Source organism: Haemorhous mexicanus, chromosome 15, assembly GCF_027477595.1.
Source record: "Haemorhous mexicanus isolate bHaeMex1 chromosome 15, bHaeMex1.pri, whole genome shotgun sequence".
In the NCBI taxonomy this organism is placed as follows: Eukaryota; Metazoa; Chordata; class Aves; order Passeriformes; family Fringillidae; genus Haemorhous; species Haemorhous mexicanus.
Genome location: NC_082355.1, coordinates 9,930,025 through 10,001,965, shown reverse-complemented (window position 1 = coordinate 10,001,965; position 71,941 = coordinate 9,930,025). Strand labels below are relative to the sequence as shown.

At 43.0% G+C, this 71,941-nt stretch overlaps 2 protein-coding genes across 3 annotated transcripts; both read right to left on the bottom strand.

Moving 5' to 3' along the window:
• Positions 1-31,273: 31,273 nt before the first annotated feature.
• On the bottom strand, positions 31,274-37,623 carry C15H5orf15 (chromosome 15 C5orf15 homolog). The gene is made up of 3 exons (XM_059860526.1): positions 37,392-37,623; positions 33,932-34,503; positions 31,274-32,863 (listed from the first exon to the last, which is right to left on the bottom strand). Exons 1-3 carry the CDS (start codon positions 37,606-37,608, stop codon positions 32,732-32,734), a joined length of 921 nt encoding a protein of 306 aa, XP_059716509.1. The 5' UTR covers positions 37,609-37,623; the 3' UTR covers positions 31,274-32,731.
• A 987-nt stretch (positions 37,624-38,610) lies between these two features.
• VDAC1 (voltage dependent anion channel 1) lies at positions 38,611-54,033 on the bottom strand. Of its 2 annotated transcripts, none has more exons than XM_059860527.1 (9): positions 53,914-54,033; positions 47,505-47,574; positions 46,899-46,948; positions 46,534-46,686; positions 46,391-46,443; positions 43,994-44,221; positions 40,904-41,054; positions 40,379-40,436; positions 38,611-39,551 (listed from the first exon to the last, which is right to left on the bottom strand). In XM_059860527.1, the coding sequence occupies exons 2-9, from the start codon at positions 47,569-47,571 to the stop codon at positions 39,460-39,462; spliced, it is 852 nt and encodes a 283-aa protein (XP_059716510.1). In that variant the 5' UTR covers positions 47,572-47,574; positions 53,914-54,033; the 3' UTR covers positions 38,611-39,459. The 2 variants fall into 2 exon arrangements, with proteins under 2 accessions (XP_059716510.1, XP_059716512.1); XM_059860529.1 differs by having other exon boundaries at positions 39,467-39,551; positions 40,375-40,436.
• Positions 54,034-71,941: the final 17,908 nt, after the last annotated feature.

The following is a 71,941-nucleotide window of genomic DNA, read 5'->3' as shown; positions in this document are numbered from 1 at the left end:
GACAATGGCTTCACACTGACAGAGGCCAGGGTTATATTGGGTATTAGAAAGAAATTCTTCACTGTGGGGCCCTGGCACAGGTTATCCAGAGGAGCTGTGGATGCCCCATCCCTGGAAGGCCAGGTTGGATGGAGCTCTGAGCAACCTGGTCTAGTGGAGGGTGTAACTGTCCTTGGCAGAGAGGTGGAACTGGGTGAGATGATCTTTAAAGTCCCTTCCAACCCAAATCATTCTGTGATGCTTCTATGATGACATGTCACCAGTGACTCAGAGCTGAGAGGGTCTGACAGCACAGGGACTGCTCCTGCAGCACAGGAGGGGTGTGGTCCTCTAAAGGATGGATTTCACAGGGGCCTAGCCCAAAAACAAGCTTACTTTTTATACACACAAGCATGAACAACATTAAAAATGAACTTTCAACGTGTGTTGATTCTTATAAGGATTTCTAACACCCCCTCAGGTGCTGGGGGTGGGAACTCCACCGCCCTAGGATAGTGATTTCTTTTAAACCAGGAAATGCAAAATTTACTCTAATTTAAAATGCACATGCCTCTGCCATGATGCCTTGTCAACTGCAGAAGTAATTTGGCAATTTATGCTATGCAAACTTAGAAAATGTGGGACTGAATGGTGCAGAAATAATGATTAGTGTAGTAAGATTTTGAAGAAACCCGAGATCACTGTTGAGGAATGCTGAATCTGCCCATTACCTCAGCTTAATGGAGTGCTTTCAAGTCTAAACAATTAATTTTCTGGAGATTTTCCACAGCTTCCTGAAGATCAGAGCACAATCACAAACTCCCAACACCAACCCAATTTCCTTTCTGCAACAGCTTTTCAATTAGTCCAGGCAGAGTAAGTGTAGAAAATACAGCACTTATATCAATCTATATACCTTTACAAAAATTTCCAGAAGCAAATAAGTGGTGTCAAGGTTGGATAAATCATAAAGGAGAGTTTTTGTACTGGATCTAAGACATTAGAAACCTTTTCAATTACTGACATTTAATTTCCTTATTATTTTCATTTGTTAGTTCCACCTCATTTTTGATATATTCTTTCATTTCACCATTAAGTCTGTTTCGTTCAGAGCCATGATCAAATCACATTTAAGATCTGTGGGTAGCCAAGACATCAGACACAAAAGAAAAGTGATTAGAAACCCCACACTTCGCATGCTCTGTCTCGTATTTTCTGAAAGGTTATTACCATAAATGCAAAACCAATGTGGCCTGACTCTGGTGAAAGTTGGAAGAGTAGGAGACATAAAATGCATGAGTTATTTTTTACATTAGGTAGCAAACTGAGTTCTTCTTTAACCACTTAATTACCTTTGCCTGTCAGGAAAAAACATTGCTATGAAAATTAGTGTTATCTTTATTATGGATGTGTCCCTGAAGATGTTGATGCACTGACATATCTCCATGTATGAGGCCTGCAAGCAATGAAATAATTCTACCTTGTGAGCAGATGCAGGCTTTGCACCATCACCAAGGATTTATTACATATTTAATGGTCGTTACTTAGCATCATCTGCTCTTTTTATATATTCTCTATCAGCATAGCCATTTTTGTCTTTCAGCCTTATTATCTTTTGTATATGAACAAAGAATATGTGATGGGTGGTGGGATATAAACCAGACCTAACTGGCCACAGGCAAGTCAAGCTCAGTTTCCCTGACTCAGGTAGAACAGACTCAGCAAAATGTGTATTGGGTACATGACAATGTTAGCACAGTGCCCAAAAGAAGGACAACCTGACACTTAAAAGAAAGCAGGATCTGCCTTGTTTTACCAATTTGTGGATACTTTCAGACACCTACATGCTATTTGCTGCACCTCAGTTCTGCCCTCAGGGAACAAGGACATTCAAAGAACCATAGAATGGTTTGAGTGGGAAGGGACCTTAGAGAGCAGCTTGTCCCACCCTTCCTCCCCCAAGGGCAGGACACCTTCCAGCAGACCATCCAAGCCCCATCCAACCTGCCCTTGGACACTTCCAGGGATGGGGCAGCCACAGCTTCTCTGGGCAACCTGTGCCAGGGCCTCTCCACCCTCACAGGGAAGAATTTCTTCTTCAGATCCAATTTAAGTCTACCCTCTTTCAGTTGTGCAGATCTCTCCTTTCCTGGAGGTTCCATACTCCAGAGCTGACACTGCCAGACAGGAGTATGAGGTGGAAAAAAAATTAAAATTTCCTTATTGCTGCTGAGACTGCAGCTGATCCCCCTGTGAGAGCTGAGCATGGCATGCAGGACATCTGCCCCAAACAGGTTGTTTTCTCCAGCACCAAGACAAAGAAATCGTCAGAACCATCTCTGATGCCATCGCTGCCATGCTACATAAAGTAAATCATCCACATTTCAGAGGAGCAGAATATGTATCACAGTGTTAGCAGCTACCTGTACACACACAATATTTCCTCTTTCGATACTAGTTTTTCCAGCATCACCCTCCATCTGAACACTCTGAAATTAGTCCTAAAAGATTTGTTGCTCTTCTCTATAAATTTCCAGCCCCTACTCCAGATGGACTGCAATTTTTCCTTTGTGTAGATCACATGTACAAAGAAAATTCAGATGTACTTTTAATAAAAATTTGAGATTTAGGACAGCAGAAATAAACACTCATTGTGAATTCTCTACTATATCACCAGGAGAGAGAAAATACAGAGAAGAGCTGCTGGACAGAGATCCCTCCACTCTCCCAAGTGCATGGGAGATCTCACTCCGCTTTTCAGGCTCACGTTCTCCAAGTTCTGACCCCGGCCCTTCCTGCACTCCCTGAATGCATCTTAAATTCCACTTTAAATCCCACATGGAGCAGCAACAGCTCTCCAGTGGTGCAAGCTAAAATCCCTCACATTACCCTTCCTCTAAAGTGTATATTGCTGGGAACAGGACACATTTTCCTTTTGCAATCCATTTGAATTCTTGAACTGGATGCTGCTGTGGAAAGGCAAATGCAGCCTCAGTTACCTATGGTGGCATTCCTTTATTGCTTTTAGGACCCCTGTGACCACCAGGCACTGGTGCTCCTATGAGCTGCTTGTTTCCCTGGCTCTGCCAGGCATCCTCCTCTCCAAAACCTCCAGCTGAAGTTCAGCCTGTGACAGCAAGTTCTCACCCTGTGACCTGGGTCACTTTTGAGCCTATTGCACTAGAACTGAAATAAAAAGGGGAAAAAAACAGAGATAATCTGAAATAAAAGCATAAGTAAATGATGTGTGAAAACTAAATTGCCATATCACAGCTTAGTGCCCAGCCCAGATCTGGGTATTATGGCACTTATGATACAACAAGCCATTGACTCATCAGCAGCATGACAGTTAACTGCTCTGCTGACAAGCATAAATCTATTCCAACACTATTTTGTATTATTAATTAGGAGAGGGGGGAGCAGTATTTGTAGCATATACTGGTGGCTCATCTACTGCCTAATGTGATAGGTTTTATTTGTCTTGAAAAATCATCTATTTAAATTGTGCATCAAGGTCATAACACATGGGTAGTTTCACTCACCGTGGCATTTTGATGGTGACTGTGCTAGGTGGGAGCTCATATGCCATATCATTATTTCCCACACATCAGCTGGAGAGGCAAATAAACTTTTGATTCATAATGGGAGCACAATGGAAGCAAACTGAAAGCCTGCCTTCAACAGCTTCAGTCAAAGGTATTAAGAGTTAAGGTACAAGCTTGCAGAAGGATAACAAGATAAATCCACTCACACTCTACAGAAATATTTATCACTATTCCCCAATATTGCTACCTGTGTATGGATCTGATCAATATTCAGTATCACCTCCACTTTACCCAGAGGCTGTGCAATATGCTAAATTAGCTTTTTCTATTACCATATCAAAGGTATGCTTGAAATTGAACATCACTGTATTTAACTGAAATTACAGGCAGAACAGGTCTGTCTTGATCAGTTTCCAAACCCCTCTACATTAATCATATTAAAGACACTGCAGATGAACAAATCAGCAGTGCAGGCAGAAAACCGGCTGCCTTGAAGAAGGTCCTCAAATGCCCCTGACACTGGGGACACAGGGAGGCCTGAATGTCACTGCAAGTGCCTGTGGGCCATGCCAGCACCATGGTTGTCTGAATTCAGGAAATCCCTCTGGCTGTCTTGGATTGCCCAAACTCCTGCCAGGGCTCAGAGACCTTGGTACAGTGCCCAAGACACCTGTGACTTTGATTATGACCCATGGAAAAAATTACCAACTTTATATGAGGATCTGCAAGCCACAAGAATCTAAGTAGAATAATAATTAGTTTGTCACAGGGCAAAAAAATTGACTTCTTGGGGTTTTTAGAATGGGGGTTCAGGGAGCAAGATGGAGGATCGGGGCGTGTCCAGCCTTTCTCCTCCTTCTTCTTCTTGGCCTCCATCTTCTGCTGTGATGGTGGCACTTTTGGATTGGTTTAGAGTAGAAGCTCCTGTCTAACATAGGTGACAGGTATTGGGAAGTTATGGTAAATAATGTACACGTAGATTTTAGTATAAAAAGATAACACCACCCCGGGGGCAGGCAGAGTGCCTCTGACTGTCCTGCTGAACAGACCTCAGCTGGACAGAGAAAGAATTTTGTAGATAAGAAACAGTAAACAACCTTGAGAATGAAAACAGAAGAGTTCTGACTCCTTCTTTGGCCACCGGGCTTGGAAAAGAGACTTTCAAATGTATCTCGGGGTCACTGTGAGCAGCAGAAGCCCTGAGACCTTGGCATCCCTGGGTGGGAGAGATCCATTTCTCCAATGCCTGCCCACAGCTGAAGATGGTGGCATTGTGCAGGTGGCTTCAGCCGTGCAGAGGGACTGGCTGGCTCAGACCATGCACTGTGTCCCAGCACAGGGCTGTGGGAAGCTGGAAGAGCCAGGACAGGAGATTCCCTGCATCCAGCTGAGCTCAAGCAGCACCCACCCCTGAAAGATGAGGTAGACACAGCCAGTGCCCTTCCTGACCACAACAGGTGTTTGGCTCCTAGTTCTGCCCATTTCTAAGAACAGGAGCTCCTGCCTTTGGCTCCTTCATCTTTTGTTTCCCACCTCTTGTTTGGCTTCAGATATTTAATTTTTTGTTCGAATTTTCTTTTTTCTTTCAGTGACTTTCTTATACTCGGGATCTCTCTGATTTTGACAATCTTCAAATTATATCCTTAAAATAAACCTGACAATCAGCAATATATAAATTATAATTTCCTTCTCCACATGCTTCAACTATTATCCTAATCAAGCAATCATGTCACTTCACTTATAGCCCCCAATTATCCAAGTCGTGCCCTGTTTGTATTATATCATCCTTATCTGATGGCACACCAAGCCATCTGCAAATCCTCAGGCTAAGGCAATCCTGAGTCCTTAAAGATTTCCCCATTCTTTTGTTCTGCAAAACTGATTTCTCTGTAGAGCAATGACCATTAGGTGACATACAGGTGATGAGAGGGCTTTCTTTACACATCCACCATTTTATTTGGCCTGTTAAACAAGACCTAACAGAAGGAAAGCATCACTCTGCTAAATACAGGTGGCCCAAGGTACCATTGAATCTTTAAAAGGAAACTCTAGAATCAAATGTTCTTGCTGGGATTACCTGCACAAGTGAAGCTGGCAATGCAAGTCACATGCTTTTGGAGACATTTTAAAAGGAAAAATTCTCTGTGTGACGGCCATACACTTGCCTGGGACACAATCCTCCAGCTCCTCAGTCCCCCTGCTCTTTATGGTCTTCAGCTTATCAAATTGTCCATGGGATGGAGATGCATTTTCCTGGGACATGGTCCTCAGCTCTTCCAGCTGAGCTCTCAGTACTCTGAGCACCAGGAGCAGAACCCCTGATCAATGAAACACAGACTCCTGATTCTGCAGTCACAGATAGCCACTCAGACCTGTAACTCTCCCACAATCTCTGCACAGGGAGAAAATTTCTAGCATGGAAACACCCCATTTGTATGCTTGGAGCCAGCCCACCTGCTCACCCAGCACCAGCCTCCCTCCATGCATTATTAATGAGCAATATCAGTCTCCAGTTTTCAGTCAGCTAATTTGTTCTCACAGTCATGATTCCAAATATCACACAAGTAATTCATCAAGTTATTTTAACTGTAGTTAGATAAGCCTGTTAGCCATCATAAATTTAAATAAATTATCCTTTTTCACACATGGAGGCGCAAGAGGCAGAGCACCTTGGCAGGTGAGAAATACTCCTCTGCATTTTTGGTGACATTCACAGTACTGGGTGGAAGTGTGCCCCAAAGAGCCCCTCTCTGCTCTGCAGCAGGGAACAGAGGAGCCAGCCCTGGCCACTAGCCCTGGGCCACCATGAGAACCTCAGATGGGAGGTCTCAGCCCTGAGATCTCGGTGTCACAAATTTCCAGAACTGAATGATGAACACACCCCAAAATGGAGAGTCTTTGCTTACTCCACTCCTACCCCTCAGGAGCTCTTGGTTTTCACTCAGACACTTTATTTCATTTACTGAAAGCAAACACCCTCTTCTCTCACTTGCTCCACTCCTTTGAAAGAGTGATTTTACAGCAATTCAAGATCTCAGGTATACATCATCCCTTGGGCTTTGCATTGCAGGATCCCATTCAGTGCTTTGTAAGTCTTTCTTTCTCCCCTGTCTTTGAGGAAGAAGGTGTATCAATGCCAGAGCCCTGGGACTACAAAAGAAGAGACACAGCCAGGCAGGATCTGTCACTGACACCATCACCTCTGGTTTTGATCCTGGGAGCTCTCTTTGCTCTAGGGAAGAGGAATAGCTCCATGTCACCCCAAATTCCTCTGAGGTTTTGCCTCCCCCAGAAACCAACAGAAGAGGGTGAGACACTTCAAAAAACCCAGTGTGAGCAGCTTTTATAAGCACTGATTTTCACACAAGTAACCTCAGCAAGTGACATGTCACAAATGTAAATCATTCCTGACTTTGAACAGGAGCCCCTGTGCTGCCACATGGTCATGTGAGGGGTTGTCACAAAAAGTTAGCAACTGATTTTTGCAGAAAAGCCACAAAGGTGTTGTATTTATTGCAGCAGGATGATGGCAAACAACTGTACATAATATAAAGGGAATCTAATTTTAATAGGCAGAGAAATGAAATTATACCAGTCTTCATTTAAATTGCTGGGATGAGGTTTTTCCCAAGGTGCAGAAAATCAGCAGAGCTGAGTGAGGTTTTTAATTATAAACAGGAGGAGACATTACAAAGAATATCAGACTTTGGGGTTTCTGGGACCAAGATACCCGCTGTCTGTTAGGGGTTAGGATCAGGAACTGAGGGGTAGAGGTAGGTTATCTAACATCTCACTACAATGAGACTCTTTCAGCATTTAATACCCACCACCATGAAAGAGTCAACACAGCCTGGAGTGGAGTCACTCAAGCAATTTTTAACATCCTTGCCTCTGCAAGGATGCTACCACCTATGTGGGAAAGGTGTTTCATTACTTAATATCACAGATCTAAACAAACAGTTTTAAATTAAACTCTTTCAAGTACAGAAGAAGCTTACTTCCAAATATTGCTTAGGAAGCAGAGAGAATAAACAGGTCCTTTTCAATCTAATTGTCTAATTTATTTTAAAAAAAAGGCAATGAAACATATGAAATCTCCGTGAAGGAGAATTAGCCTGTGGGTTTGAATGATTCCATTTCTGAAGCAAACAGAATGTTGGCTTCCTCACATCTGTGGGCTACCCAGACAGATTCAATAACCTGAAATATTATGGACCTCTTCCTTCCTGTACTGTTACACTTAATAGGCTGCAGATATGCAGCCACATCAATCATGTCAGTGATGTTTTCAGCACATCTTTCCAGGAGGACAGCGAGGGACAAGCACGGCATTGAGAGGGTCACCCTGCTGTCTTGGCTGGAGCTCCAAATGCCAAAGTGGGAGAGAACAGTCCTGGTGTTGGGTGATCTCAGACAGAGCCACCACCACACTTAATCTGGGTTGGAAAAACATCTGCACCTCCCTAAGAACAGGAACTCTTCAGGGACAGACTCAGCCACAATCACCCTGCAGACAGAGCGGCACACAGGTGCTTACAGGTTATTTCTAATTCCTCCTGATAACTCTCATTTTCCCAGACCATTATTTTTGTCAGTCTTCAAAAGTATTTTTCCAGTGCCTCTTTCTTGTCACCTTCCAAGTCGTGCTTTGGCCATTCCCTTCTCACTCAGGTCTGTCCTTCCCTAAACTTTCCTGCTCAATCTCCTGCCCTTTTTCAACCATAACTTTCTGTCCCAAGGTACTTCAGTTCCTTCTGCCCCAGGAGAGCTGAGAAACAGCACAGTTTTTGACCTTGTTCTCCATTCCAGCCCCCTTTTTATCCTTCCACCTGAACCAATCTCTACTCACAGCTGTGCTTAATATTGCTCTCCCCTCCTTAGGTCTTGGATCCAACGCTTTCCTTTCATTCCCGTGGTGCTGGAGGCACCCAGAGATGCTAGGAACTCTGTCAGCAAAACCCACAGCACCCTAAGGAGAGAAATGGGGGTGAGAAGTCCAAAACAGGTTGCCTGTGTTCTCAATTAGCAGGTGGAAACAGGAGCTGAGGTTTTACCCCCACCCTGTCACAGACTCACTGCACAGCAGGGCCCCCCCCAGATCTAAAATTAATCTCAGACCTCACCATACCATCACAAGACTCAGTTAATAAATACTAGTGAAATGCAGAGATCCCTGGATGAAAACTGAAGTGGAGTTGTAGACTGCCACTTTTCATTAATTTCTTATTATCTTATAAGGGCTTCACTGGAGCCTAGAGGACTGCATGAATAGTGCATGAATCTGAAGAGTTTTGCTGTCATCCTCACCTTCAGCTTGAAAATGTGGCTTCTGGGAGCCCAGACCTGAAGGATGCTTTGGCTGAGGGTAGAAAATATGTTCAGGAGATGATCCAGGCTGTTGGGAGAGGGCTGGGCTCTCAAGTCTTTTGAAGTTCAGCACAACGTAAATAAAACACATTTAATAAAGGGGGAAAACCTTCCTGAAGTTGGAGTGAGCATGCTGGAGTGACACAGGAAGGTGTTGGACTGTGCAGGTAAAGCAGGAATGGTCATGGGCAAGATAGGGGGAGGCAGGAGAGGAAGAATGGTGGCTTTTAGAAGACCACAGAATCATAGAACAATTAAAGGTGGAAAAGACCATCAAGACGACATTCCAGCAGTCAGCAGAGCAGCCTCACCCAGCACCTCCAACCACCTCAGCTCCTATTAAAGATTTCTTCTATCTTCTCACTGATAAAGACAAGATCCCAGCTACCACAGGAAAAAGCTAAGGTTGGGATTTGCCTCTTCTAGGAAATCTGCTCTGCCTCCAGATCAGATGGGATCTGGTAGGAAAAAGCACTGCCACAATTGGCCATGCATCCCACTGAACAATAAGTCATCTCATGTGTCACACAGGCTTCCCAACTACTCCTCTAATCTGCACAAGGTAACTCATTCATTTATAACCACTTCAACGTGTTATTTTAAAGGAAAATTATCTCTCTCTCGTTTAGCTCAGCAGTCTGAAAGTTCATTTGGCTGGAACATGGGAACATCTCTCACCAGGAGAGATAGGAGCAACCAAGTTCTGAAAACAGCATTTTAAATCACCACTGCCATTTATTTTCTACATATAATAGTACTGGTATCAGTTAATCTGCTTTAAACCACAGTGCTACTGCGACATTCACGTGGAGAGTGTGAGGAGACAACCAAAACCTCTCACTTTCCCACCAAATCCAGCACAGCTCTGGTCCCCAAACCCACACCTACAAACATTCTGTACCCTGTGTGTTTTACAGCTGAAGCCCAACTACCTGGAGTGCTGGGTTCCAGCTGACCCAAGCAAGAATGCTAGGCAGTGTGAAAAACACCAGGATACAGATTCCTGGATTTGGCTGTTCTTGGCACTGTATATTTTCTCACCTGTAGTTTTAAAAAACTTATTTCATTTCTAAATATAATCTGATTCTTACCCCTCTCTGTTCTCAGTCAGTGATCTCAGAATCATGGGGACATAGAACCATAGAATAGTTTCAGTCAGAAAGGACCATAAAGAGCATCTCATTTCAACACCTGCCACAGGCAGAAACATTTTCCACTATCCCAGGTTGCTCCAAGCCCCATCCAGCCTGGCCCCAAGCATTTCCAGGGATGGGGCATCCTCAGCTTCTCTGTGCAGCCTGTGTCAACACCTCCAGGCACAGTGAAGATCCCCCTGACATACATTCTAACCCTGCCCTCCGTTATTTCAAAGCCTTTCCCTTCCCTTGCAGCTGCTGGGCTGCACAACCCACAGTTCATCTCCAGCTGCTTCCTGCTAAAACACACAGCAGGAGATGAAGGCAAGCACCAGCCACACAGACTCATGGTCTGAGGGTGTTTTTCAGGTGCTGCTGGCACTGGGTGGCACATGGTAGTACTGACATCTCAGTTTGAGGCTTGGTGCATTATCTGGGCACAAGGGTACAGCTGGAGGAGCAGGAGATGTTGCCTCCTTGACAGACATCAATATAACTCTCTTTGTGTGCAATGTGCTAATTCCAGGCAGAAATATGTGTGTATCCTGCTACACAAAGCCCTTGCAGATGTTAATGACTCAAGCATTACAGGGCTGGTCTTGGTTAAAAGTCTTTTGATATTGCCTTCTCTCATTTCACTGCCTGCTCCTGCTCAGCATTGGCTTTTGTTTTGGCCCCTTATTTCATGACAAAGCTTTTGCACTTTAATAAATACAGAGGCTCCCCAGACTGCTGCAGTCCATGAAATACAGACATTGATGAACTTCATATTACAAGGATAAACCTTTCATTTTTCTACAAGACCAGGGGATCTTACAGCCCTGAAAGATCTGCTGGGTGTCAGCAGCAAACAGCAGAGCTACTCTTCTTCCAACTGGCAGAGAGCACTAAACCCAAAAGAAAGCATCCCCTGATAGCACTCACCAGCCAGGCTCTGATGCCAGGCAGAGCCTGAGCCCACCCCAGTGGCTTTGCAGCGACTTTGGCAGTTGGCACAGTTTGCTTTCCCAGCTGACATTGAAATAACTTTGCAGCAGGCAACCCACAGACACCCCGTGCTCCATTTACCTCCCCCGAAACAGAAAGACTGTGCAAAGCACTTTTCTCCATCCAAACACATCATGGAGATGCAGTAAGCATCTTTGCTTCCTAATTGAAATCATACATCACTTACTTAAGTGATACTAAATCAGAGGCAAACACCCCTGGCAATTCAATCATTAATAACCAGTTCCCTGCTCCAAAGACAACAGGTCCTCTGACAGCATAACCCTCACAGCTTCCCACAGAGCCAGCCCCTACTCTGCTCCTGCCAGCCTGTCCCCACACTGCTGCTGTGCACATTGATCCCACAGATGAGTCTTTCCCTCAGAGGTCATGCATTTTAATTTTAGGTGCCAGGAGAAGGCTGCACTGAGCTGTGCCTCCTGCGGGACAAGGGAAATGGGGCAATGACACATCCCTGACTACTCTTCCCAGGAGCTGGGGGCTGCAAGACATTCTCCTGTCAGTGCCAGGGCAGAGCAGGCTGAGGCCACCCCACCCACAGCCTGCCACAGCAGCCTCTCACATAAGGGAACAGAGCCATCCCAACTCCCTGTCCTGTGCAAATCCCAGTCCCTCAAGTCACGGAATCACAGGATGCTTTGGATTGGCACTTTAAAGCTTATCTAGTTCCAACCACCCTGCCATAGGCAGGGACACTTTCCATTAGACCAGGTCATATCACGGTAAGGCAACTTTGCCTTCTGGGAGCCATCCAAGAGATTTTTATCCAGGCTGTTCTGAACCACAGCTCTTAGAAACTCAATTTGTTTCATTGTTTTTTAAACACCCAAAAATATTTTATAATGGATTTTTAACTTCACTTGTTGTGAAAGTACTCCTTGTGAGAAGCAGAAACAAGTTCTAATTCACCTTTTAATGTGCAGCTTTGTGCACCTCATGGATCTCTCTTTTAATGATTCTCCCCCAATTCTGCTTCTGACAGATCCTATTGTATCATATAGAACACACAGAATTAGATCATACAGAATTTAGACCATATAAAATCATAGAATGGTTTGGATTGGAAGGGACCTTAGAGATCACTCAGTTCCAATCCATCTGCCATGGGCAGGGATGCCACCCACTAGATCAAATTTCTCAGGCTCCCATCCAAAGCTCCATAGCTTTAAACATGAAGGAAACATCAACTCTCCCCCACAAGAGGATTTTGCATTGCTTTCTCATTTAATCTCTTTTTATATCCCAGCAGAAAGGAGAGCCCTACACACAGTTATGAATACAGCTAAGTTAATGTGCAGTTGGCAATTAATTTCAGAAGCCTTTCCTCTTCAAAGAGGTGCAGTCCCCTGCCCAGTCAGCCTCCTTTGACAGAAGCTGCTGGAAGAGCTGCCAGTAGGAAATGAAGAGTTGACATCATTGAGCTCTCTCTCTGCTATTTAGTTTACCTGTCCCGTGTCATTCTCCTCAGCTCAAACCTCATATCAGTAATAATAATAATAATAGCTATTGTGAATAATCTGTCAATTAACTCATTTACAAGACTACTCAAATGGTCTTTGAGCTGAAATGCAATTTGCTTGTTACTGAGCCCTCTCAACTGTCTTGCCCCCGTGCCAGAGGAAAACCACTTCCAACTTCATCTGTGCTGCAGAAACAAAGCAGTTTTCCCCTAACTTTGATTTTTATTTCCCATTCAGCTATTAGAAGAAACCCATTCATCACAGCTATAGGTTTCCCCTCTAAAAACCTTCAGCATTTAAAAGCTTTTGACTGAAATATAACATATTAATGGAAGCTGTGATTGCACAGCCGTCTGCTGACCTTCCATAAGCTGAAATTGCTTATTTTGCTAAATTTATTTGCTACCCCTTTATCAATCTAAATCTGAGGTGGTTTTAAAGGTCATAAACCAAACAGCTACTGAAATATGATTAAGGAATATGGAAATAAATTACAAACTCACAATGTTATCTCTTCCTGTGACTTATCGTCAGAAGCTTGGATGAAGTATCAGAACTTTTTTGACACCTTATGTATTTGGGGATTCATCTGCCTCCAGAAAATTGCTTGAGCTCTGTTAATTCATAATGTGGTGCTTTGTGCCTACTGGAAGGAGGATTGGGGGGGCAAGCTCCAGGTCAGAAGCAGACTAAGAAAAGGCTTTAACTATCCTTAGAGGGGGGAGTCTCTCCCTGATGACCAGGCACATTGTGCTGAGAACTTCCTTCCCACTGAATGAGGAGTGCAGTTACCACGTGCAGCTCCCAGACCACCTCCAAAATAATTAATGGAGCTTTAAACTGCCTTAACACTGTGGGATTAGCAGGAAACATGCTGAAGGTTATAGGAAAAACTAGTAAATGTTTTCTGTCTGGAGGACAGAAGTAAAGAATCTTCACATGAAGCTTTGAGGCACGTTGAGCAAAGTTAGTCATGGTAAAATAGCCAAAACAATTAAGTGGTGGCACAGTGTGGAGGAGTTGCACACAACTGAAGCTGGGGAGAAGAAATATGATCCAACTGCCCTGCATGAGCTGCCAGAGGAGCACTGGAGACAGCATTGGTGCTTAGACAGCACTTTTTTGGGAGTAATTAGATATGAGCACAACAGCACTGGTCTCACCCTTGTCCAGCTGCCATCCAGGTGCTTTCCCTTGGATATTCCACGGACCAGTGCCCTACTACTGGGGAGAGCTTCTTGAGAAGCTGTGAATGTCCTGTCCCTGGAGGTGTTCAAGGCTGGGTTGGATGGGTGTTGGACCACCCTGGTCAATGGAAGGTGTCAATGCAGATGGGAGGGGGTTGCAACTGGATGATCCTTAAGGTTCCTTCCAGCCCACACCATTCTGTGATTCTTCCTGGACCAAGGAAGCCTGCTTTCTCTCCAACATGTATTAAAAGTAACTGGTAAATCATACAGGCTTAAAAGCAAATGCCTGTTCAGAATGAGGCATTAATTCCTGCATGTCATAGAAGCAATTTTGACTTCATTACCAGAAGTTTCAGTGAAATGAGTGTTCAGCCACTGGTGAATTTTAGTTCTTGATGAACCTCTAATTGCTTTGCCCAGCAGACATGGGTAAGCACACACAAATGTCTGCATCCCTACAAAAATCAAGCACCACTTCCAGAAACACAATGCCATCTTTGCTCAATATCACTTGATTTCCCAGGGACCATATTGCCATGTAGCAAGAAAGAACTTTCTGGGTTTTTTTAAGCTGATCTACAAAGACAGAGCTCCAGTGCTCTCTGGCAGGAGTATTGCAGGTAGCACTCACAAATGATGCAGCCAAAGGTGCAAAATATGCACAGCTTTGTTCCTGAGCTGTGATCACTTTTAGTTGTTGGTTTTGGTGCCGTTTCTTTTCCCTCTGGTCTAAATTGATTAATGAATAATTAATAAAAGAGATGCGCACAGAAGACAGACACTGTTTCATAAAGGCCTCTTTAGAGAATGGTGGGATAGAAGACAAAAATAAGCAAGGCAGTAAAAAGGCAGGATAAAAGCAAGCAGCAGCCTTGTATTATAAGTAACAATAAACCTAACAGAGGAACAGAAAGGCAAGTATTGCCTGGCACACACCCTGCAAGGGGCTACTTAAATGGATTGCTGAAAAAAATTAGATGTACCAACACATTACAGCAGCCAGAACTACAGCCTTGCACATCATACCAGTAATATTAAGATATACACACAGCAAAGCTTTCTGATTGCTTTATTTCTGGATTGGCTCCAAGGCAAAGAGTCCAAAGATAAAATAGAGGGTATGAAAGTGTCTTACAGCAGTTAAGAAAAATAGCAGGGCTTGTGACTCACTTGGAAAACCCAGCTCTTCTCCTATTGAGCTAAAAAAGCAGTTCTGCAAGAGCCAGTGCAGGTCCTGCTTGCATTTAAAAGCCTGACTTTTGGGGAAGATTTTTGCTCATCTGCAGCACCCTGCAAGAAGGTCCCTCTCCTCTACTGATTCCCCACTGCTCAGCAAGGACTTGAGGTAATACTTTAGCCTTTCCTTAGTCTAAATCTCTGAAAAGGATTTTCTCTGCTGCGTCTTTGTTTTCACTAATTTTGCAGGACTATCATCACATCAAAGCCTCTACTTCAGAAAATAGGGTTAAAATTAATTAATAGGTTCAAAAGTGGCAAGAAGAAATTATACACCCCCACACAAGCATGAACACTGCAAGCCTGATACCACAAGCGTCGTTTCTTTAGAAAACCAAGCTAAGAAACTAAAATGGTGCTTTCTGTGACCTGGATCACTTCTGTCACTTTTAGCCAGTTTTTAATTCTGCACTCTGCAGATCTAAACCATGTGGATGCTATTCTGGGTATAAGGAACTGGAAAGGGACCAGATGTCAGGAAATTGATTGCACTGAGACAGATCCAGAGGAATGTTTCTGTGGATCAGACCCAACATTCATAGGATATTTTAACAATTTCTCCAAATCCAATTAGCAACCGATGTATAATGCATTGAGAAAGCCTGTGGTTAAAGAGTGTATTCCTATTAACACACTTATTACCTGCAGAGTTTGACATGTTGTCAGCTTAAAATCAATTGTAAAAAAACTACCTTTTAAATAAGGGTCAAGAAATTGAACAAATAGGCATAAACAGAATTTTACAGCCATCCATAATAGAGTTGCAGCAATAAAAAATGAGTTAGAAAGAATACATAGCCATTCTGAATTATATGATCACAAAATTATGTCTTGATTGACTCTTAGCTTTAGTGCTTTGCATTGGCTGGCACAGTTGGATCACAGAATTTCCTTTGAATATATTAACATTTATTAAAAAAATTATCAATTTTGAAGTTATGAAATGCCTTTCTAATTTACTGCACTGCCATTTACTGCTAGGGAGCAGACTATTTTTTCCAGACAGACACCCCAGGAGTTCATTCTGGACTGTTATTCATTTGAAGAAAATTAGTTGTTTGAGTTTTACACTAATGCTGCTGGAGGGCAGCTGAGGGAGATGGTGCAAGTTAGGCAGCAACATCACACTGGCTGTTAAGGACAGCTTTGTTTCTTAACATCAGCTCTATAATGAAAATAAAAACAGGCTACTCCACTGTGAAAGCTGCCTATCAGAAATTATTGCCCAGAGAAGCTGTGGATGCCTCATCCCTAGAAGTGTTCAATGCCAGGTTGGATGGGGCTTTGGAAGGTCTAGTGGAAGTGTCCCTGTCCATAGCAGGGGGTTGGAATGAGATGAGTTTTAAGGTCCCTTTGTACCCAAACCATTCTGTGACACTATGAAATCAGAATGGAACAATTGTAAGTAAGTTTTGAGACAAGCAGCCAGAAACTAGGGATTAATCCTGATCTTATAGATATGAGTCAGTGAGACATCCAAAATAACAATGTTTTCATTTTGCTGAGCACCTGCTCATGAGCTGCACTGGACATGGAGCTCACTGGGCCTCTGAGTCCTGTCCAACTTGCACAAAATAAAATGAAAACCTACAGGTCTCCACCCTACCAGTCACCTGAGCCTCACCCCATCACCGAGGAGATAAAGAGCTGGACTCACATCCAAGACACCATTGGATGAACTATAAATCTCATAGCCCATAATGGTCCAGGAAAAATGGTCCCCATCCCCTGTGAGGCTGATGGACCTGAATTAAGCACCACCACCTTGAGTGGACAGAGGCCAGCTCCCCCACCACCACAAGCACTTCCAGCATCAGAAGAAACTCAGGTTTGAAGAAGCTGCACCTAAAGCCCAGCCCAAGCCAGCAGTGCCCAGCTTGGCTCTTCCCCACCCAAAGCCTGCACACAGGCAGGTCTGCAGAGAAACAACCCTCACATGTGGGTTTGGGGCTCAGCTCAATGAATGATGGCTCTAAGTCAAGAGCCACACAGTCCATGCTTTTTGATATTTTAAGACCGGAGTTATAGACTAAAGTGTGTTTTTTTGATAATGCACCTTCTTCAAGGTGAAATAACAGCCACATCAATTAAACATACAACTTCAGAAAATCCAAGGTTCCAAGTCAAAAGATCTTCTACCTCACTGCTGAGATTTTCCAGGTTGCCAGCATTTTGATTGCCAAGATCACAGTAGGACTTGAAATAATCAATTATTGACATTGCAATCCAGTGCCTACAACAAAGCTGTTCACTTTGCTGGAGATCTGGCAGCAGGAGAAAGCACTCAACAGCTCTGTAAAACATCTGGACAGGGAACTCAGCCCACAGCACCCCATTCCAACAGCTGCTGTCCTGGGAGGCTCGGCCCTGCTGAGTGGGAGGAGCAGGGCAGTTATAAGGGAGATGCTCCAAACCACGTGTTTGCAGTTTAATAACAGCAAGTGACTTGCAGCACATTTGGCTCCCAATTACATGCATCCCAGTTGTCTCATTAAACATTTTGTGTAAGTTTAGAGACTCAGCTTTAGTGAATGTTGCTACTAATTGCTTTACTCCTCAGCGGTGCAACAACAAACCACCCTGAAACACAGTTTTATATTAGCACCGGACGGGGATTAACTAATTAGCAAAAAAAAAAAAAATCTATTTTCTTGAGATAACATTATAGATATATATCAGCTAGATAAAACTTAAAAGCTATGTCCAAGAAGGACAACTTTTTTCTTTGCTTTTTTCCTTGGGTATTCCCCACTCACATTTTTTTTTTCCTCTGCCACATCTCAGGCATAATAAATCACTAAAACTGGACATGTGTCTAATTAAGTAATGAGATATTATTTGGTCTCATCTTCAGGGATCAAAAAGAAAACTTCCTTACTTCATTACCCATTAACAATAGCAGTTCACTGCTCACCAAATGGGACATGAGGCCATTTCTGTACCTGTTGGTTTAACCAACAAACTCAAGCAAAGGGCTTGAAAGCTTTTACCTGGGAGAGACCCATGGTTTGCCTAACAATAATTCCACAGTTCAATAACTCAGAGGTGGGAAGGAAAAGAAGGAAGGGTGGTAGTGTGGTCCAGACAGGCACTTGCCATGAAGGAGCAACAATCTTGTCCTGGGGGAGAGCAGGACAGTTCAGTGAGGCAAGAGGGCATCCCTCCAAACATGGGAGCAAAAGGAGCAAGGAAAAGCTAAGGAGTGATGCTCTAACCTAAAGGGGATTACTCCACAAAGAATGAGAACATGACTGGGTAGGACCATTAACAAGCCTCTGTGAGTCTGAAGCTCTCAGACCGTAAAGCCTGAAATCCGTGAGCGACTGTTCCCATGCTCTGAGAGTATTTGGGATTAGGCATGGCCTCTTCATGCATCTTCTCACATTGTTGAGCTGTGAATCCAATTTCACAGACCACACTGACTCTTTCAAAGGAACTTGTCCATATTTTCTTTACAGCAGCCTCTGCACTGATCGATTTGCTACAGCTGTCATTTTGTCTCCCAGATTCATGAGGTTCAGACATTAGAGCTCAGGAAAGAAACTAACCCAAATCAAATGCACCTAAAATGTCTTCCCAAATAGAAGATTATGGAACTTCCTAGCACACATCCACAAGGTTTAAACATCAGGCCTCCTTCACAGGAATACAATCAAAAAGTTCTCCTGGCTGGCAGCAAACTCACTTCTTTGCTGAATTTGATAATACCTGTTCTTTATGCACAGACAGGAGAAGGGTAAAGAATGGTATTATCTCATTACTGATACCAATCACAGTTCAGGCACTAAATCCTGCCTAAGAGAATATGCCTCCAAATATTCATAACTTCTCTTTGCATGAGAAGAAACCATGATTAAACAGCCACATGGAGAGCCACTCTCACTTGATAGTCTCGAGAAGACCAGAGCATCCCCTTCTGGTTTCATGACTGAGACCAAAATTATCCAGAATTTCATTATGATCTTATTAACATTATAAGATCACAGGAAGTATATGGAAACAGACAAAATTTTGTTGTAGTTGTTATTGTTATTACTACTACTACTTCTATTATTATCATTATTTATTCAATGTACCCACAACAAAACAGCTCTCTTGCATTCCAGGGCTTTCCCTTCAGTTTCCTAATCTCATCATGAGTGCACACTTAAGTCCTGTTCTTCCAGGAAGAGCACCAAACCAGTAAAACAAACTGCACCTGTGAACTGAACCAGCAGCCAACACAGCAGCCTCCGTGGGACACATACTCCTGACATTGCTTATGTTTGGAAATCTGGTATTTTGGGGGCTTATTTCCCCTAGGATTTAATTCTCCATTGCTCTGTAATGCTGTGCATATCAAACACATGCGAGACAGAAGGGAGGACTCACTACTGCAGCAGCAGCAAAGCCTCAAGACAAATTCAATCCTTTAAAAGTTCCCTTGAGTGCTCACTAATATTCAAGTACCTATCTAGCACCTGGGTTTTGTTAAGTTTTCTGGTAGTGTGGCTTTTGAAACTCTATTACTACATGCTGGGGTATGATTAAAATGTTTAGCTTTCCATGGTAACATTACTCATCTATAATCTTGTTTCTTAGTGAGATCTGAGCCAAGCATACCAGTAATTTCTTTTAATAATAAGACTTCAATAATAACTCTGCAATTTAAATGCAAAATCTGAGGCAACACATGATTGACAGATATCATGGCTTTCAGCCAATTAAGTATTCTGAATAGTCAGTCATGGGACATTTTTTAAAATGGAAATAATTGTAGTTACCAGACTCCCTGTGGCAGCTCTGCCTTTACCAAAATCCCTGGCACAGCCCTGTGGCAGCTGAGCAGTGGAACTGCACTCCCTCTCTACAGGGAGGGGCTCACCAGGCCCCCTCCACATAACTGGAGGTAAATGGAACTCCACCCTCAATTGCACAAAGCACTTAAGCATGCTGGGTTAATTAGTTACAGCAAGGATGATCTTCTAGGCAAGCAATGTGCTATTCCTTGTAAATGATGCTGCCACTGAAGTGTTAATTCCCTTTGAGGATTAAGTTGCCTGGGTATAAATCAGATGCTGCAAAAAATACCAATTGCAGTGCAAAGATCACAGTCAAAAGCAGGAGAGAAAAGTGCTGAATATTCTGCACAACATGGGTAGGCTTGGAACACTTGAGAGGCATCACATGGATGGGCTAAGAGCAGTTTAACTTAGAGGTTTTTTACAGGGCAGCAGCATGTTCAGTTCATCACAGCTCTGTGTGGAGTTTGGGCCTTTGGACAGAGCTGCAATAAAATTATTTGTAGCAAATTCTAGAACAGCAAAGGCAAGGCACATGGCCACTTTGCAGGTGTCAGAAAGGATGAGCTCTGCTGGAGTTTGTCACAGCTTCAGCCCCACTGCTGTGACTGCTGCTCTTCTGCCACAAACACCTTTGTACACCTTCCCACATTCCTGAGTATCTGAAAGCCCACCTCCAGCAGAGATGATTTGTTATGATAAATCTCAACCAAATCAAGCATTTTGCCAAGAGCAGTTGGAAAGTGTCCATGTTTTTATTGCCTGCACATTCTACATATCCCACTGCTCCTGTTCAGTAATAAATATATTCATAGCTCATACCAGCTTCCTACCTCAGGTTAAGAGAGTGTTGCAGCTGGAAAAGACACCTGGGTGGACTGGAAAACAAATAACTAATCTAACAGCCTCTTCCCTCTGAAATGCAGAACAAGTCAGGTGCTGTTCACAATTTTGCTGCAAAGCATCTCATCTAGAGCCTCCAGGATAGCTGTAACCTGGAGTAGCCTAAGGCTCTGCAAATCCTTGGGCTGAGCTTTGAACAACAGGCTCCCTGGAAAGAAAAGTGAGCAAAAGGGAAAAACAAAAACAAATTTTAAAAAAGGGACAAAAGCTACAATGTTTGGGAAAAAAGGCTTTACAGCCTCTGCAAAACTAAAACAGCTCACTTGGCAATGGAGCCTCAGGAAAGTTTTGGCCACTGTGCTCAGAAGGAAGTATTTACATCCTTTAGCTACAGGATGCAGGTGGTGATATTCTGGAGATTACAAACAGATTGTAGGCATCTTGCAGTTTTATTGCTGTGTTATTGCAAGGAGATGTAGGCACATGACAGCCTACCTGAGCCCAGCTGGGGCACAGGACTCAGAAACAACCCCTGAAGGCAGCAGCAGCACTGCCAGGATGGAGTTGTGGTCCAGCCCCCTGACCCTCCTGGGATCACTCCAGGCTGCAGCCCGTGCAGGGCTGGGATCCTGCTGCTTAATGAGGATGTGTGGATCAGCTGCACAGGCAAGGAAAGGCTCGTCTTGCAGCTTGGCATCAAATAAAATACATGTAGCATCACGCTGTTAATGAAAACACATCACTGACAGGGCTGCTGCATAATTTATCACCAGAAAACCTATCTTTCTCCAGAGTTTTCATAATTCTCATATCTTTATAAAGTGGTAATCTGTCTTTAAAAAAGGGGAAGGCAAAATTTTAAATGTAAGCCCTAAAATGTGGTAAAATAGTGAAATATCTAAGTGGAGAGGAAGGGATTCAGCTACACAATTTTGCACTTTTAGATGCCAAGTATTCCTGAAATTATGAGTTTGGGGCAGTTACACTCTGCACATGAAATCTAAACCATGGCCTGAGCTTCAGTGATGCAGAAGAGGATGTCTAGGCTCTGCTAGAAGCAACAGGCTTTTGGTGTTTTCAAAAGCAGAAAATATTTGACAGTTTGCCTTTTCCTTTCCTTTTTTAAGAGGATTGATGGTAATAGGAGATGTATTATGTAAATAATTTCTGTAGTGAAGACCTTTATCCAACCAGCAATTTCCACAACAAATTGCTGGTATAAAAATCTACAAATGCCCCACTTAGGAAGCAGAAGGAATTGAGACATTTAAATATTCTCACCTGAGGCAAAAATACAGTCTTTAGCAGACCAGAAATGCAACAAGCAGATTATGTCCCCAGAGATAGAAAAATATGTTTGAGAAAGCTTTTAAGTATCTCAAGAGCAAAGGGCTATTTGAAAACCAACATGTCAGTCAGATATTTTGACATGAACATGCTGGCTCCATCAGCCTCTCTATAGTAAATACTTCAAGATAATCTCTTCTGAAATAGAAAACTGGCTGCTTGGTTTGAATGCCTTCATCTCTGCTGGGCTCCTCACAGCAAACTAAGGCTCAGCAAGACCAAGCTAGTGGAGCTGTGCATTCCTGGGACTGGGGAGAACATAACCAGCTGAGGGGGTTGATGGCAGCGTGGGGAAGTTTGCTGGTACAGCAGAGAAACCCTCAGAACCAAAGACTTGTTGAGGGTTTATGCAAGATCTACCTGCCTGTCTCCAGCCCTGAACACTGATGTGGCTCCACCTTCCCAAGAAGACTTCTCTCATTTGACAGGGAACATAGCAACTCCTTCCCTCTATCAGGAGGGCATTTTGAGACATGCTTTGCAGCAGGTGCCATAAACTTTTAGAGAAGTGGCATATTTTCCTCCTTCCACAGTTGGCAGCTCCATACCCCAGCAGGGCATCCTTCCTCGAGCCAAGGTGTCAGCTGAGAGACGGGAAGAAATCACATTCCCCGTGCTCTCAACCCAAGGCCAAGCAGCCAAAACTCCCCATGATTTTCTGCATTTGCTATTCTTTACTTCCCTCACTCAGACAGAATGTTGCCCCTCTGCCTCTGAGAAGCCTCCTGCAGAAACCACTGACATTAATCTCAGAAGCAATTCAGACAGAGGGGGGAAGAGCTCTGCAAACCCAAACAAGATTGAGACCATCTGGCAAAAAGAAGCAAACCTGTTAAGAGACCACTTTGTCCTTCCTGCAACTTCAGCACAAGCTGTCAGAGGCTTTTCAATAGGAACAGCTTTCCTTTACAGCACACAGTGCTCAGTTTAGTTTAGGCTTTTTTTTTTCCCTTCAGTATTGTTTTGTTTATTGTACTAAAGCTGGTGGGATTGCTTTTGAAGGAAATGTAATCCAGCCTGGGTAGCAGCTTCAGAGCCTGGACCATCATCTCTATACGTCAGCCCTCAATTACCTAAGCATCTGTTTGCAATTCATTGTAGGGAGGGAATTAAACAGCACTCAAAGCAACAAGAAACTGGACAGAAAGACACAGAAATTTTTTATCATTATCTCTGCTGATGCTGTTTCCACCTCTGGATCATGTTCTAAGTTCTAGGACTGACAAGTTATAGAGAAATAAAGCAGAAAATTAACCTGAAGGCTTGGTGGGTGCCACCATGATAGTATTCTTTTTCTTTTAGCAATTCTGATTAACATCTGTTAGGAAATCTATCACCTTAGTCTTGGGTAAAGAGGCATGGTAATGGCTGTACCAATTTTAGTGACTGCTTTGACTTATCTATTTAATTTTATTTTTTCCATGGAACATAAAGAGGAATAGTAAGAAGGACTGCCAGGCTTCAGAGGCACATCAGAGTCCTCTGAACACTAGCAGAACTCTGCTCTGAGTGCTCCCTGGTGGGAGTTACAATCAATTTTAACAGAAGCTAATTGCTGCTGTAAACATGAAAATGAGTCAGCAATGCAGGATTGACATGAGCCACTCTGGGGCTGGGGTTTCTGAGAACAGGGATGGGAGACCTGTTGTTATCTCATTGCAAAGTTTCCATACCTTCTCAGTAATGTCTCATGGGCAGCTCCTCACAGCACAGCCAACAGACTCCAACAACTCCCTTCTCAGCCACCTAACCCACTCTTTTATAGCCCTCATCCTAACTGGACACAGCTGTGGCCTGTTAAGGGCAGGCCTGTTCCTAATCTTTGGTGATCAGTACAGCTGCAACTCCTCAGGGGTGAGATTGCCTTCTGCACTGTCTTTATTTTTTTACATTCTATCTCCCCATAGCCACCCTCTCCTGCTCTCAGCTGTTACAGAATAAGTCATCTGTGCATCTTCCACAGATGGACTTCTCTTGGCCCTTGGTGGCTCAAGAGCCATTGGAGAACCCCTCCAATGGTCAAGACTTCAAGAAAGAGGATGACAAATGGATATTGCAGATGATGCACAATTCCCAGTGTTGTTTGTTGGTTTGGAGCCTTTTTCAGCACTGGGCACTTTTCCTTTAGTATTGGGGAAGGGAGGAGGAAAGATCCCCCTAAATACAGCAGCTGCTGCACAGCCAAGAATTTTTATGTTTCTCCCAAATGAAGAAATTTCTTTCCTGAGTTTCTAAGACATCTTTGCCCAACATTGCAGCTCCACAAGCATTAGCAATTCCCATATGATGGCTGCACATGTGTGTAATTGGAAGGAGAAATGGCTAAGCAAGTAATTAGGCAGGCAAACTATTTACAGACATAAAATAACCACTTTTCAGACATCGAGCTCAACAAGAACTAGGTATTAGCAGTGTGCACGTAATTAATCAATTACCTGGTGCTTTGGTGATGTATTTCTAAATCTGTATTTGCTCAAGCAAGTAGCAATCATTTGTATATTGCCCTGGAAAAGGTTAGGTGCAGTCAGGTAAAATTCATCATATTACAATCCTATAAATAGCAACATTTTTTTTCTTTCTAATAATTTCTGCTCCCATGCAGTAACATTTAGGGAGATTGGCATCTTTGTTTTCCAATGCTTTCCTTTTGCACAATAATAGAAATATATGTTATGTTGAGGAAACACATTTATTTTTCCCTGAGTTAAAGAAGAACTGTGTGATTTCAAAGCTGGAGGATATTTTGCTGAGGCCCCCTGGAGTAAAGATAGTTTTTATTCATATAAACTTATTACAGCTGAGATGGATTAATACATAAGAGCTTCTGATGTTAGAGACACACATTTTTCAGGACAAAACTGAAAAATAAAGGCCTGGGAATGCAGTGTAAGAAGAAGATAGAATCATTTAGACTGGAAAAGACAGTGTAAAATCATTGACGTCATTATTCAAAGGTAAAAAATGCTGTTTCTTGATTATTTTTTAATAAAATAAACTGGGGTTTTTTTAAAAGTGAGTAAACACCCCTTAACACCCCTTCACATCTCGGTTGCTCTGTGGGCTCATGCTGTCTGTCTCACAGTGCCAGATTTGTCCAAAGGAATTTATTCTAACACTCATTCTTGAACTTATTTTGCACTTTTCCAGCCCTTTGCTGCCTGCCAGGTGCCTTCCATGGTGCAGCCACACTCCCCCCTGCTGGCTGCTCCAAGGGCTAGCCAGCATCAGGGAAAGCTGAGAAAAATAAATTATTTTAATATCTAAGGTGATTACTATTTTTCTTCTGGGTATTGCTTCAAGAAAAGTTATCCTCAGCAATGATGGTTTCCAAGACCCAGCATGATAAGCTTGCTCACCCGATAAAATCCCTTCCTCTGCCTCACCATTGAGTTCTTTTTGCAATGCAACTTTTATTTAATAGTTTTAATGCCTGCTTGCCCATGCCCAGGTAGGAGCAGGCAGCACTTCAGGCAAGTGCCAGAGATTACAGAAGGATCCTTTTGTTCTCACAGCCACTGCCCACCAGCAGCAAAATACATCTTGTTTGTGCTGTGATACCCAAAGTATTCCCACTGAAATGCGAAAGGGTGAGTATAGGGTTTTTCTGGGTTTGGAAGATAAAGAAACTGCCCAGTTTGCTGTCCTGGTTGTCTTTAACAAGCTCCTCCTGCAGATCAGTCCCGTGCAGACCAAGGATGATGCAGGACATCCTTCTCACAAACCAGTCAGGCACAGCAGAGTGGTTCAAATGACACCTCTTCCCCAATCCCTGAACTACTCCCTGGGAGTGCCCCTGGACAAACTGCACACCTCATGTTAAACTGAAATTATAACAAATTGCTCAAAAGCAGGCTGCCTCTCAAAGTGCTCCAAAACTGCTAAGATAACATGTATCACAGAGCCTTTTTGTCAGCTTGTGGTACAACCCAGCCCAAACCCTCTGTACTCAGGATCAAAGACAGCTTTCCTTCTCTAGGGATTACCTATTCCAGTGCAGAGAATCTTTCCCAGGAATGATACTGAAAATGTGACATTGCAGCTTGGAAGATTTTAGCTTAATTTCTGCATGATGCCATTATGCCCTTTCCTCCATCTTTTTCCTCCCCAAACAATGTGGAATATAATTCTCCTTTTCTGAACATCCGTCACTCCAGCTGTTAGGATTCACAGTCAGCATGCATTAGAAATTAAAACCTCTTCCAGATTAACTGGTAAAATTTGTCAGCTAATACTAAAAGAACCATTTTAGATGCTGAAAAAGCTTTGCACCTTCACAAAGGATGATCAGCTGCTCCTTGCCCCAGTCACTGTAACTCAAGAATCTTCACCCTGTTACAATTTGGAAATTTAACTATTAACAATAAGCATGAGTTAACCTGAAAAGATACATATAAAGTGAGTCAGGGCTTGTTGCAATGGAAAAACTATGCTAAGTGGGTACTTCTGAAGTTTTAATTCCTTATCCCCAACTTGCAGAGGGGAAACAGTTATGTGGAGAGCATAAACATTTTCCCCAGAGACAAAAAGCACTTCCATCAGTCCTCACAAGCGACCATGTGACACAGCAAGATGGTGTTGGAGGTGCTGACAAAAATATACAATATAATCCTACTGCTTTGCAGAGCCAGCTGATAATGAGGGTCAGCTTTGTGATCAAATAACACAAGGATCCCCCAATTCATCTGGATTTGAAATGTTTCAGTAGCCTGGGTACACCAACTCAACTCCAGTTCTTAACCCCATCAACTTCCTTAAATACCAACATTGTTTACAGAATAGTACAGAAGGATCAAATCTGGTTTCACTTAATCTTTCATAAAACATCAATGAGTGCACCTCAATAAGGATAACACAATCTACATATTTTATTTTTAATAAAGATAGGAAATTTCATAGATTAGTGATTTTCAGTGTTAAAAACAGGGCAACAGACCTTGTAATTAAAAAAAAATTAAGAATGTTGCTAAATGATTTTGGTAATTATTTAAGGATCAATTACAGAGGAGATGTCATTCTTCTCTTTCTAGCTAGATATATTGGAAACAATGAAGCTGAGAAGCTCTTGTATTAACCATTTTTTATTACAGCAAGGACATTCATATAGTCTGTATCAGAAAAGTTTAACAAAAACCAGTACAGGGATTTCTCTTTAAAGGACACTTGATGGTTAAAAAAAAAAAAAAAAAAAAAGGTTTAAAATGATGTTGTTAGTTCTGCTCCAGGCTGGGATATATGGCCTTGAAGATTACTGCTCTATCAGCCTTAACATGAGGATTTAGCACTCCCATAAAGCTACTCAGCCACGTAGGAACACAAAATGCAGCTTCAGTTTGGATTTGGGAGAGGCCAGGGAAGTTGCACAGCACAGGGGTTTGCTGTGGTGTTGCAGACCATGCACACGCCAGCACAGCCACGGGGCAGCACCAGCTCTCAGCTTCCCCAGACAATCTGCTCGGGGATGTCCCAAGAAAATTTCCACAAGAAACAATACAAAGCAGAAGAGACCCCAGATCCTCGGTCTGGCTTGGCCTCTCAGCAACAAAAATGATGCTGAGCCTGTAGAAACCATGGCTCACCTGGCCTCTACAGTGTAAATGTTCTTTTTGGGCTTGGCTCTCTGAGACAACTTAGAAACAGCTCTAGAATCACAGAATCCCAGAATGGTTTGGGTTGACAGAGACCTTAAAGATCATCTAGTTCCAACCTCCCCTGCCATGGGGCAACACAAGGTTATGAGAAACCTTGATGATGGTAATGATGATGTAACTGTAACAAGAAACAAAAATAAGTTTGCTGCTACTGAGCAGGGATCAGCCCCACCTCTGCTCCCAATACTCCTATCACTTGCCTTGAGCCACCTCTGGTGCCGGTCTGGCTGCACAGTGCATCAGCTCAGCACCCTAAAATGACTAAAAATCAGCCCAGGAATAAGATTCAAAAAGAAAGTGGAATTTTTTCACCGGGTTAGGAACCCACTTACCTTCCAGAGCAGGCAGCATGGTGAGGCAGGGACATCAAGAGCCTCCCCTGGGGCTGTCAGGCTCTCAGAGCCCAGGTCCTGGCCAGGGCTGCCCACAGGATCTCCCAGTACACACCTGCAGCCTTCACTTAGGTGAGGAGCTCCACTGGGAGACCCTGCTCCTTCCCTCACAGAGCAAGAAGAGCAGTCAAATAGCAAGTCCCTCCTATCCCCCCAACCCCAGGAGGCTTCACTGCCTCCAATTTTAGGCAGAAAACTGAAGCCTCAGCAAGTACCTGCTGCCAGCCAGGCTCCCCTTTGCTCAGCATGCCAGGTTTCTACCAACAATAAAAGCAAATAAAATCTCTCCCACTATGGCTCATCACAGGTTTCCTAAACTGATCATAATTTGGAAAACCCCTGACCAATGTTTTTATTAACAGGAGTCTGTGTTAGAGACACAGAACTCTCTCTCTTCCCTTTCTATTAGTTTTATAGCCTCGAAATTCATTTAAGAGATAGGACATTTTTCACCTCTACCTTGCAAATTAATTTCCCGTAACTCAAAGCACCCTGCTCAGATAAACCCTTCTCTCTTCACCTTGTACACAACTGAGCAGCAGCCAAGGACAGTTGACTTAGGGCTGAATAATATGCACTGGTGCTAAATGAAAATTAAACCATTAATATTTTAAAATACCTGATTTCCTGGATAGTAAAAGTGAAATGTATCATTTGTTTAAACTGTCCTATTCATTATTTCTTTCCTCATTTCATAACACCCAGCCACTAACAAGAACCTACATAAATAGAGCTTGAACTTTCATCTTGGGAAGTTTAATCTGAAAGCTCTTCAGGAATATTTTATTCCTTTTATCAGAATATTGATAGAAGTCATAATTCACCTTAATGTGAGAAAGTTTCCTTCCTTCACTAAAGAAATTCATCAAGACATTTCTTGTTGGAGAGATGTGACATAAATCCGCTTGCTTTTTTCTCTGCTTGATCTCAGCACTTCATGAATTTTTGATTGCCTGCTCTTAATTTTCCACAAGCAAATTCAATTAAAGAAATTAAAACCCAGTAGTTCAACCCTGATTGCCCCATCAGCAAATGGCTCTTTTATTGCACAGTGGATGACATATGCCACGCTTTCCTGATGCTGCTGGAAAACCGGATCAGGAAAAACCTTTCCCTCTTTATTGGTGTTATTAGGCAACAGCTATTGACCGCCCAAGCCAATTCAGCAGCACTTCCCTTGCTCAGACAATAGTCCAAGGGCTATTGAGAATGAAAAAATATCCTTGGAGTAAAAAAGTCAGTCATTGTGTGTCAAACCTTCCACGTGCCCGAGGGCGAGGTCCCCTCTCCCCGGGAGAATGACAAACAACTCGGCACCGCCACGGGTCAGGGTGGAGCTGGGACACTGCCACTGCCAATTTGGCTTCCGGGATCACCTTGCTACAAAGGCAGCTGCACTCTTGCACTGCAGGGGCTGGATGGCACGGTGCCTCTTTTGGGATACAAACCACCGCTGCTCACTGGCACTGCAGCCCCCGCTACTGAACGCTGGCCATCAGCAGTGCACAGGTTTCAACACTAACATTATCATGACAGTACCATTTGCTGTGATGCATCCACCAACTTTGCTGTGACCAAACCATCTCCTGGAGCAACTTTCTGCAGTAACTGTCAACCTGAGAGACTCACCCCAAGTCCTTAAAATAAATTAGTATCCAAAAAGAGCATCTGTTTAGGTAATTCCCCAAACTAAACCTACTGTTAAAGATCTTCAAGGATTTCAAATTCATATAAATTCCCTTTGAATTTAAAATCATTCTTATAAGATGCCCTTATTATAATTAGTGAAGAACATAATTTTTAAAAAAGTATTTCTTACTTCTGTAACAGAGGATGTGCACCACAGTAGAGCATACAAAGAACAACTGCTCATCTTAAGTGCTTGTAGTACTTGAGTGAGGCAAATCTGTACTCTGCTAGAGAAGACATATGCAAACCATCATTCCATGACCTCAAACATCACTTACCCAACTCAAAAGGTTTCAGTCCTGGTATGACTTCACAAGCAGAAGGCTCATGATAATGTGATTTTCTCCTCTAAGGTAACCTCATAAAGAGTGTTTTCAGAGAACAGCTACATGGGCAATTCAGCCAAAGATTGATTTAACACTTGCAGTCTAGCCCAGGGGTCATTAGGCCTAATTACCTAATGAACATCCCACATCTGTGGGACAGGTATTGTCATGGCACAGCTAAACCTACAAGCATTTTAAAATGTGCTGACTGCAAAACAACCTGGTTTGCTAACTGAGCTAAACCAGGCCTTTGCCTTCTGTGAGCTTTTTAAGGAAAGCTGTCAATCATGCCATCAGGTGTGTGCATTCCTCCTCCAGAAGTTAGTGGGTTTGCTGTAAGGAACAGCTTGAAAGCTGTAAAGATTAATAAATATCTCTTCTTAGAGACAGCCTATCCACAAAGACAATTTGAAGGAAGCAGGGCAAGGAAATGCAAGATTATTCCACAAACATATCGTCCTAAAGAAGACAATGTTAGTTGTTCAGAAAGCTGAAAGAACACATTTACATTGGTTTTACTCTACCAGTTGAACTGTGCTTCAAGAGCTTTGGAAGACAGCCAGCATGGATGAAGTTCATATCTATGAACTCCAGAAAGTAACAGAATGTGCCTTATTTCTACTAATTTAGACTGATGTTAATTTTCTGTATTTTTTTAACAGTATTGTAGCTATTATAGTGAGGGAAGTGGCTGAAAATGTAACATTTGTCTCTTTGGCCTAATTCACTAGGTGGGCTGAAGAGAAAATGAAACTTCTCATGAGGGTATCACTGTACTTCTGCAGTCAGGTTGCTCACTGTGGGTCCTGTGTAAGGCCTGTGGGACCAAGCTGAAAGGAACACAAGCTTCAGTCCAGGGTGAATGTACTATTTTCTACTGCCAAATTCACTACACTTTATAATCAGTAACTTTTTTTAAGGACAAAGTTATTGAATTTCTTGGGTGCAAAAGCATTAGCCACCTCTCAAATTCCAATATTTAAACATCCTATAGAAGCTTTGAGAAGTAACCTTTCCCTTTAGATCTTGACTACAGCACTGTTACACTTCAAAGTGTAGTGTATGTTCAGGTAAGAATTTCAAATATCTTCCACAGACTAAATAACTTAAGCTAAACAAATCTTGTTAAAGAATGTATTAATTCCCACAGCTTAAAATATTTAATTTAAGCCTTGCTATCTACCCTACACAGCATTTAACAGCTGCACATAACAAACCTTCATACACCCAGTATGGGCAACAGAGAAGATGGTTTTGAAATGGTTTCCAATTCCAAGCATAAGCAAGTTCTTTATGGTAAGTTACTCTATAAAAGCAGTGAAATAGTTAAGGTAAGAAACACAGGCTTATTATTGTCATTTATTTTAAAAACCTTATTCAAAATATTAAGTGATACAAGTCCAAATACAATAAAAATTACTGCAAGAAAAGAGTTTGGGATATTTTGTTTGTGCTTTACTTTCTGTGTTTATGAAAAGAATGCATTTAATAGTAGGATATAGAACTTTTAGCATTTCATTCCTAAAACAGTATCATGCCTTCAGACTCCTCATGCCAACAGGCGTGAAATTGATTTGTTTCCAAATGTTACATAACTACTTGAATACCAAGTTATTAATTATGGGGTTCTGATTCACCATTATTTACAAACATATCAGTCTGAAAACTAAATCACAAACAGAATGCACAGAAAACTAAAATTTTATATTTTACAACTCATGAAAACATAAATAATGGAAGTACAAAAGACAAAATTAAAAAAAAAACCAAACCCAGAAAAACTACTGTACCAGTAACTTGATTTACACTAATGCATAAATGTTTGTCAAAAATGAGAGTGCACTGTCCACAGACTGGCACTTACTTTCACCTGTCTGTTACCTGGGTCAGAAAAAGAACCAAATAAATTATTCTTACAGTTTCTCCCATTTATAATATAAAAAATCACATAGCCATTTCTCAACTGTCTTACAATTCAGCAGAAAGCTTTGATGCATTGAAAGCCTGTCAGCTATCCACATTTAGTAAAATTATTCAACAAGGCTTGTTTTCCACTCATTAATTACAAAGACAATGAAGTCATAAATAGCATCAGAGAAAAAAAAAGGAGAGTTAAGAAGCTGCATACCTTCACAAACATCTTAACCATTTTAGGAAATACATGGTACAGAACTTCTGAAATAAAATGGGTTATACATAATTGTTATAAAATTATTTACGGCATGAACACATACATAAATTATTAAATTTCCATTCTAGCTATTTTGCCAAAATAGGGTCAAATTATGCAACAAGAAAACAGAATCAGAAAAAACGAGATTAAAGACTTGCAGCATCAGAATTTAAGCACAGAAAAAAGTAATTATATTTTAAGTCTGCAACATAGCGGAATTTATGAGCCATGTAAGTGATTAGCAAAGAGATCATTAATTTGATTTAGTGATGCCAAAGTCATTAATTTGTTAGACCTAAAATATTTTATGCTTATTTTTTTGTAGTATGACTATTAAGACTGCTCCAGACAGAAGGGAATGATGCTTAATGAATGGAAAGAGCACTAATTTATTAAACTCTCTATCTTCACAGTTGATATAAAACCCGACCAAAGTAGCAAACAGATGGATCATGCCCTTGATCTTCCATGAGATTTAATCTCCAAAACATCCAGGTCAAAGAGAGTACATCTCATTTCTGTACAAGCAGCTTATTTAGAATACCTGAATATCATTACATGACTGGGCAGGCAAAGAGTGATAAGTTCAGCAAACTCAAGTCACAGTGCTCTCAAAACACGTAGTCATTGGTTATTTTCAGGGAAGGCATCGCTTCATTAACGTTCTGATCTAAACGATGATATTCCACTGTCCTGGAGCACAGGCCATCCCTCCATCTTCGACTCTGCACCAGTAAGAAGATCTGAAAGAAAAACAGGACAACTTATAGATGCTGTGCAGAAACATTCTGGGTTTGACAGACAGCTTCACAGTGGTAGTGACACCATGGTTTTACCCCCCATGCTGGCAAGGGCATTACTGCAGCGAAGACAATACATACAATACATTTTTTAATTACTTATTTGAACTGCTCTCAGATAAATTTTCAAAATGCAACAGACTTCAACATCTTCCCCTATAAAGAGCTGGCAATGCACATTACAGATAGGCCACTGCACAGTAAAGAAGGTTTTGGGGTTTTAGCTGCTTTTTTTTCAGAGTCCTGCAAATCCTGACCCAGGATCAGCGTTCTCCCCCAAAGATAAACACTAAACTTTCTTCGTATCTAAAAAGTAATCTATGGTTTAATGCAAATTTGTGCATGCACGTCTGTTGTGTCTGGTTGGGCTGAAGTAAATTTTTAATGCTAGCAATATATTTTGGAATAACAACAATCAGACTATTTTTGAGACACAGAGAATTAGTTTGTACTGAAGAAACATCTACCTGAAAATAGTAACTTAGTAGCTTCTCAATGTAAACTGGAAGCAGCATTCAACACTTTCTAAAAGTTTGTAGTTACACTCTCAGAATGTCTATGACATAAAGACCATACAAAAGTGACTATTAAAAGGATTATCACAATCATAACAATAACACTCCCACACGATTTGCAGTTAAACCTCCCTTAAATTCTTGTCTTCCTGTGCAGAAAAAAAATTAGTTATTCATTCACCCCCACTTGACTTGGCTCAGGTCTCCTTTATAGAATTCATGTTGTGCACTGCCAGTGTCCATTACTATATTGATTAATTACTGATGTTACCAATTAACTCATTTTCTTATTGTAAATATTTGATTCAAGTTCCTTTTCACTGTGCAGATAAAAATCACACTAATGATCTGCACATTAGTATCACCACAAGATTAAGTGGTCAAAGATTTCATTCTTCAAAAAGTTAAGTTCCTCTTCTTAAAAACATGTACAAAGGAATGCAACTTTATATTAAACACTCCAGCTCTTTCTCTCAGCCTTTCAGAGCACACCTACCTTCCTCTTATTGTGATAGGTGACATAAACAACGGCTACTAAGAAGGCAACTACAACCAGATGAAAAAAGAAATGGCTGTCTTCCTCTTCATCCAACCCTGAGACAGAAACAGCTTTTATCTTCTCATCAAGGGTCTTGATCTCCTCATTGTAATTACTGATGGTGTCAGAGTTGTCATCTTCTGAAATATCTAGAAGGTCTGGATTGTATCTGGAATTTGGTGTCATTTCATAAGCATAGTCATCTCCATCTGACTCCATGGTTTCTTTGATGATGGGTGGGGAACTATTTAGTGTGTCTTTCAAATCTGTTAGAAGATCTTCTTCCTCAATTTTAGTATCTTCAGAAGCATCAACATCCACCTGTGATACTGGACTAGCAGGGACAACAGGTGACAAAGAGACACCGTTTGCTGTAGGTGGCTTTCCGGCAGTCACCGAATTGATTTTGGCCTCCTTTCTTGCTGAGGTTAAACTCTGCAAGCTGTCTGTCAAATTTTGGGATCTACTCAGTGTTTCATTCTCACTTGCAGAAGAAATATTTCTTGTAAGCATATCCTCTTTCACAGAACCTGAGAAAAGGAGGAGAAACAATCAGCACTATTCACAAGGCACTGACTTCTCTGACAGAAAACTGCCACAAATTTCCTTCACAGACAAGAAATCATATGAAGAACACAGCACATGGCACACTGCAAACTTTTTAGCATCATATGCAGAAATACATACTCCTGCACTTTGGCAACTTCCAAAGAAAAGTCTGAGTGGGACAGGAACTATCGTTTGGAAGCACAGGCCTTCCAGATTAGAGTGGCAAAGTGTCCTTGAAAAACTTAGCACACCTGTTTTCCAGACATAAGAACTTCAAAGAGATGTCATCTTTCCCTCTGTGGATCCATGACATCTTGTAGAATCATACATGATTAGCATTTTCTCCATCATCAAATTCTTCCTCCCACAGAATAAGCTGAGGTCTACAAGGAGGGTGTTCTCAGGAAAGCTTTTCCTGCAGTTATGTTTTTCATCTTTCACCACTGCATGTTTTACAAACAAAGGATGAGAAGACGCTGTGAAGTCCCCTCAGTCAGGACACAAGACAGCAGCACCTCTTCCCAGGCACTGATTTTTATTGAACTTGTAGACACTGAAACAGATTTCCAACCTTATATTACCTCAAATCAAACTACTGAACCACGGGTTAAAAACAAACACTGTCCATGCTCCTGGAGGAAAGCCTTTTGTTGGCAGCAATTATTGTAATGAAGTCAGAAATAGCACAGTAACAATGCACCCTCAGGCAAATTCACAATCTCTTTAATGCTGGGAGGGCTTAGCAGAACTACATAAAAAACAAGGTGAGCATTAAATCCAGATACAGAGCCCACTGTCCCTTTTCTTTATCCAAAGGACAGTAAAAAAAAAAGAGATGCAGAGAGAGTTTAATAGCCAATTTTTTTAAGCCTAAAAATGAGCAAACTATTCATGCTTGCAGCACATCACTACCAGATTCAAATCCAGAGGCACCTTAAAAAATGTAGAACAAATTTTAGACTTTCAGCCTCCAATTTCATTTAAAATGGGAAACCATACTTGCCTTGTATTTTGGCAGGCCAAACTAATTTTTCATTTTACAAAAGCAACAATATTTTCATTAAACATTTTCAAGGCTCATAAGAAAGTTACAGACTCTAGAAATGAAGCATTCAATGAACTGCTCATGTCAGGTTACTTGTAAGTAAAATATTACAGAGGGGACACTGAATCAGGTTATTCATGGAACTTGTGTATTTGCTGAGGTTCAGTTACAACAGAGCTCTTGTTTACATGGCACACTTCTGCAGTATGAATTACTCTTTAACCAACTGCAAAACACAGAAGACTCAACTCATCCCACATGAAGCAGACATCACAGTCCCTCTCTGCTGAAATTCAAAGTCAACCATTTCACATCTAACACACTTTTTGTTGCTGAATTATCTGAAACTACTCATCTGAATTATCATATCAAACTACTCATCTGAATTATCATATCAACATTAACTTGTTCAGTTCTTATCCAGGACAAGTTTAGGGAATTCTGATCCCTCCCCAGGTTTAAGCCAGCTAGTTGCAAATGCAGAGATAAATATGAGGAAAGGCAGCTGCAAGACAATTTCATATTCATAGGTAGCTAGCATATTGTGAGGTCAACCTTACTGCTACCCTCCCCAAACAGACAAAAACTATTAGAAAGTAATACCTAAATTGTTTGAAATACAAACAAGCATATTTTGCCTATAAAACTATACTGCATCTGGCCTTACACTTCAAGTTAATCTTGAATTCATTTTAACACTGAAGTTTTAGAAGGATATATGCTTAAATGCAAGGGACTCCCAGTGGCTACTGCTGAACCTTCAGACTGAGAAAGAGCAATTTCCTATTATTCCTATAATATGCCTGGGTTTTTGTTTTAATAGCAGCTCAAAGTTTAGCAGCTAAACCACAACTGATTTATGACATTAACCCAAAACCATTTGGCATTATAAACGGTGGTTGCACTGTTTACAATTACACAACACTGTCAGATGATTTTAGATCCAGAGATGCCTCAGCTTCATAAAGATACTAATGTTCAATCATGGTGACAGAATTAGCAACACAAACACTGCACATAAAAAACACGTCACGGTCAAAACTCACTTTCAGGAAAACTGCTTTTAGAAAGCAAGAAAGCAAGTTGCTTCATGACTCCTGAAGTTAAAAACTCTCCATTTCCCAAAGGCTTGTGTCCCAAATTCTTACTGCCTACCCATTAATGCAGGTGAGGGGCAACACAAATACAGCCGGTGTGGAGATACGACTGACAAGCACGCAAGGAACTGATGGATCAAACAGTTCTGGTTTTTTCCTTCCCTAATTCCTTCCTCTTCACTGCCCATCCAGTTCTCCATCCAAAACAAAGAGAAACTCACTGCCCCTGAAATACGCATTTCCTATTGGCCTTTGGTTACAGCCCTCTGTAGTTTTAAGGGGGAGAAAGAAAAGACTTAACTAGGAGTCAACTTGCAGAATAACATAAGCTTAATTTCTAGGGGAGGGGAGACTAAAACCAGGCATGCAGCCAGACTACTTAGAAAAAGAATCCCAAGTCCGATGAATGAAGTGACCAGGCAAACTGCTCTTCACAGCAACAAAAGCTCTGCACACCTGGCAGGCGGCCTCCCGCCCCCCGCCCGGGCGCTGCCCTTCCCCAGCGCACAACTCAGCGCTCGCTGCCCCCAGCCCAGCCCGAACAGACCAGAGGCCGCGGCCAGGCCCGGGATCCAAGCCCGGTCACCTCAAGGCACGACCCGCGCCGGCCGAGGCCGCACAGTGCTCCAGGCCCAACCCAAGAGACCGGTGAGAGAGACCGGCGGGGCGACCGCGCTACGCCCGCAGCCCGCAGCCAGCCCCCCCCGCCCGGCCCCGGGGCGCTCACCGGGGGATTCCTGCCCCCGGGCCGCCAGGGCCCAGCCGCAGAGCAGCAGCAAGCAAAGGGCGCGGCCCACCGGGCCCCACCGCTCGCTACTGGCCGCCGCCATCTTGGCCCCTTCCGCGTACGTGGCGATGGCACCGCCCCTCCTGAGGCGGCCGAGCACGCGCACGGGCGGGAAGGCGCGGGGCGCGCGCCGGGGCTGAGGGCGGCGCGGGCGCATCACAGAAGCGGGGAACGGTGGAATGGTTGGGATGGAACCGCGCGGTCACGGAGCGCTGGGATCACACGGTCATGGAACCAGCTGGGCTGGGAAACCTTTTAGACCGTCCAGACCAACCCTCCACCGGCACCTCCACCGTAACCCCTAAACCACATCACTCAGCGCCACATCCCGGCGCTTCTGAAACCCCTCCAGCGTCGGTGACTCCACCGCCTCCCTGGGCAGCCGCTCCAATGCCCGGCCACGCCGACAGTGACAAGGTTTTCCTGAATATCTGATCTGAATACTCCAATCTCAGCTTGAGGCCAGTTCTTCTCTCACTGCTTGTGTCTGCCATGCTCCTGGGAGCTGACTGCACTCGGTTCTTTTGCGTCGGTGATGTCTGGAATGGCTCCACTTCTCCCAGGAGCGCTGGGTTACATGTCTGAGACGAAATACTCAGGAATGGTTCTCGGTGAGGGAGAAGCCAGCCTTGCCCAGCCTGTGGGCTGTCCCTGGGGTGGTGGCTCTGCAGTGTCCCGGTGAGGAGGAAGCTAGCCTTGCCCAGCCTGGCTGTCCCTGAGGTGGTGGCTCTGCAGTGTGTCGCTGTGGCAATGGCATTGCCTCATCGGGCACATCCTGCACCGCAGCTCTTGCCATCTGCAGCCACCCACGGCCGTGGCCTCCTCGTGAAAAATACAAATTCTAATGAACAGCCGCTGAAGTTGATCCAGGCTGTTCATTGCCCACACATCCTTGTTTATACAGAGGCAATTCACTTACTGAATGCTGTAATAAAGGACAAATAAGTCATGTTATCTTGTTTTACCCATGAGATAAACACGTGTAATGTGCAGTTGTCAGAGCTTAGGCAGCACCAAGAACAGTGGCACATCTGGAATTTAATTCTACTAAGTATTTTTGGTTTGTGTAGTACAAAACATGCACCAAGATGTTGCCACTCCTCTACTGGAGCCACAAATGTAGATGAAATTGTTTTCACAATTAATACAGAGTAAAAGATGACGTTTCAATATTTTATTCAAGTCGGGTTTGGGTTTTTTATCCATTTTTAGTAGTGTCAAGTACAGCATTTTGGGGTCTAGTTCCACACAAAATGGAAGACTCTCTAAAAATGTACCCATTTAGTTGCTAAAAAAAAGTGGTAATAAAAGAAAACTCCATTTTAGAATTAGTGATGCAACTATGTGATTGCAGTTGCAAAGACTCTTCCCTGATTACGTCCATTTTACAAGCTTTTTCATCAGTGCAAGGGGAAGGAACCACAACACAGGACAGGCAGTATTGCCTGAGTCACATCAAACCTCCTCCACAAGGACTTGGACAAGGCAGACAACCTAAAGCATTCTGGAGACAGCAGTAGGTGTGGGATAACCAAGTAAGACAAACCATGGATGAAACACATATCTAAAAAAATAAACTTTAAAATCCCTTTTTCAGACAATTTTGCACATTCCCTCATTGACTGAAACCTTAGGTGTCAGAACATTTTGCTTACACAATGAACAGTACAATACAGTGGTCTGCAATTCCCAGGTTTTATAACACATTATCACATTCCTTGTGCCATCAATATATTAGTAGAGGTAATCAACACCTTCCTTCTTCTTATCACGTGGCAGCTGACAGATGTGATGAGCAATTACATAAAGAAAAAAAAAGCTAGGATTTTTTATTTATGATTTTGTCTCCACTTCTTCAACAACATTTTTAAAGCTTAGCTGTCTTTAACCAGGACTAGCAGGACAGATACGTAGCAACACCTGCACCCCAGACAAAACATTGAAAATTACACTATTTTCTGAAGGTAGCTATGCTGTATTTTCAGATTAGCAATTATGAAATCACTCTTTATGCTTCAAATTCCAATCCTAGACCAAGTTTGTGACCCCCTGCATTGATATTCTTGCCATCCAACAAAGCTGACAACGTCAGTTTGATACCTGCAAAAGAGAAAAGGGAGAGAAAAGTCAACTTAAAACTTCGAATGAGCTTTACGTTCAGAAAGTGCCATGTCTGTTACTGCTTTAATTTATTGTGTAGCCATGTTAATGGTATTTGGCAGTTGGCCTTGGAAGGACTGGGCATTTTAAAACAATTTACAGATAAGAAATCTTTCTGAATTATGAAATTTATAATAAACCATGATGATAGATTCTGCTTTTTATCACTTTGAGTAATTAAAGCTCTGAGCCAACTCACTGCTGCTGGTCTACTGATTAATCTAATTTTAGAGTCCAGAATTACAAAACCTGGGACCTTGATACATACTCACTTTTCTAAACCACTTTAAAATCTGGGTATGAAAAAGCCCAAGCCGCATCTGCTGTAATATCTCATGTCAATCTGCTCAGTATTCTGGCAGCAGATTTATTACACTACATTAAAACCAATTTTGCAGCAGAAAGATTGCCCTCTTCCTCGGCCAGGGGACCTTGAGAAAGTCACATTTTTAAGAAGAATAAACTCTGTAATAGGAAGCCTCTGAAATATTAAAAATTTAGTTACTGACCTGTGACACAAAAAATTACACACATATTTTATATATCAACATGAAAGACTATTTGACTGGTCAGTGAACAATGATCTCTAATAATTCTGCTTCCAACAGATATCCAAAATTAACAGAACAGTCCCTAGAAAAGTTCATCACTGGCTTGCCAAGCATGAAGAGCAATTTTACAAAACCCATCATACTTTATCACCAAAAAACTTCTGATATTTCAAGATTAAAGTATCACTTTATTGACTTTTATCTGCCTAGACTTACCTGGCTTTAAAGTCTGAGTGTATCCTAACCCAATCAGACTGGAGTTGTTCACTTTAGCCTTAAAGGGAAACAATAAAGCATTATTTAGTAATAAATAGTAAATAATTTAGTATCTTTCTTTAAAGTTCTCCATGCCTGAGACTTATGCAACAGCTTTTAAGCAGTTAGGGATTTCCAGTTTTAAATCCCAGATAAATCTAGAGTTAATTTTTCTACAACTTAAATCCCAAATCTCAAAGAATCTACAGTTACTGTAGAAAAGAATGAGTTTATTAACATAATTTTTATTTTTTTCCAGACTGACACAAAAACAGTCTCAAAATAGTGCCCAGTGATAATAAAACATTCTGTGTCTCTTAAGGAAAATCCAAGAGCTGTGCTTTCAGGCTGCCAGAACCAAAACAAGCAGATCCAACTACACAGCACAGAACTGCATCAAGACTCTGCTGATTGAAAGGCTGCTTTCCTTTTCTATTATAAGCACTGATTTTCAAATGCATACAAATGTACATGCACAGGACTCACAGAAAAAGAGGCATCTGAGTCAATCTGATACTTGGCCGCTATTCCAAAGCGAGTGTTGCTATTTCCAGCTGTCCAAGCCAGATTCACAGCAGTTTCCAGTTGATCATTCACCTTCTGGTAAATGGAGCCACCAAATTCTGTTCCATCATTCCTGGAAGGAATGCATTAGTGTCGTTTTAAACAGCACCCCAAAATAATAATCTTTTATTTTTCCAGTAAGAGCTGTATTTGCACAAAATCCACTTACACCTCATTAAATATCCCTATAACAACTAAGATAGAGACATTAGGCCAGATTGGTTATGAAGCTATTTTTAGACACTTCAATTCATTGCAAGTTATTATATTTCTACAACTTCTGAAACTGAAAACAACCCATGACAAACTATCAAAAATTAGACTAATTATGATAGCTTCTAATCTTCCCTTTCCTGTAGATGGGAATCTTTGTAGTAGAGAGATTTATTTTTCCCTGAGTGTCTCTGAAATAATTACTTTCCCTGGCAAATGTTTCCTTGTGCCCTGAGAGGACTGTACCCCAGTCATAAAACCTGAGTCATCCCAAAACTGCCATGTCAGCATGCTTTTACCGGACACAGAGGAACTGTATCACAGGTGAAGATGCCAATTTAATGTGCAAGTCTATAGGCTTTTGCAAATGAGTTCCATTTGCAACAGTCTTTATGGAACATCTGTTCTATGGTCTATGGACTAGAAACAGAAGTGGAACTAATTTTGCTTTGCAGAGAGCAATGGCCCACAGCTGAATGGTGAGTAGCACAACTTCCAATTACTACTGCTCCACTGTCACACAGGAATAAAGTGTGGTAAATAAAAGGCAAAAAATTAGAGCATGCAGATCATAAAGACAAAACCAAAAGACTGCTAAAGGCCTTGCACTCCTCATAAACCAGTGAGCATCTGAATTTCCATTTTTGCTTTTTTTCTTTAAGAGAGGATACACACATATTGTAGAAAAGAGGCTTTAAACCCCAGGAAGATCTGGGGTTATTTCTAAACTGTGAAATAATCTGGTTCCAATTACTAGAGTACACCAGACCTTTAGTGATTACAAAAAGGGGTGGATTTAGGATCTTTTCCCTTTTACCCCTTTGGTCTGATATTCTTTAGTTCATAACATTTGCACAAACAGTAGTGATATGCCTATTTAGAAGTTCAAGCAATAGCAACAGCCTTTTAAATTGTTAGAGCAATTCTTCCAGAAAAACACTACAATACTTACTTCAGATAAGACTGAAGCTCACATTAACTGCATGGGCTTGGCTCTCAAGAAAAGGAGGGATTAAAAAGGACTGAGGAGAGCTGGTTATACAGGCAGATTTTGTGCAAGGTTCCCACACAGCTCTGTCTTGACCTGCAACATTGGGGGGGGCGTGGTCTGAGCTATGCTTAAAAAATTAGGAAAGTCATATTTAAACTAGAAATTATCCAGCCCTACCTCCCTTGTTTTCATTATTAAAGAATAATAATAATAATAATGTCAACTTCTTTTTAACTCTAATAGTAATAATAGCACTTTTTTATGCCAATAATAGCACTATTAATGTAGTTATAGTAAAAAAATAAGACTAGCCCTCTATGAAAATTAATATATTAAGGCACCCTGAAGGCAAGTAACTTTCTAGAGTCCCCTGCTAGTTTGTGTAATGCCAGGAACCAAAAAAAAAAAAAACATGCTTCATGCCCCACCTAGTTACATTATCTGCTCTGCCACAGCATCCCAGTGAAACACTGACCTGTATAGATGTAAAAACCAAGCAGCCTAGCGAGGGAAGTTCCATACACAACTCCTTCTGGGATTATACAAAAGCTCTGACACGTTTTCAAAGCTGAAATACATCAACCACCTAACTAATCTATTATTAAAAATAAATAAGATTTCTATTTGTATCATATATCTATAGTTTTGTACAATAACAACAGCCTGAGAAACAGACCCTCAGGAATACAAGAAACAGATCTGAGCCCCCACTGCTGCTATGAGTTTCTGCTGTTGCTTTAATTAAGAGCAATAATAACCACAGCATTTTATAGCAAAAGCCAATAATGCAATGTTTTGAACTGCTACAGCACAACTAAGCTGAAAGTCATTGCACTTGAAGGAGTAACTTCTAACTCCTGAGTGGGAGGGGACCCCAAATATTGTTTTGATGGAAGTTTTCTGCCCACATTTCTGTGCTTTGGCAATCCTTCAAACACACTGTCTGGGCTGTGGGGGTTCGATTGTTCTGTAAGGCAGCGGGAGCTTCCTAAACCAGCTCGCTGCAAAACAGCATGAAACGGAACAGAAGGCCTTTGAAGAAGTAGCTCTAGGAAGGCAGAGCAGTTGTTCAGCCCCCAGATGGAAACAGCCTGGAATAGCTCTGCTACATGCAAAATATCCAATTACCCAAGGGCATGGAAAGGGGGGGCCAGGAGAATGGATTAAGGTTTGCCTCATCTTAAAAAACTGTCTTCCCCAAAGGCATAAATTGCCTTTTTAAGAGGAACAGGAGACAGAGAAATTAAGGTTTTCATGGAATTTAATCCTGGTTTCCCACTGTTGATACATTCAGAAAGGGCAAATACTTGTGTAAATATATTTTAGAAGCTGCAATACCAAATAAATTTTTACACCATATCCCTTCCAGTACTAAAACAAACCCAGTCCCTGACTCTTCCAGTCACTCCATTTTGCCTGTTCTTGTTCATCTTCTGATTAACTCTCATCTACACATCAAACCACCATTTTGCTTGATGTTGACAGGTGTAAAAGGAAAGCATTGCTTTTATTTCAGCTTTCACAAAGAGTATTTTTATAACTTACTTTTTTTATTATATCACTAATGAATTCTAACAGTCCTTATCTGTTAGACAGACAGCGAGTTCCAGTTCCTTCCATCATGCACTCCCTCACACACACAACTCAAAGAAAAGGTAATGCAGCTGAAAAAATACAGCTTGACGTCTTCAATGAAGAATTAATTTCCAATTCATCATTCCCTTATTCACCATTGCTGAACCTCTGACCCTTTCATTGTTTAGTAATCCTTCCAAATTCCTTTTTAGTGCCTGTCTGCCAATACTTACACATTAGTGTGAAGCTGGAATTCATCAGTCTTATAGCCAACAGCAAAGTTGCTCTGGGTTACTCTAGACTTTGCTGTCTCAAAAGTCATTTGGTAGCCTGCCAGCCACCCCTCATAGCCAAGCACGAGGGCTCCACGTATTGAAGGACCCGCAATATCAAAATCCATGTCACAGCCGATGTTGATGTGCTCCCTTTTGTACCCCGACTTAATTTTAGCACTCTTTTTCCTAAAGAGAAAAGACAGGTATCATATCTTTGCAAAGGTACACCTGTAGGTAGCAATTCCATCATATCACTTAGTTTTTAACTCAGTGTAATAATAGTTCCTGAAGACAACATGGACATCCCTAGAGAGCCACATGATATGTCACCGTCTTGTGTTCACATTTACAAAATCCTAAGTCAGCTACAGTGAATTCTTTGGAAATGAGCTATAAAATATGGTGTGGTGCCCCACAAAGCACTTCTGGACTGTATTCTGAAAAGCAGCTGCACACAGATGGGAATTGACAAAACTGTATCCTCATCTCCAACTGATACAATGGTTTTGGAAGTTTGGTACATACAGGGAAGGGATGGGAACTGTAGAAGTTTACAGATTTGCCACTAGAAGTCCACAGTAGTGGACTTGCTTGCCTGCCCCAAGCAAAAAACTTTTGCCTGTCCCAGGCAAACAATTTTTAGACAATCCTAATGAATTGGGTAATTTTATTTACTGTGACAGACATTAGGAAATCACTACTTTGTGAAAATCTCTGCTATGAAGCAAGCAGACTGCTTCAGTGGCTCTGCCATCTCCATTTCTCCTAATGGTACTTTGTGAACTTTAATGGTTACACAGCCATATACAGCCACCAGAAAGCTGCCAGGTTAAGGCAGAAATAAACTTTCCTGAGTCATTTGTTTATTTTTATACTATTGGCCAGAACAGTATTTTCTCATGTGTTCTTAGGTTGATTTACATCAAGGGTGCAGACTTTCACAAGCCAAGAGAGTTATGTCTGATATATTCAGTTACTCTTAATTTAAGATTTTTTTTCTTCTCTTTTTACAAGTGTCTTCTGTCTTTGACCAAATCTCTACTGAAATCTTTCTGGAAAAGTCAGGTTAATTTGAAATTTCAAATCAACCTTTCATGTCAGCTCACAAAAACAACCTCCAAGAAAGTATCAGTGCTGTATCAGACCCACACAGAGACTGATCTCTTTTTTATTATTATTAGCTCAGACCCAGGAATTTCTTGTGTTTTGCAGAATCAGAAAAAAAGTGCAGGAGTGCCAAAGGCACTCATCTGCAACTTTTGTAAAGGCCAGCAGTACCTCTCCCACCAATGTCACGGGGACAGAGGTAAGAACACAGAGTGCTCCAAAAAATGATTTTACCTGCTGAAAGATTTGTCACAGTCAGTAAGTAATACGGAGGGGAGAAGTCTCATATTCAGACATGGTGCATCACTGTCAAACTAAGCCAGGTCACACCAGGATTGAATCTCACTCCATTTAGCCACATTTAACATTTCTCTCAAGGCAATCATAACTATAGTGTCTGTGAAGTGCTCAAGAAATAGTTCTAGACCTGTTACACCATTGAACAAGGTTTTTCCTTTTAATTTCTCTAAGAATCCTACCAGTTAAGAAATAATTATAAAAATCTACTTGAGATTTTTCTGATTAACAAAAATACCTTGTTAATCTAGAATTTGGAGTGGACTGAAAGCAGTTGACAATGCAGAACACTAAATCTAAAAGACAGGTGAAAGCTCCCCTGGGACTGTTACCCTGAGAGCCTGCAGTGCAGTCTGCTGCTCTGGGAAGCTGATGTGCAGAGTATTTTGACTCACTGGCAGCACTGCTTGCACAGATAATCAGGGAAAAAAAATAAACTAACATCTAGAACTACAGCTGCTGCTTAATCCCTCTGGCCCACATAAAACATGGCATCCAATCACCATGTCAGGAATACTCATCCACCACCCAGGCACACTGTGGCCTGCAAGAATTCAGATGATAAATTCAGCTCGGGACAAGAGCCCAGTTCTGTGTCAACCTATCAGAGCTGTGGCCAAGTGGCCCCTAGAGCTTGTTAAGCTTTGCATTACAGCTGACTTGTTTGGTACTTTTATTAAGGCAGCAGCTCATCCTCTGACATGGCCAGAAATACACAATGGAGCAAAACCACAACTTTTTCTTCACTCTCTAATTCTAACTATAATTTTCAAGCTACTGTGTTTAAGTTTGCTTGCTATAGTTAAGGATTATAAAGGGATTATTAACACTAAGGTGTAAATGACATGGACGTGATTTCATCATACACAGGCTGATTATTACCTGTCTTGATATCTCAGGACAAAAAATTAAAAATGCCTTTTTTGTCACTTTAGCTTACTCATTTCTTACCCAGTGTTAGGGGAGAAGGTGGAGTCAAAGGTCAGCTTCAGGCCCCGTGCAAGCTGAACAGAAAATAAATTCAGTGATTGGATATCTAATTAGACATTGGTGTAAGTGAATTTGTAAATTGCTTTACTGGAGCCAAAAATTACCTGATCTTCAAGAGTAATCTCAGTGCCTAGTGTGTTGTCAGTGTTCCACTTTTCTGTGAACATCAATCCATATTCCACCCATCTATATTTTGTCTCCAAACTACCACTGACTTTGTTTGTTTCTGAGTTTGCTGAACCTGAGCTTGTAAATTCCTAAAAGAAAAAAATAATTTATACATATTCATTTTAGTCAATATATACATAAATGCAATCAAGCAAATGCTTATACTTGTAGAACATATAAGTCATTATAATCTGTTAAATATTAGTTCATATAAATACAAGTGTATTTATTTTAAGAAGAAATATATAGTAATCACAAAACCACTGCAATGTTTTGGATTTCAATGTGCTTCCAAACTCACCAGTCCATTTTCAGATCTTGTTTTCAAATCAAGCTTTATTAACCCAAAACCTAGAGAGTGAGTAAAAAATATTAATCATATATATGTTGATTTGAAAAGCATTTCTGATTTATTTCTTAAAACTCTTCTAAATCACGTGTGAACTATTAAATAGTTAAACCAAGGGCAGAGTTATCAACCCATGTGTTTCTAAGAAGAAGCTTGTACTCATTTCAGATAGCACTTGACTGATGAATCCTATTGACCTCAGCAATATAACTGGGACCAAATTAGGTAATAATACTTTTTTTCCCAGTGAGGAGCATTCTGTTAATAAGCAAACTACAGCCATCAGTGATCCTGTTCATCAATACAAGGGCACAGCCAAAATATAGCACACAATTTTCTCACAAAACCAACAACAGTTCTATGGGGAACAGGAAGAATTTTATCAAAAGAAAAGTAAGTTACCCTCCCTTTCCAAACAGCAAGCACAATGTGAAACTGTGATTCTATGGATTCTAATGGAAATAACTGGAGTATTTCTCAGGGGAAAGTAATAAAATCCTAACAGTTTCAGGAATCAGGTAGACAGCAAATGCCCAAACTTATTTTGGCTTTATTTACCATATCCCTTGGTGAAAATATCTCTGGCAGATTTGCCCAGGTCAGCATATGCAGGTGGAACAGCCATTTTCTGGAAAGGAAAATTTAGGAAATAAAAAAAAGGAAACTACAGCATTCAGAAATTTACTTAATTCATTTAAGCAACAAGAAACTTAAGCCCATTGCAGCCCTTTCATTTTGTATCCCCCACCCACAACTAAATACAGCCTGAAGAAAGCAGCTATTGCAAACAGTGTGATTTCATTTTGCTCGGGAGTCAGAAGCAGCAATGACCATGTACATGCCACTAAGGATGTGAAAGAGGCTGCAGAGCTAATATATATTAAAAGGAACTGTCTATGCCTTTCCAAAGAGTTAACTGTTGTTTTCTTATCAGTGTAACTCATGAATGAACTTCTGCTTTTTTCAAACCATTTCTCAGAAATGTTTCTCCTGTTTCTCGCAATGGATCTCTGCATTCTCATGTAAAGCATTAGGACCCCAACTCATTCACTAAGGAAATGTAACCAGAACAAGCATCTACCATCAGGAACATCTCTCTTTCCCTAATTCAGTACAGCAAATGGATAACATTTACGTGAGCAAAATCAATAAATGGTCATTCTTATGTTTCAGTTTTCTTTGACTTTGCTATCACTATTAATGGGTTAAGGTCTCTCCTTAGACTTTGACATTTAAGTGTTTTTCTGTGCACCTGAGAAAACATGACCTTGCTGAGAAAAATTCAGCCTGCAGGGAGGCCACGCTGTGAGGCCAGGCCATCAGGAGGGCAGCCACAACCCTGCTTCGGCAGCAAAATGCAGACTAGAGCTCCCTGCAAAGGCACAGCCCAGTGCTGGGAACACTGCAGGGGCAACTTCCTCCACTGTGTTTTGTTTCTTAGGGATGCCCACACTGTCGCGGAAGTCCTCACTTTCCCATCTTTAGCAGGCCCTGACATTCTTAGTTCAGTGGCCTCCTGCAAAAGATATAAATGCATCCCATTTTCTCTGCCACTGGGAAAATTGTCTCACCATATATAGAGAAGAAAATAGGATTCTGAGGAACAAACCAAGCAAATCTCCTTTTTTGTCCAAGTACAATAATTTCTACTCCCTTATTCAAATAAAGTAATTTCTTTAGGGGAGACAAAGTCAAGCGATCTGAAATGGTGCAAAACTTCTGCCTTTGTAGACAAGATTTCTGAATTCTACACAGCAAAAGAGATAAATTGTACTTATAAAGCTAATCCTCTCGATACCAGATGTTGCACTAAAATTCCATATTCACTAACTTTTTGGCTATTCAAAAGTAATAAGCAGTTAACTACATATGCATGCAAATGCTTTAAAAACTGCCTCACATTGTTACTTCACAGTATTCAATGTTAGCAGAAAACGACTCCTTTAAATCCCACACAAACCCACTAGGTCCAAACACAAGGGTGCCTTAATATCTCTCTGGCTGCAGCCTGGGATGCAGCTCTCAGGCAAGCTCACCACCCCATGGAGATCAGATAGGGACTTTCAGCAGTCACTCAGCGCCTCAAGCACTCCAGACAACAAGCTGGTGCCTGTTAAAGCAGGATATTGCTATTGCATAAAGGAAGAATCCCTATCCTAGAGGGAACAAAACAGATCTGGTGGCTAAATAAAAGCAAACAGTCTTTTCAGAACATATAGTAGGATACAAGGGCACATACTATGATGTAGCTTCAGTTGCAGACTGCTTGGGTGCATGTCATTTCTTCCCAGCTATATCCACTATTAAAATGCATCCCCAAATACACAACCAGCTAAAGAGTTAATTTTTTTTTTTTTTTAATTCATATTCCAAAGCAGTTTTAGCCACTTATATTGCACCTAAATTTCTCTGCTTGGGTTTGTTTTGTGAAAACATAAAAGCAGGGATTTAATTTTTATACACAAAATCAGCCTTTAAAAGAGGGAAGAAAAAGGGAAAAAAAAAAAAACCCACAAGCAGAAAAACCCCCTAAGAAAGTATTACCATATTTGTGTAAGCAATTCCTCTGCTCCTCATTGAAGTCACTAGAAGCAGATACAATACCCTGCTTGGAAATCACCCCCCAAAGTTAGGCAGCACTCAGGAAAGGGATGGCAGGAGTCACTAAGAGCTGTCTGTGTACAGCAAATGCTTCTGCCTTGCCAGAGCAGCCCAGCCCCATGAGAACCCTCTGATGGATATTGCCATTTAGCATCATCAAAAATTAAAAATATTACAAATCTCTACACTTGAAAAATCAAATAAGCATTGCTTTGAAAGATAATGCACTGCTCTGCCAGCTGTATCTTGGAATCTATCAGATCTATTTTATCAACAGTCCCTTTGAGTCACTTCATAAAATCAAAATATTTTCTTCAAAAATGAATGCTGTATGCTTTTGGGCTGGATTTTTTCAGTCATGTTTTTCCCTTCTCCAAACCCATGAAGCCAAGTTTTGTTCCCTGATGCCTATGTATCTCCTCTGGCTGTGGCCCGGCTCATCAGGTGCATGAACTGTGCCAGGCTGCTCCACTGCTGCAGTCTGGGCCCAGAACAGTGGGAGACATGAGAGCTCCACTTAGACAATTACTGTAATTAGGGGACAATGCTGAAAGCCAAATCCCAGCTGGTTGTAAGGCAAATCATATAACACACACAGAGCAAGGTGTTTAAAATTGCTGAGTGTGGAAAACGCTAGGAGCTGTGTACTTGATGGCTAACCTTGCCATTGTCAGCAAGAACAAAACAAAAATTTCTGTTTGCACTGGCTAATAAGAAGCCTCTTGTTTAACAGATGGAAAACAAACCTGATTACATCCTGTGCGAGTACAGGTTGTAAGACAAGCATGCTTAGCAGGGATTCACACTCTTAAAGGATCAAGGAATGGCCGTGGCCAAGTGCCCTTGCTTTTCACCAGTGGGATCCCTGCACATTAACTCAGATTAGGTTTGGACTGAAATGAATTCACTGCTTTTATCCTTGTCCAACTGTGCAAATAGCTCGGCATGACTATGGACCTCAACAGAGTGGGCCAAGCAGAATATCTGTAAGGTGTTCCAAGTGAGAAAATATTTTGGTTTTCTTGAGTAAGAAACACCATAGCACAAGTGATGACTGAAGAAAACCTGAACTGAGGAGTAAGCTCCAAGTGCTGCAGTGAGCATACCTCCAGGAATATCTGATTTATAACTGCCACAGGGAGAAAACAGGAGTTCCCTTTGGAGCTGCAGGACCCAAGAGATAGCCCCAGTGAAGATTTCATTACAGAAGGCCAAATTTGAGTATTTTCCAATGTCACAGATGGCAAAGTTTCCACTTGATGATGCAGTTCTGAGCAATTAAATCGAATTCAGTCCAAAAAGTAACAAACCCACAGGGTGCCCTGGCAAATACAAGGATTGGCTGCAACCAAAGGAAAACTCATCTCTGCTTGATAACTGTCATACATGCCTAGGTTAAAGTTTCCCTGCACATATTTATCAGATTTATGATATTTACACGGGGAAAGGAACAATCTAAAAATTTAATATAAGAATCAAGTCCATTATAAGAATAAAATTCCCATTAAGACAATGGAAGTCTATCAGATTGAAGGCTAAGAAAGTAAAAAGGCTGGATTTATCCTTATGCAGCCACATTTTATTCCCAATAAATCTGAACTCATGTATCATTTCTTGATGGTACCCGTAGTTTTGAACATTCCAGCTCCTTGTCTCCAAAGGCATGAAAGTAGCACAGTACTTGCTACTTTTGCAAGTAACAAAAGGTGCTACTTGCAGGGTGGACACATTACAGCTGCTAGGAGCAGCTGGGAGGGACAGACAGCATTGGGTCATGTGGCCAGGTACAGTCTGTCTGCATGGCGAAAAACCCACATTAGGGTCTATTGCCTCAAGGTTAAAAAGAATACTATCTCCTTCATTAAAGGAAAAATTATTCCTTGGAGTGAAGCCGCTTTTAAGTGCCTTTCTGGACCCCCAGCCTGGGCAGTGTCATTTCCCAGCCAATGTCTGTTGTGTCAATATACCACAGAGGATGGGACTTTGCTCTCAGACAGAGCAGGGCCCAGCTCCCTCCATGTCCTATGGCTGCCTGGAGGCACCGGCATCCCTCTACAACATCCCAGGTTCCCAGGGGAGCACAGTGCTGCCTCCACACGTTGGGTTTTACGGTCCAGATCCCAAATCCCTTCAAGTCATGCCCACAGTCTGCTTCAGATCAGGTTCAGCAGCCTCACTGTGCAGAGATTTAAAAGCACACTTACCCCTAAATACATGCACAGTCACACAGAGGTCAAACATCAAGCTGGGCACAATCACGAGGCTTTTGAGAAGCCAGTAAAAGCACATGGTTTGTAAATACTCAGCATTATTAGACACAATACTTAACAACACTTTTTGTCCCAACTTGCTACTGTGCCAACATCATATAATCCATGCACCATTATGACTCAAAATTTAAGACTGGGAGTCCACAATTTCTTTTGTTGCAGACACTATAAAGCCATGCAGCGTCCCTGTGACACTTGCAGGATCCCAGCCCTCCTGCTGGAGCTTTGCTCTGGAATTGCACGCATGATGGAGCAGAAGGGTTTATGCAGTAACTCTGTAGCCCAATAAACAGAGGAGCATAAACGAAATAAGCCCCTTAAAAGCAAATGTAAATATTATTATTTAGGCTATACTAATTATAGAATTAAAGAAAGAGACAACCTGCTCTAATCATATGGGTACACATTAGGAACTGCAGTGTTGCATGGCAGCCCCTTATTAAACTATCACATATAAGTATCGATTAAATTCACTTGGGGGGAAGTCACAGCTTGCTGTAGCTACTGTAGAACCACATCCCCACATGGTAAATTAATCTGTCTCTGCTAAGTACCTGCAGAGGAGGAGAAGAGTAGTGCTGCTGTCCCACCCCGTGCCACCAGCATGGCAGGGCCCAGGTCAGTGCACGCCCGGCAGTGCACTGAAGAAGGGACATGTCCCTCGCTCCCAGCCCCACTCAGGAACACCCAGCACCACATCAATGAGGATGAGTAATTAAAATGGAATTCTGTCTTCCAGCACGATGTGACAGCTCACACAGGAAAGGAGCATCTGCTACACCGGTGGATGTGTTTTTCCTTACCTGCAGCAGATGCCAAGCCCAAGAAGGCCTGAGCTGTGTGTCCTGCCTCCATCCTAACAGTGCCAGGGCTGGGGACATCCTTCTGCTGCTACAGCAGCCAACAGTGATGTCCCCCACACCTTCACACCCCCATACACACACCCCAAAACGTGGACAGGAAGAAAAGGTGCATCTCCTTTGATGGAGAGTGCTGAGGGGAGGCTTTATTCTGGAATGTCATTACAATAGTGCAAAAGCCCATTTCTGACAAAAATTCATAGGTGAAATGCCATGAGAAAGGTGATTATTCAACCATCCATTGTACCCAACAAAACAAACTGCAACACACCTCTATTCTCACTAAGTCATCTGAGAAACAAGCTGGGATCTGTTTCTGCTGGAATCACTATAAATATTCCCCAGAGACACAACCCTGCATTGGTCACTGATGATGAGTCAGCTGCACGCCACTCCATTTTCTTAAAATTTTGTTACCCTTTTTTTTTATTTTTCAAATACCTAAAGACTGAATGAGTCAAAGACTTTTCCCCCCTCCAGCAAGAGTTGTTCCCAGCAAGGGCTGTGACAAGGCAGAATCGAGGCAGCTGCTGCTGCGGCCCCACAGTGCTCGGTATGGGAGCAGAAAGCAGAGACATGGGGATTTTTAAACTGACATTATTCCCCACAAGTACAAACCTATATTCTGAGAATAAGCAGAATGAAATGAAAGAAGAGATCAGTTTGCCTGCTTGGCTTGAGGCTTGGGGTTTTGGTACATATCAGAACGAATTTGCCAACCCGCAAGAAGGATGCCGGGGGTGCGGAGGAGCGAGGTGAAAGGGATGTCAGAGCCAAGACGGTGCTGAAGCGGGCAGGTACGGCCACCTTCGACCTTTGTTTCCCGGGAAGGAGCAGAACAATCCCGCAGGCTGAAGCGCTCGGCAGGAGCCGCACGCTCGCTGTGGCCCAGTGACCTTTCTCCTCCCGTCACGGGGCCAGCGCCCGGTTCGCTGAGCTCGGCCTCCGCGCTGCGGCCGGCGGCATCCCGGGATGCGGCGCCGGGACCCTGCCGTGCCCGCTGTCACGCCGCCCGCGATGTCCCGGCCACCCGCGCCTCCCCAGCAGGCCCCCGTGTCGCAATGCCCGGCATTACATAAGGACAGAGTTTTATCCCCGTTCCGCCGGGCCGCGGGTGGGCAAACCCGCCCGGGGCGCTGCGAGCTGTCCCCGCTCCCACGCATGCCCCGAGTCCGGGTCCCGCCGCCCGCATCGCCCCGCGCCGCGGCCCGGCACCCCCGCCCGGGACGGCCCTACCTGCCCCCGCCGCGGTGGCAGCTGCACTCCGCTCCGCCTCGGCCTCCTGCGGCGGCGGCTGCCCCTGCCCGGTGCCTCCCCGGGCTCTACGACGGCGGCGGTGCGTGACGGCGGGCGGGACCGGCGGGGCGGGGCGGCCGCGGCGGGCGGGGCGGCCCGGGCTGCGGAGCCGCTCCCCGGGCGCGGGGTCGCGCCGGGCAGACCCCGCGCCCCAGCCGCACCCGCTCAAGGCACCGCAGCGGACCCCGGCTACGGCATCCGCGGGATGCACCGGTGCCAGCCCCGGTACGACCCGGGGCACCTGCAGCCATCTGGGTACCAGAATGCCCGGCTCTACGGGAAACGAGACGAGGTGACTTTTAAAGGGCCCATCCAAGCCAAACTATACTGATTCGATGAAAGTCCCTATTTAGTCTGAATTAGCTAAATTAGAATTGCCTAGAATGTAATTTAGAATTTAATTCTAACTCCCCGCCTTGTTAAAATTTCAATTCTCCATATCCTGGTTGAGGCAAGACTGGAGGGAAAGAAGGAAGGGGAAGGAGGATTTGAAAGAGGATCTGTGAGCCTTTGAGGCTGTGTGTGACATCTGGTGAGTGTCCAAAGGACCTGTCAGGAAGCCAGGGGTCAGCGAGGCAGCAACACTCCCCCCGTGGGAACTGGGACTGGGTCCAGAGCAACACTCTCCTGGTGACAAAGCACTCAGGCAGGGAGTGCTCTGCTATCAGAGGGGAACAGAGGTGGAACTGGGCCACTTTCAGGATGAGATATCAACCCAGTCCTGCACTGTTGGAGGTCCTTGGGACGCTCAGAGCATCACCCGCAAGATAAACAGGGGAATCATCCAGGCCAGAAAACTGCTGATGGTCTGGCTGGTCACCCTTCTCCCCCCACCACACAAGGGATGTCTGTGTCAAAAAAAGAATAATTGCTAAGAGTTTACATCCCACTCACAGGTTTATTTTGGTTTGGTTTGGTTTTTAATTAGTTCTTTCCTTCTCTTTCTCCCTTGCACAGTGACAATGGATGGTGAGAGGAGGCAGTTTCCCTGCTTGTTCTCTTACCTGGCTCATACCTTTGCTTTCCCAACAGCATTTCTCTGAAGGGCACTGCTCCCACAGCCGTGGCAGGGCTGTACCCCATCATGTGAGTGGTGCCTGCCCTGGCACAGCCCAGGAGCAAGGTTGGAGTCATGCAACTGAGCACACACACAGCACTTGGGAACTTTGGTCAGAGTCCAAACTAAATAACCCTGCAAGGAACTTAATGTTGAACTGAAGTGTATAAATGAAGTGGATTGTGGAATTCAGTGGGATCTCAGGAATTTTATGTCATGCCAGGGTGGTAGAGGAAAAAGGATTGTGTGTAGCCCCATATTGACCTTAGAAAGGCAGCTGAGGCAGCAAAGGCTAAAGGAACTGTGCTGGATATCAAATCCACATTAAAATAAAGTGTGCAGCCTGCCACCAGGGTAGAAACCCACAGAAACAAGAGCTCTCTTTCAAGTTTGGAAAGTTCTTCTGACCACAGTCATTTTGTTGATCCAGACACCACTAGGAGTGTGGGTGTTGTAACCAGTGCTCAGAGTTGCAGTCAGGGTGAAGTGTCAGCTCTCAACACCCTCTCTGTTCTCCCTCTGGCAGCAGCTGGTACCTTCCCTCTTTTCCTGCATCCTGGGGCCTGTCAAAGCCTGCCCTGCATTTCACTCACTGTCCCATGAAAAAATGTAGCCCAGCAAAAAAGCAGTGGGCAGCTTTCTGCTGGGTTGCATGAACCTCCTCCTCCAGGAGTCAGAGGAGCAATGGAAGTAAGGAGGCTGCTGGTGCAGAGGCAGGACCCCAGAGGGGAGCAGGGGCACAGGATGTTCCCCAACATCCCTTTGGCCCAGTCACAAGGGTGCACTTTCACTCTGAGCAGCAGCTCCTCAACCTGCCCCTGCCAAAGAGCAGCCTCAGCTCTTTGCCCTCTGCAAAGATAAATATGGTAATAATGAGTGTCATTTGTGGAGCACTCTCTCCCAGCCTTGCTCTCTCCCAATGCATCATCCTGCTGATGCCCCAGATTATCAAATATATTCTTTTATTACCTCTGGGCATAAAAAAGTATTTTATTACTTGCAGAGAGAGACTGCAGCCTGTTTCCTACAGCTTTTCTCTGAGCAGCCAGACCATGAAGAAACCAGCCCAGCCCGTGCCTCGCATTGAGCCCTTCCAGCCCCACAGGCACCCAAAGGGTTTTAGGAGCTCCTTGGAGAATCATTGGCTGAGATTAATTTTCACACGCTGCCCCTGCAGCAGAGGCTGAGTGCACAGAATCATGGAATTGTTTAGATTGGAAAACACCTTGAAGATCATCAAGTTCAAGTGTTAACCCAGCACTGCCAAGTCCACCACTAAACCACGTCCCCAGATGCCACATCTACACAATTTTAAATCCCTCCAGGGGCTGGTGCTGCAGGTGGGTTTAGAATGAGCAGAGGGACAAAATGTTCAGTATCTGTGAGATAATTTTTTGTTAATTTCTGGAACACTCATCTACCAAAAGATGGCAGCAAATCTCCTCGAATGGAGTTGGACATCAGTGTCATCTGCTCTCTTGGGCTCTATTTTTCCTACAGGTTCTGAACTGTGCCAGAAGAACAGGAGGATTACTCTAGATGTTCTCAATGGAGAAAATCTGTGCTTGTGACTTCAGTTTAAATTTTACAGTTTCCTTCTACAGTATAAGAAATTTCCAAAATGCTCTAAATGCCAGTTCCCTCTTTTATTTTGGTAGTTCTTAGTTTTTAGTAATGCTACAGCTTAATTTATTTTAACAGGTGAAAATGCAACATAAGGGAATGCATCATAATAGATTTGACTAACAATAATTCCAAAATTGTTCTCATACAGACTCTGTCTAAATGTTCCTTTTCCATCACAGGCTTTAGGTCTTGAGCACTCAGAGCAGTTTGTTTAACATCAGCTTGCTAGAGAAATCTGGAATTGCCCCATCTTTCATTATATAAATCTGCACGTCAATCAGAGATTATTTTTAAGGTCTGTTCTGCATCACTTAATGGATACAGACGTGATCCTGGTTCTGATACTATTCATACCAAATTAGCTGGGAATAAATCAAAGTCTGTAGAGTCACTGCAGGTACAAAAATGTGGGCTCCACTCAGCTCTGGTGACAGTCCTGGGATGGGTTTGCAGCAGCTGTGCCCCATGCTCCCCTGACAGGGCACAGCTTAACAAAGCAAACCCCAAAACAAGTGGTTTATTCAGGAGTTAGTAATGGGAAGCATGGAAGGATCAGCCTTTTTGCATTTCAAAGTATGCTTCTGATTCAATTTCTTCATAAAATGGGACCAGTAAATACTATTTTCAATAATCACTTTTACATGGCCAAGTTGCACAACGCTGTAATTTCCTCCAAAACCAACTTACCTGCCTAAAATAAAGCTGTGAGGAAAAAATTGCAGCTTGTGAATTCTACATGAACAGCTAAGTCTAATTCAACTGCAATTTCATTCACATCACATAACATGTTTGAACAGCAGAAAAACTCATTAGCCAGAGATCCAAGATGTATTTGTTCAATAAAGTTTGATTTGGCTCTCTTTAATAACAAAAATGTTTTCAGCTTGTTAACCTGCAAGGAATCCCTTCATAATCAGTCAAGGCCATGCTGATGGAATCATAAAATAAGCAAGGATGCCTCGTTGCTGGGTATCACACTATGTAAACATATCTTCATGCCTCTTACACTGATAAACTCAGCCCAGGCTGTGTTGCTCAGAGCCAAGCCCTTGCTGCCTGCAGTGCCCATGTCAGAGACAGGTTGTTTCCACTGCAGAAAAACCTGCACTGGGGATGCCTACACAGCTCTGATGCTCCACAGAGCATCTCTGTCAGAATAAACAATCTTTACCCAGGCCAGTGTAAGTGGGCTGCTGCTGGTCTCCTCAAATGAGCACAAGCAGCTATTTAGCACCATCAGCACAGCCCTCTCACACACCTCCCCCCCCCAATGTCTCTGCTCCCTCCTTCCCCGTTCTCTCAATGGGACACAAATGTCTTAAAACTCTGTAAAATAGTTGTGTGGTTTTAACTGATTATTTTAAAAAAACACAGTATGGACCAACTAATCATGCAAGCTATCCTTGAGGATCCATAACCTCTGGGCCAAGCAGTGAAGATTGGCCATGCCAGCCAGCCCAGCTGCAGCCAGGACAGTCTGAAGCTGCTGCAGCTTCACACAGGGGAAAGATGAGCTGGTTGAAAATGTGGCCTCAGCTCAGAAAGGTCGTTGGTTGTTCCTATTCCCATTTGTCCATTTTACCACCTGCCTGGAGTTTCCAGGCATTGTTCAGATACTTAATTAAGATGTGGCCCCACAGAAGATTGTGTTCTGCCCTAGCCAGATAAACCATCCCAGAGCCTGGTTTTCCCCAGCACGGCAGGCTCAGTCCTTCATGATGCTGAAAAAAACACAAGAGATGGTGCTGAAGGGAAAAGAGATTATTAATGGAATTCTGTGGATGGATGCTGATCAGCACATTTCTGGGGTGAGGGAGCCATGTTCAGGCTTCTGTCCTGGCTGCACCCAGACATGCTTCATCAACATGGTGGGGTGAACTCTGCCAAGAGAGTAAAGCCTGGCTCGAAACACTGAAGAAAGGATTATTTCCAAGGATTATTACCTTGTATCTTCTAAAGAAGCACCCATCAGGCTGAGCAGTGATGGGCACCCCTGGCCAGTGTGCTGTACCAGGACTGTGCCACACAGCCTGCAGTCGGCTGGGCACTGGCAGGAGTGAGGGCATGGGGGGAAGAAGTCCAGAGAGGGCTGTATTGATTTTTGAGGAAGAAAACCGAAAAAGTAGAAAACAAAAGGGCAAGGCAATAAAAGCTAAACGCCCACAGCTCCTTTTGATGTTGGAAAATAACAAAGAGATTGACCTGACATTATTGCACTCCTTGCTCTCTCCCTCTGGGCTATGTTTTTATTTCCCCAAACCAGTCGTGATCAAAGCCAGGAGCCCCTCCATTGCTGTGTATTTTCCTTTTCACTCCAAACAAAAGTTGCAAAGGCTGCAACAGTTTCTCTCACGCCTGTCTTGGTCCATTGGTCTGTTTCAAACAGAGCTGTTTGCAGGAGCAGCAACTCCCATGGTCTCAGTAACCTCATCTTCGCACTGCCGGGGAGAAAAAGCCCCACCCAGGCAGGGGAGAGGGAAAGTGATACACACCCTACTCCTAGGGGGAAGCTTGTCAAAACAGATGTCGCAGCTTTTAGAACTTGAATTGTTTGGGGAGATGTGGAAATTCGGTATCAGATAAGGCTGGAGGAGAAGCCTCCTTGAGGCCAGAGCATGGACAATATCTACGCAGGCAGATAGTGATGGGGCAAGGGAGAATGATTTAAACTGAAAGAGAAGAGCACTAGATTAGATGTTAGGAAGTAATTCTTCTCTGTGAGGGTGGGGAGGCCCTGGCACATGTTGCCCAGAGAAGCTGGGGCCTCCCCATCCCTGGGATTGTCCAAGGCCAGGCTGGATGGGGCTTGAAGCACCCTGGGATTGTGGAAGGTGTCCCTGCCCTGGCAAGGAGTGTGAAGCCTTTAAGAGCCCTTCGAATCCAAACAATTCCATGATTTTATGACATTTGTAACCACAGGGAAGTGATGAGTGACACAGAGGCATCAACTGTGAAAGGAGCTGTGCCTGCAGGTACTGAAGAGATCTTAGAATCAGAGAACCATTTAGGCTGGAAAAGACCCTAAAGATCATCAAGTCCAACTGCACTTAACCCAGCACTTCCATGAATTCTTCTTCAGAGAAAGAAAGAAGAAAGAGAAGAAGAAGCTGAAGTCATGACCTCCTAGCATACATTTTTCTGCATATATTGAAGAATGTGTCAGCCCTCTTCACTTCTCAGAAAAAAATCAAACCCAAAATTATCACAGGCCATAGTATTTTCTAAATACTGTGATTATCTTGTCTTACAAGCAATGCTAGTGAAGCAGTGAAGATACGGTATGTCAGATAAATAGGTGATAAGTGCATGCCAAGCAAAACATCATTTGTAGGCTATTTAAATTCAGGAAGCATTGGTATTAATCTGGCAGATAAGTTTCTATGTTGTGGTTATAGAGCTGCAGACACAATTATTAGCTGCTATATAGTCTAAGACATCTTTTACTTGTTGAAGACCAGACTGCTAAATAGAATTGGAAAAAAAGTCATTGAGTCACTGGAAAAAAAAAATTGAGTAAGGGTCAAGCAGTGGAAGCTGCAAGAGGACTCAGTGAAGGAAGAAGCTACCAGGGCTCATTGCTGACTGCCAGCATAAGCATGGCAGGAAGATTCATGGCCATGTAAAATGGTCAAGGAAAATTCACTTCAGCAAACAAGAGCTGCTGGAGCTGAGGGTTTGCTTGTTTCTGTCATCTTCAGCAATGGAGTTTTAGTACTGGAACACTTCTTGAAACAGAGACTTGGCCGCAAAATATTTGCATTGGATTGATATTTGAAAAAAAAAAAAAGGCGGGGGGAAATGGTTCAGCTCTATTTAAATGATTATTTCATCAGGTCATATTTAGGTTGCCTGATCAAATAATCTTGCAAATACAGATGTTTAACACTGGGGTTTTTCAAAAACAAAACTAAGAGCATCTGTTCTTCAGCTGCAGTATTTATTCTGTGCAGTTAAACTGAAGGCATGAGATCAAATCTAAATGTGGTTGGGTTATGCGTGAGCATCTCAGCCTGAAATGCAGCTGTTGCTGCAGTACCCAATGAAACAGGACATGTGGGTTTAGACTACTGTTCTTTAAATTCCTCCAGGTAAAACTGAGTGTACGGAGAACTTCTCTAAGCATTGTGACAACTTGTTTCTGCTGCTGCTGAGTGGATACGGCTGGGATTAGCACTGAAGGAAACAGTGGAAATCAGCACTGGACTTGGAAAATAGAATAATTTTACCTATTTATGTAGTGTAATAAGTGGAGTCCATTAATTACATTATCCACTGGATATCCTTAACAGGACAGACACAGCCCTACAGCTTTTCCATTTGAGCTTCTTCTTCCCATGGGAGCCGGGGGAATCTGGTCCAGGGAAGAACAGCCCTTGCCAATGAGCATCCCCCTCAGTACTGCTGAGAAGCAAAAACCTCCATGGAGAGGGGGCCAGTGGGTCCTTCCCACCTCATGGAGGGTTTAGACCCATCTTTGGCATTAAAGAGGAATAGCCAGAGTTCTCATCTCCATTCCAAAACTCATGGGTTTTCTTCTTCCCAAAAAAAGAATATCAGAACTGGCCAATGATTGACTGAGAAGAACAGTAGGGATGTTATAGCAGAAATCTGAGAGGAAGGACAACATGGTCAGGAGCCTGCAATAGAAAAGGTCTTTCACAGCTCCACAAGAAGTCCTGGCACCAGATTAAAGCTGGGTATCGAGTGCACTTGTAATCCCACCCCTGGCAGGAAAGGGAGTGCTGCATTAGCACAAGACAAATTGCTGGTTGTGATAGAAGCTGGGGGCTGCTCTGGGAAAGAGGGTTTTTTTTTTCTGGAAAAAGACAAAAGAAGATGGCTTATCTGTGAAGGAGTCTGTTATCTATTCCTCAGAGGGCACAGGTCCTGCTGGGGGAGCAGGCTGTGCTGTGCTGCTGAGAACATCTGTCACCAGACTCCTTGGAAAGGGGCTCTTTATGATCCTTACAATTCACACTTTCCAGCCAAAGATCTCATGGAAAGTGCTGCCTGGGAGCTCTCCTTCAGCCTGCTTTATGCTTATAGAAATGCTTAAAAAGAGATTTATTCCTAAAGAAATATTTTCTAGAGCTAGTGATGAGCATTGCTGGTTGCCTTGAGGTCATCCCACTGAGCCTTGCAGGAAGGAGAAGTGGGTGACTTGAGCCAAGAATCCCTAAAATTTCTGGTTTGGTGTTTATATAAAAATAAAGGCAGGTGAAGGGTAAAATTGGTGCAAAAGACCTTGCAAAGTCCATGTGGGAGAGGTGAGGAGAGCTTCCCTTCCAACTCAGAGGGAAGATCGGGGCAAAATCTCCACCTACTTCCTCAAGCACAGGTGAGCAATAGTTTAGGTGTTTCACTGCACTCAGCTGAGCTCAGCACAGCCTTTCCATGGATCCCAAGAGAGTTTGGAGCAGACAAGATTGTTTCCCAAGCACAAGCCAAAGCATTACCCAATGTCAAGCAGTTCTGCTGAGGCTGGGAGCAGCCCATCTCCTGGGAATGCAAACCTTGAAAGCTCAGCAGGTATTTGCTTTCCTTGCTGCATCCAGCCTGGATAAAGTCCAGAGAGCAGGACAGTAACAGCAGCTTGCAGAGCATCCTGTAATTTCCTCCTGTAATGCAGAGGAAATCCTGTGGATTTCCTCTTTTGGAAGAAGATCTACCCTTTGATCTATTCCACCTTAGAGAAGGAAAAGGCAATTTTCCTCTTAGTTCTGAGATACATCAGTCACCATGTGGAAATACCCTCAATTATGAAAGAAGGCAGAAGCTGACAATAAACCCCAGCTCCCTACACACAGGTGCACATACACACATCAGCCTCTATTCCATTGACTGTAATTAGTAGTGCCATTTTCTGTTCTCTCTTGATCAAAGTGTTTGTCCAAAAGTCTCTTTTTAATCTTTGGTCCTATTCTTTGATTGAAAGCTTTAGTGAAGGAAATTCCTCCATAAGTTCAATAATTTGCATGCCAAGTCCTGAACAAGGCACCCAACAAACAGAATAATTCCTCATGACAAATGTCCCATTTGGCAGCAGATGTTAACAGAAGCCCAGGGCACTTTAGGAGCATTTTTGACACTTGGTTTTAGCAACTTCAGGCCATAACTTAGATGCATGTTACCCTGCAGTGACAGCAAGGGCACAGACATCTCAGGGAAAGAGCCACACAGTGGGACAGTCACCACCCTGTTCCCTGCCAGCAAAGACCATTAGGCCACAATTATTCTGCCAGCAAAGACCATTAGGCCACAATTATTCTGCAGTTGTAGCCTCTGATTGCCAATATTTTTGCAAGCAGTTATGTATACAAAGACAGAATTCATAAAATATTATTTAAAGAAATCCTTTATAGAAAGACAGCTCATTAAATATGCTAAGATCTCTTCATTTTTTTTTAATTTATTATATTATATTTTATTCTCATGAAGGATAGCAAACTAAAAGCTCTATCCTAGTGCATCCCTGGGATGGAAAGGGCAGGAACAGGGAGGTGGCAGAATTTGCACTGGGTAACAAAGTGGTATTTAATAGGATTATAGGGCAGGTTTGGATGCATTAAATGAATCCTGCTGCCTGAAGCAGCCACTGAAATATTAAAAAACATAACATTCAGGGAGGAAACCACACTGCTAGGCTTATCCTCTGCTAGTCAGACAAGAACAGCTCACATGTGCCATCTAGTGATGCTGCTATTTCATACATTGGGAGTTCTCCAGACAGTACCAAAGACATTCAGCAAGGATATTCTGGAGAGCTCATAGCCACGAGGATGGCCACCAGCAGAGCTGTGCAGGCAGCCCTGTCTGACAGCCCCTAGCTGCTGGTGCAGCCCTCTCTGTGCACAGGCTTAGGACTGATATGAGCCCAGAGCCAAAAATAATCTAAATCAAATTTCTCAAATATAATAGCAAGGCTTGTGTTCAAATCCACATATTCTTTTGTGCACAAAAGAAGGCACAAAAATACACTTGGTAAAAGCAGTATAACTAAATAGCCAAGAACTAAATAATAACTACTCTGTAACTAGATTAACTAATAACTTGGAACTAAGTAGCACTAGCAGAAGGCGCCAGTAGAAGGCACCAATGCTTAAATCTGAAGAAAAACCAGGATTTTTAAAAACATGTTAATTGAAGATTTCCTGGGATCATGATCAGAGCAGATGGGCAGAGCAAAGCCTTGGCATTTTGTAGGATTTATAAGGACAAAGTACCAGAGGCAGCAAATGAAGGACAGACATTTACCCTTTTAATTAATGGAAGTGGGTTTGAAGGGCACTGACTGAAGGAGGATGTGGGAATAACCATTCCATTAAAAATGGAAATGCCTTTTGCCAATAAGCTTACTGCTGCATTTGTACTGGCATGAAGAACAAGCTGTGTGGAGTTCTCCCTCTGAGCTGGGAAGGAGATGGGCCCAGAGATGCCCCAGAGCCAAGAGCCTCTCCCATGCCAGGGGGCTTGAGGCCATTTCATGTCACACTGGTGAGGGCTGGAGAACCTCAGCACTCACTGCTCAGTGCTGTTTAAGAAGATCTTCCTCGAGAGCAGCTTCAGAGCAGCTCCAGAGCAGCTCCAGCAGAGAAAATGAGGCGAGAAGGGCAGGATGGGCTGCAAATCTAGCTGCTTTCTAGGGACTCCATGGCTGGGCTGGTGCTGTCAGAGCAGTAACACACTGAGAGCACAGGCACTGACAGCACAGGCTCTGCTGATCCCCAAACACTCATTAAATCAGTGACATGAGTGTTTGATGTCCAACCTGTCCAAAGAAGTTTCCATATTTACCAATACCATCTCCATCTTTCATGCTTCCATTACCCTCCTTGATTGCAGAATATTTTCAGGCTTTTTCAAGGCAATTACATCTCACACAGGATGGTTGTAGCCACCTCCTACTCTAAGAAATACCTTTTCAAAGCATGAGATACAGGGAGAGGAAGGGGTCAGTACTTGCCTTCACTGCAGGCAGTTCCCCATTGGAAATCTGCTCTCTCATGCCTGCCTCTCCAAGGGGTTGGCTTTCAGGGATATTGAATCTCAGGGATGTGACCTGAGTTTTCCCTTTGCTGCTTCAAGTCCTGCATTGTGCAGATCTGTAATATTAAAGACACCCAAGATCCTTCCCAAACAGTTTGTTCCCCTGCTTCTTCGTTAGTAAGATGAATGGTTCAGCTCGCCTTCAACCCCCAAGTGATTGCCCTTTTCCCTGAAACAACTGCTGATTTTATCTCTCATTTCCCTATACACCCACTCCCATATTTCTTTAAGTTTATCCCTGAAAGCCCCGAGTTTTTAGTGCTCACTTTTCATGGCCTGCAGCTTTTCTTTTAACATAAGAGCATTGTTTCTGGCAAGACATTAAGGTGTTCATCAAATGCCAACATAGAAGCCATAAATAATACCCCATTTGCATTCATATGTTGATAGTCCCTCCATCTCTGCTGCAATGGTCTCTCCCTGTCTGCATCTCCTTGGCCCAGGCTGTGTTCCTTCACCCAAGCTGAGATCACACCTTTCCTCTTTCCATCATGGGCTATTCCACCTGTGACAGTTGTCCATTCAGTGCAGCAACAAAGGACATTCCTTCACTTGGACTTCAACCTCTCTTCTTCACTTTCAAAAATCTCGTCTCCTGGGGAAGATCATGGAGGTTTTGGCAACTTGCAAACTCAAAGACTGTTCCTCTTTCATTCTGTAGACTGCCATGAAAAGATGCTCCTGGTCTCCAGCAGTGGCTTCCAGCTGTGCTGCAGGGACATTCAGGACCACTCTGGGTTAACTGCAAGGTTTTAAAAGCACCAAATGCATTACAGCCTGGCTCTGTGTCCACAAACACCCAGCAAGAGAAGCATTGCTTGGATGTCTTCAGCTGCAGACCACATCTCTGCTTCAGCAGAGCCTGGTCCTTTCCCCCCCGCCCCCAGCCTTGACTTAAGATCTGTCCTCTCCCAGGTTTCTACCGCCTCACATGTTCCAGCCTAGGATATGTCACAAGAGACAAGAGCTCAGTCTGCCTTTATTGCCAAGTGATAGGAAATGCTTTAAAGCAGGCAAAATCAGATCTCTGCTGGAGGGTGAAAAGGGATTAATGGAATGGCTTCAAAAAGACTTTGATTACCAGCTGATTTCATTAGGTCTTGTCCCCTTTTAGATAAATTTCAGGACTTCAGCAACAAGGCTTGGACTTTGAAGGTCAGGAATGGGATTAAGAGCAGCCATAAAAATGAGCAAAGCCCTCAAAAGTTATGGCCAGCACCATGTATCTTCCCAATTATCAGCTTCTTATGCTTTAGGGAGAAAACATCACTCAGCTTTTGCTTTCCTGCCTCCCTTGGGGAGATTGCAAAACTCTCATTTCTAGTAGTTCTTAGTAGAGAGAGACATGAGTTAAAGAAATTAAATCATTCCCATTTCAGGACCAGTAAGATTTGCACCACCAGCACTACATATTTGATGGATATCCCTGTAGCTGCTCTAAATTTAATCTTGTAATTCAGAGATTCCAACTTAGAAATTCCTCAAAGAGTAAAACTCCCATTCATCACTTCCAAAACCATGGATGGTGTTTCCCAGACTGCAAACTCCAACTTCTTTGCGTCTGCAGTGTGCAGGGGAAGAAGGCAGAATAAAAGAAAAATCTTCATTTACTCTGTTATTACTATCTTAGTTTCTGAAGCTGGTTTTGGAGGTGGATACCAACATCAGCCCTCAAGCCCCAGCCTTCCTGGAAGGTGCCCTGTTCACAGGCTCTCTGTGGCAGCAGCACGGCCATGAACACATGCAGTGCACCCACATCATTATTTGAACCCCAAAGCTGAAACAAGTTGTGAGCCCAGTACAGATCACACTTGTGGTGTGTGATCATTAACACTTGGTCTTTTGACTCCAAGTTTAACCTTACTTAGGTCTGTTTTGCTCTTTCTTTTAGTTCCTTTGGCACAAACAAGCTCATCTGGAGTGGCACAGCAGCTCAGAGGTTTCCTCCCACCCAGCCACCCTTTCTGTCCAGCTCAAAGACTCAAGGTACAGGGGAAGATTTTGAGCTCTGCAACATCTCCACTCTTCACTCTCTGCCCACACTCAGCCAGCACACAGCAGGGTTTGAGCAGAGTCCATGCCATGAGCACAGCCCAGGCTGAGACTGAGCAGCTGAAGGGCTGGCAAGAGCCACACAAAAATTCCCCAGAACCTCTACAAGCCATGCAACCAGCAGAGCTTAAAAGCCAAGGTGCAGAGCACTGGTCTGCACTGGGGCTCTTGCCCCCAAGTAGGTTACAGGAGACATAACACAAGGTTTTCCCCTTCATGAAAGAAGAATCATGTGTTCTTTATGTGGAACATGCAGTGGAGGCAGCTCTGGCAGCCTACTGTGCAAAGTCACATTCACAACCTTTTTCAGAAAGAGAGTCATGAAAACAAAGGGGCTAAAACCTTTTAGATATATGGAAAGGAGTTGGGGTTTTGGGGAACTGGATTTTGGGTTTTTTAAGCCAGACTAAGAAAAAATAATTTGTTTTAATGATGGCTGTTTAGTGGTTTCCTGATAAAAGGCAGCAGTGTCTGAGCAGAGATCACTTATGAACATCAGGTCTCTCCAGCCCCCAAATAATGTTATTGCATTGGTGGAGTTCCCTCAGGCTAAGCCTGCCAGCACTAACCACAAGAGCTCTCTGGCAGAGGCATGGTGTGACTAACCTGGATCCAAACCCCTGGACTGGGACAAAGCAGGCAGATTGGTGCCAGCAGGACCAGAGGAGGTCTGACAGTAGAGCTGGAACACTGCTGGCCAGTACCCTTGCTGTTAGAGCTGGGGGTTTTTTTCTGGGTTAGTCTGATGGTCCTACAATATTTAAAGGCCCTTTAGCTCAGCCTCTCATCAAAAAATGACTTAGTGGCAGATTTTGCCCAGTCTCCTGAATTTCCCCGGTCTCTTACAGACTTGCAAACATCCTCTAATACCTTTAAAATCAGGAAAATCAGTCATAAAATCATACTCCTTCACAGTATTAAAAAGAAGGGACAGCAATTTCCGCCTCCAGCCCTTTGCTGCCCTCAGCTATTAATGCTCCTATGAAGAACAATGACTGGTTGAGCTGGGCAGGGATTGAGAGGGCTCTGGAGGACAGCACTGACAGTAGCACATTCCAGGCTATGAGTACAGCACCATGAGGGCTTTCCAAAGCAGGGACACCAAAAAGCTGCACCAAAGTGCCCCCACATTGCCCAGCAGCACCACATATTCTTACTTTTTTTTTTTCCTTCTAATAGGAGCAAAATTAATTCCAACAGTCAAACTACATGCAGCTACCTCTGACACTGGTTAAAACCAGCCTTGTGGTTTTTTGAACATTTGCTTGGCATCTTCCTGAAGCACTTGACCTACATCTTCCTCCTATTCTTCCTTTAACTTCTGTATATTCCAATTAACAACTTAAGGGAGTTATTTGTTTTCTGTACTTAGCGGTAATACAAACTCTAATGATATAGAGAAAAGCCTCACTGGTCAGTCCTGTGTTCAGCCTGTGACATCTGCCACACACCTTATTTATAAAGCAATTCCTCCTTTCCCTTTAGAGTAGCTCATGGGTTGGTGAGGCCCTTCTATACTGCACTAGTCAGACTGGAGATCTTAATTGAAACTTACCTGGTCTCTGCAGGCTGTAGGAGCTAATGAGCAGGTTCCATTTGATTTGAGAAAGAAATATTTAAGCAGAGCTGGATACATGTTTCATCATGTCTCTCTCCTGGACAAGGGTGCTGTAGCTAAGTACCTACTTACCATCAGCTCCTGGGCTCTCCCTTCTCCCCTCTACCCCAAAACCACCCAACAAGCCAGGCAGGAGCAAGGCTTTGCAGCTCCAGTTAATGGATGGGGCATTGGACGCCCCTCCAGCTGCAGCAGCAGCGTGGAATGCTGTCTGTGATGATCACCCAGCACTGCTGCTTCTGTCAGCCATTGCCCATCAGCAGAACACTCAGTTGCACCATGGCAAAACCTGCTTCCCACATGCTGCACAAGAAGCAGCTTCTGGCAGACTCCCAGCCAGGAGCCTGCTGGTGCTCACACCGTGGCTCCCAGTGCTGTTTACTCCGTTACAAGTAAGCAGTTTGCACTAATGGCATGCATGGCCTTAAAGAGCCATTAAGTGTTATAACAGCATTTGGGCTAATTAGTAAAATCCGCATCAGAAGGTGCAAGTTCCTGCTGTCCTTCCCGTTTCATTATGAATAGTAGATCAAGTTAAAGTCCAGCCCTTAAAAGGTGACCAACACCTAAACACCTTGGCAGTCTGGCCCCAAGCAATTTGCGTGGGGCTGTGCAGTTCAGGGGCAGAGCCAGGATCCTTTCAGAAAGACATTTGCTGCAAATTCTGGGTTTGTTCTTACAGACACAAACTTCCTGTGACCTCAGTAGCAGCCCCATTTGCTGATACACAGAGAGGTGACCTTAGCAGATGGCAGAGCAGGGCCACAGAGTCTAAGAAAATGAGATTTGATCTTCTGAGCACACCTGAGAAGTCCAACCCATTTCCACTGCTCAAACAGTGTGACTCAAAGCTCAGCCAGGGAGAGAGGAGGGATTTAAAACAAGAAGGGCGTGATCTTTTTTAGGTATTTCTCCCAAGCTACTTCCACAAGATTGAAACACCTGGCACCACAAAAGCCATGAGCAGCCTTTACGTACGATGGGAGAAGGATTCCCATGAGAAGATCGTAGGTGTGGGTATTGCCCAGCCCAGACACGTCTTGTAGGTCAAGCAGCGGGTGTCACTGCCTGTCCAGTAAAGGTATCCCATAGTCACAGCAGCCTTCAACTGTGTGCATGGCAACTCTGCACATCCCATCAACTGACCACCCGTGAGGAACAGGTCAGGTTTTATCCCCAGCACAGAGTGACACTTTTGGACCCTCCTCTCATGCACAGAAGTGGCAGAGGGGAATTTGTGCAGCTGTTTCTGCAGACAGAAACAGGAGGTTGGATTTAGCCAAGCAAGCACTTTGCTTTGCCAAGAACATTTTCATGTGAAATTGGTCATGTTAGTTTGAACTCAAGGCACAGTGCAAGGGATGTTGATTTGGCGATTATCTCCTTGTCAGGTTACTTAGTGTCCAGAATCTTGGACAGGAGAGCAAATCTACAAACTGTTTCTTAAAGAAAAATGTAAAATATTTTATTTTGATGTTTCAATACTCTTTTTTCAAGAGAGATGATGCACTTGGAAATACAAACTCTTCAGAATTCTTTTTACACTTTGCAATTTGCTGTTTTGTGAGAGAATTCTGGTTCTGTTACCAGAATTTCTTTGCACATCTCTATCACCATGCCAGAACAGTGGAGTTTCCATGGTCGTTAGCATAGAACCAGCATTCCTTGGGAAGTTCTGGAGATTCTGACATTGTGGTGATTACAGATTCAGGGGCCACAGAGCCAGTTTGATCCTCATCCATGTGCTCAGTAAAGCTCGTAGGTACAGCTGGACACTGGATAAAGCAGAGGAGTGGAATTGCTATACTTTTAAGCAATTTTGCTTATGAAAGATTATTTCACAGGTATCCTTAAAACTGGAATTTAGGTAGTTCTCAATAAGACCTCTATAAATCCCCTGGTTACTTGCTCTTTGCTGACTTTCTCACTGCCAATAATAATTGTGGTTTACCCGTCTCCCAGAAGAACCTTTCTTAGTTTCCTAATTAAAATTCCATTGTGGGCATCATCTAAGAACTTGCAATCCAAAAAACTCAGGCCATTGCACAAAACAGATCCAGCTCATCCTTAATGTAAGCCCATTGCAATGGAGTCAACAGCTACACCCAAAACCAAAGAACCAAAGCCTGTGAATAGCTCCTGGGCTCCTCCAGTCTGCCTTTCTCCCACTCAGATTGCACTCCCCCAAAACTCCCTGGGATTTATAGCAATGTAGCTTTCAACTAACTAACCTGGGCTTCAAAGATCTTGTTTGAAGGGCACATCCTGATGTTTCATCTGCATTTTGCTTCTCCCCACCTTTAACTGCCACTCCACACACTGCACTAATAAATAGTGACACCCCAGTGCTGAGCCCCACCAGCCTCACAAGCCATGACCACCTTAAGCATCTCTTGGCTAAGTTGGACATATTTTGCTGGTTTAACCTTTCTTCTCCAACACCCCAAATATTTCTGCCCTTCTCACAAGGCTTAATTAGCTGAGGAAAAGCTCCAAACCCCAATGATGCCCAAACCTGAGCACAGCCACTTATGAGGAATATGTAACATCATGTGGTAGTGGGTAATACCATGAAAATGCCCATTTGTCTGGATAACTGAGATTCATTCCAAATTCATGCCTAACATGGAAACTAACACACCACCCTAATGCCAATTATTAGCTTCAAAGACAGCAGCACAGACTAATGCTGTAGACAGATAATATCAGACATCCCTATATTAAACAAACACAAATTATTTAATTTCATTTCAGATTCACCTGGAACACTCTGGCTCTCCAATATTATTGTGCTTGTCCCCCCTGGGAATGGCATCAGCTATGTTCACCCATCCTTGTTCCATCCCAGATGTCATTGCTGTCCATTTGCAAACGTGGGCTGGTGGCACCACACCTTGACCAACAGTCAAGGCTGTCAATGCAATATATTCTAATAGCAGTTCCTGACCATATTAAGGTGAAAATAAATCTCTTGGGAAAAGTTAATCACTAATTTCAGAGATTTAAAACCCCAAACCAGTCTCTCACCCAAGTTACAGTGGGTTCTCATCTGATTCTATATTAGTAAAATGAGCATCAAAGAAGTTTAAAGTGATCTGGGCAGCAAAGTTGCAAGGCATCTTCTGGTTCAATCCAATTTTAACCAGTTTTTTTTTGTTGTTGTTGTTTTTTGTTTAGGAGCATTTCAGTAGCTCTCAGAGAGTTTTAACTAGCTTGTTTCATGGAATAACGGGTTGCAACATGTGCTGGGTACCTTGTGGATGACAGGTAGTCTGTACTGACTAATTTGTGTAGGCCCTGCTGGAGAAACCACTCAGGTCAGTGGGAATTGTCCAAACTGAAACCAGCTGTTAGTGCAAGCTTTTATATGGGCCTGGCTCTTTTCCAGATGTAACTCACATTTGCTCCACTTCCTGTCAGAGGACCAGATTTTCTCAACTACTAATGTTTCTGGATCTTTCTGTTCCGTGAACAAAACACCCAGTGAACTCACTCCCATGGCCGGTGTACCATGATGATGAGGATGATGAGGAACCATGCTGGAGTCCTACATGAAGTCCTACTCCACA

Excerpts from the sequence above, each read along its gene's own strand:
- C15H5orf15 (XM_059860526.1), bottom strand. The coding sequence starts at position 37,608 with ATGCGCCCGCGCCGCCCTCAGCCCCGGCGCGCGCCCCGCGCCTTCCCG. Across the intron at positions 34,504-37,391 it reads CCGGGGGCAGGAATCCCCCG|GTTCTGTGAAAGAGGATATG; the intron begins GTGAGCGCCCCG and ends TCCTTTTCTCAG. Across the intron at positions 32,864-33,931 it reads CCTATCACAATAAGAGGAAG|ATCTTCTTACTGGTGCAGAG; the intron begins GTAGGTGTGCTC and ends TTTTTCTTTCAG.
- VDAC1 (XM_059860527.1), bottom strand. The coding sequence starts at position 47,571 with ATGGCTGTTCCACCTGCATATGCTGACCTGGGCAAATCTGCCAGAGAT. Across the intron at positions 46,949-47,504 it reads TATTTTCACCAAGGGATATG|GTTTTGGGTTAATAAAGCTT; the intron begins GTAAATAAAGCC and ends CTCACTCTCTAG. Across the intron at positions 46,444-46,533 it reads AGATTACTCTTGAAGATCAG|CTTGCACGGGGCCTGAAGCT; the intron begins GTAATTTTTGGC and ends TTTTCTGTTCAG.